Below are 72,089 nucleotides of genomic sequence, written 5' to 3' on the forward strand. Positions count from 1 at the left end.
ATACTATCAGCATACTACAACATGCAAGAAGGATTTTCAAGATAAAGGATCATTTTAAAGGTTTTCAAGTGTTGTTTAAAGGTTTTCAAGTGTTGTTTGAAGTTTGATTCCAATTCCTCCACTTTGATCTTTAGGTTGCCCCCTAAAAAGGTAACTTCTTGTTCTTTCACCTTTACTTGCTTCACTGCTATTTGATATATATGTTCAAGTTTACTGTTTATTGATATGTGATGTCCATATGGCTTGTTTAATCCTGCTTATGCATATCTGGGGTAATATAAGCCTAAATGGTAGACAAGTTCTTGTTCTTTGATAAAAAATGTGAAAATGTGCTAAGTTAGTATGTATGATGCCATGTTCGTTCTGGTTTCATGCTTTATGGGGGTTTATAAGGTTGTCTTGAGTGGTTTAATCTAGTCTAAAGGTTGCCTGAAGTTTAAAAACTTCTACAATAGATATAAAATAAGCTTTAAAGACTTGGTTCTCTATGTGTTTGATGTTGTATGGTCATACAATGTAGTGTTATGCTTGTTCAAACTGTCTAGTTGTAACTCAGACCCTTAAAACTCTGTACAAAAACTTCTTTTCCCTAAAATATGCCTAAGATAAGGTTGATTGTGTGTCTGGAATCTTGTGTTAACCAGTAATCACTTAAAAAATGCTTTTAAGTTTTAAAACTCTGATGTTATGGACTCTTTGTGGCCTGCAGTCTCCATTTGAAGTTGTTTCTACCTAATGTGTTGGCTTGTGTGTGTGTCTTACTTTAAAGCTGGCTCATAAGTGCTGTGTTGTCTATCAAATCTAAGACTGAGCTAAAATCGACATGTGTGATCTCTAGAAAGTGTAAGATGAGACCCCTGCTAGCTTAAAAGTTTTAAAATGAGTCGAAGCCCCTTGTAGTTGACTCTATGATTCTGGAATGCTCATAATGTGATGTTTATATATTTGAGATTACTATCTTGCCTAGATCATGTGGGAAACCTCTTGTTTGAATCCTTTCAACTCTAAAAATTACTAAAGAACCATACTTTTGAACCCTTTTCAGTTAAAACAAGCATGTTGTTTTGTCTAAAATGTTTAAAAATTGGCTTACTAGTTGACTTATAGGTCAGAGGCACTACTTGTGTTACCTTAGCCTTGTTCTTTCTGGAAATTGGTTTTCGGGAGGGCTAATGCTATGATGGTTGTAAAGCCTAGCTTGTTTCTATAACTTACATGTTGTTTCCTAGCTAAATAGTTGATGATCACCCTTTCTGTGCTTGAATTCCTTTTTGTAAAATGAACACTTATAGCTTGAACTCCTTCCTTGCTTGTTGTTATCGTCTGAAGTCTAAAAAATGTATCCTGAAGCTTAAAACTATGCCTCTATGTTACTGTCTCTACATGATATAGCTAAAATGAACACTGCTTAGCTTAGTTTTTACTAATCTGAGTCTAATTATATGAACTTGACAACCTTTGTGTCTTAATTAGCATCCTAACTCATTTTTAATACTTGAGACTCTCAGAATATGTCACTTTATATGATAATTCTGAGTATGTATCACGATCATCTGACATTATGTGCATTTGTAATGTCTGTCTCATACTTAGTTGTTACTTGATGGCTTCAAATAGCTTTCAAAATGAATAAATGGAATCTTATTTGAAAATCTTTGAATGTGTCTGAATAAAAATGGCCTCTATTTAGTTGAATTTTATCATTTTTTGACCTCTGTAACTTATTAAAAGAAAGGAAAACTTGAAAATGACTCACTTGAAACTGTTGTTGACTGACTCACAAAACTAAAATGGGCTTAGTAATTAACTGATTCACCCTGTTGTCTACTACATTCTGAGCCTTGTTAAGACTTATCGTGGGTAACTGTTTACTATACTAAGTACCCCTGTGTGTTAGCTGCCTTATATAGGTGATCTTTATGTCCTTAAACCTGCTCATTGTTCCTTGAATCCTGTTTGACACAAGAACTTTCATCTGAACTAAAAACTTTAACAATGGAGGGTGTTTCTATGCCACTGGATTGCTAATCTTCATGCCATGACAATACATTTGAGTTCTATGATATCTGTGCTAGTTTGCAATTATATATCTAGGCCATCTTAATACTTTACATGTTCTATGAGTCAACTCTATGACATTCACTCTAATTTTTGGCATCTTGAAAGCTTAAGCCTTGTCTCTACTTTGTTCTACCACTTGAATGCCCCTCCTGTGTACCTAGTTGAACCCCCTTTATGACTCTTAGTACCCAAAATGATCTCCTGAGACTACTACTTGCTTTGCTAGCCATGTTCAGTGTCACTTGTTTCCCTACACCATCAAGGTTGTTTGCCTTCTTCTCTTTGTCCAGTAAGCTTTTAGCTGAGTTATGCATATTTGTATGTATGCTAAAAATTTGTCTTGGTAGTCTTGTATACAATCTGAATTTAAGAGCTTCAATTTGAGTAATGGGCGGCTATAATGTGAGTTTGGGTAGGTATAAGAGGGTATTCCCCCTTGTGGTGGTTTTGCTCCTTGTATCTTTGGGTATATGGATGGTATAACTGGTATATTAAGCTTCTACACTTAGAAAATTTGGAAAAAGGAAAGATTTGGACTTTGGTTTTAGGCCTGGTCACTGCATGACTCCATACTTAGCCTATTTTCATTGATTTTGGGCCAGTTCCAGCTTTGGGCTACTGTTGTATTGTCTGATTATATTTATTAATGGGCTTAGCCCAAAGAGACTTGTAATTCATTTTTTGGCTACACAATAGTAATTAGGATTTATTTTTTCCGAATTTACCATTTCATTTATCTGAGTATATACTAATCTTTATCCCCTTGCATTTTCGACTCCCGAAAAATCCGTTGATGGGCTTCCACGAGGCCCATCAACCCCATTAGATCGAGTCTACAAAAACGGAGCACAAATTGGAGCATACGTTGGATTAAGGACCCGAAATTGCATTTTACTTTCTCTCTTGGGCTTGGTCGGCCCAAGTCCCTCAACTTTACATTTTTGCCATTTAAATTGTGATTATATGAGTTTTAAAATTCTAGATTAGGACCCTTATGTTTAAAACTGTGTATTTGAATCGCTAAAATTCGATGGTTGTACTGATTGTTATCTTGGTTCCTTAATTAGCTATAGGAGCTTTTGTATAAATTTCCCTTTCTCATAGGGATTAATCATATTGAACTACAAAGAAGCTTTTTCCTCTTTCTCAATTTCAATATATAGGTTGGAGCATTTCTCCTTTTTATGTTGTTACTACTTCAAGAAACAAAAAGTTATTAGGTGGCCATGAATTGTTTTTCAATAAAAGCTAGATGATATAGATAAATTATGTTGTCTTGAACAATGTTATAAAAGGTATGTTTTCCTCTAGGCAGAGTGGGTAAATACAAATAGCCCGTTCAACAATAGTTAGCCTCTATCAGGGGCTATTGTTTAGGTATTTGGGCACCTTATCCATCTCAATAGGGAAAATTGCTAGAGCAAAAAGAGAAAGATCGAGAATCATTAAAATAGTGTTAAGTTCTGAAATAATATCTAATTTTGGTGTTTTCCTTACATCTTTTATTTGTAGGTTAATTCCGCCTTGTGGCGGTGTGGGGAGGGTGTTGGGGTTGGGGGGGGGGGGGGTTGGCACTGACACCAACCCTGTATATTACTATCCAAAAGGAGGGCAATATGATGGCTTACCTCCTCATATCCTATGTTAGAATTGAACAAACTCAATGCTTTACTATAGGGAAAGTAAATAAAAGGAGGAATTGGGGATACTAAATGACTGTCCCTCAATTCATATGTATAGGACTCATCCTTATTTTTTTTAGAGAAAAGACATCATTTCCCCCTGGAACTTGGCAGCAAAACTCACTTTAGCAACTAAACTTAACTGGTAATTATTTACCCCCCTAAACAACTTAACTGATAATTATTTACCCCCCTTAGCGGCCTGGACCAGTTGAGTGTATTACACTCGCGCCACGTCATTGCCACATCATTGCCAGGTCATTGCCACGTCATTGCCACGTCAAAAATTACCAACTCTTCATTTTTTATTTTTCTTTTATTATTTTTTCTCTTTCTTCTACTTTCTCCTCATTCTCACCAACACCGCCGCCCCGCCACCAACACCGCCGCCGCCCCACCTTCTTCCGCCCCTCCACCCCCACCCCAGCTGCATTGTGATTTCTTCATTATTGAAGAACACCACCACCACCACGCCAACCCCCACCCCCAACCAAAAAACCAAACCCACCTTCTTCCGCCCCTCCACCCCCACCCCAGCTGCATACCAGCTGCATTGTGATTTCTTCATTATTGAAGAACACCACCACCACCTCGCCAACCCCCACCCCCAACCAAACAACCAAACCCACCTTCTTCCGCCCTCCACCCCCACACCGCATTGTGATTTCTTCATTATTGAAGAAATTGCAATGTATATCATCTTCATTATTGAAGAAATATATCATCTTCATTATTGAAGAAATTGCAATGTATATCATCTAAGAGAAAATAGGGAGAGAGAAACGAGAGAGCAAAAAAAAAAAATATATCATCTTCTTCATTTTTGTACTGACATATAACCACACCACCACCGCATAACCACCACCCCACTTGACATTCCATTGACTCGTACTTATCCCTCACAGTTTAGCATTTTATTCTTCTATTGGAGCAGTGTAGCTGTCTATTGAGAGGGATCCTCGATCTATTCAATTCCAAATCCACCGTTTGAATAACAATATTGTTATTGTTAACACAAATAACAATAGTAGCAGCCCTGTCCCGCCCCCCTCTTCTTCAGACAGTGGGTGCATTCAATTGATAACAATAATATTTTGCTGGAAGACAAGAATTGTAATTTCAGACAGTGAAGATTGTTCCTTGAATATGTAATAAGAAATTAAAGTAACTAGAGCTTAATAACAAAACCCGAACAACACTAGAGAGAGAAACCAACACAGCAACAAAGCAAATGTCAATTTTATGCAAATGTCAACTTTATGCATTTGAATAGATCATTTCACGGTGGTCGAATTTGAAATTTGGGTTTGTTAACTCAACAAATTTAATCTCTTTATTTGTGTCAAATCAAACCCATAAATTAAATCTATATACAAAGAAACAAAGAAGAAGAAAAAATAGTGGGAACGTGAAGTAGAACGCAGAAAGAGAAGGGAAAAGAATAAGAAAGAAAAGGAAAAAGTTAATTTAAAATAGAAAATAAAATATTAAGAAAATCTTAATATATCATCCAATTAGAAGATGACATCTGTACAGTTGGGACCACTTTTAGTGTTTATTTTTTCCTCCCACGCGCTTTTAAGAGATTGAGTACACTTTCTTGCCACGTCACCCGTTAAGGGGGGTAAATAATTATCAGTTAAGTTGTTTAGGGGGTAAATAATTACCAGTTAAGTTTAGTTGCTAAAGTGAGTTTTGCTGCTAAGTTCCAGGGGGAAATGATGTCTTTTCTCTTTTTTTTATGACAAGGGAACCCACAGCTGCCCCTTTAGATGCGTGTAGGGTAAACCCCGCTCCTGTGAAATAGTGCACAAATTACACAGGAGAGATAATCCGCACTAAGCAAGCCTCGTGCGATGAGTTCGGCCCAGAAGGAAAATCCCCTACTGTTGTAGGCAGGGGGTTTCAAACCTGATACCTTCAGTAGAAGTCCCACGCTCAACCGATTGAGCCACCGTAGATTAGAGTTATTGATCTTTTGGTTCTAAAAGCTGGCATATTAGCTTTGTCCACAGTGATGTGCCGTGGTAAGGCTGCTGAGGTTTTGTATTCCACCCTCTACTCTAGGCTGTAGTTGTATTGAGGAAGCTGCAAGTCCCTTAGATTCTCTAAATAGCGAGAAAATAGCAAGCTCTTTATGTGCATAGTGCTCTTTTTTCACATTCCAAGGAGCTTTGTTTGGTTCCAATATCCATTGGATGAATATGATTTTGTTCCTTTTTATTGAGCTGATTTGATTGTGACAGTGATGGAGTCATACCTTTGGTGAATTATTGATGATATACTTTCAAGTTATATGCCCAATAAAAAGAAACAAAATCGTATTTGTATAGAAATTTCGGTGAGTTAAGAGTTGATACAGCTGGAGTTTGCTCGGTTTGCTATGAAAATGCTCCAGATCTAATAACTACCAATGTGGAGCCTCATAATAAATTGCCTGCCTTTTATTTTTGTTCTTTTATTTATTTGCTTTTAGTTTTTCCTTCATAATAACCCACTACAAGTAGAACTGAAATTTTTACCTCGTAGTCTTTAGATGTCAGTTAAGGTGAATGTATCTATTCATTTTCACTGCATACAAGTTGACTGAAATGCAGTTTGTGTTTGCGCTTTTTGCTTTTTCTTTAACTAGGTGGCTATTTTTGTAATGTTATACTGTTTTTGCGATTCATGTGAAAAATTGGTGAGATGCAATGTCAATTTATTTTTTGTTGTTGAATTTCAGGAAGTGGAAGTTAATATTAAACACTGACATATACCTGCTGAGAACATCGATTTGAAAAGATGAAGCCTTAGCATTTCTGTTTTTGTTTTTTCACTGTGATACCTTAATGATCTTTCGTTGTATACTGAAGTTTAACAATGTTCCGTTTTCGTTTTGTCCATCATATCTGTTATGTTTATTATCAGACTGATATTTCCTTCTGCTTACTTCATTTGCAATCATTTGCTGTAAACCCGTATTCTCACTAGCATGTACCAAATTTTCATCTGATACTTGAGTGTTTCTAGAATATTAAAATTGAGGATCCATATAACCAAAGTGAAATGGTTATCGAGGATTCGGATAACTTATCTAGACTAATTTGTATACGTTAGAGAAAACTTGTGTACTCAAAAACCTATAAATGGTATATTTTTTAAGAAATGACCAAAGGTTTCCTTGTGGGTAAATAATCAAGGGGGTGGTTTAAAATCGTGAATACATTAGGTTTTGAGTACTCAAGGGAGTGATGGCTTTTTGGTTCGTCCCTCTAATGTATCTGAATGACCCAAGTTATAGGTTTTAAACTCTATCGAGTAAAACATCAATTTTGTATTTTGCAGAACTCATTTCATTCTCCCATCTTTAAAAAGAAATTTTGAAACTATAAAAAGACTGACTGTTTGCAACAAATTTTAATATGCGGAAATAAATTATAACCACAAACAAAATATGTTGAAACAGAGATTTTATTAATGAATATTGCGGGTACAAGATCTGTTTACTCCCTTGATTCTTCTCTCCTAATTTTCTCTGTGATTCGAGGGCCGTTAGTAGCGTATTTCTAGAACATAGGATGATTTGGATTTGGATATATGTGGACTTTCTACGGATGTATTTGATCTCCATGAAAGGATATTGTGGACCTTCTTGAAGTATTTAGTTGTCAAGAAATATCCGGACACATATTGACCTCTTTTTGAATACCCATGAGTTATGGGATATCTGAGATCTTGATCTCTTTGTAAATACCCAAGAGTTTATGGGATATTTGAGATGCCTTTTCAAGTGAATATTTGTCCTTTATATAGGCTTAATCTAGGGTTTAGGTTAGCATAGTCTCCAAGAAACCCTAACACATATTGGGCTCAACTTGTAGAGTCCCACAAAATTTCGATGTCTACAAATGCACCCTACTTCAAGACTTGTCGGAGTATAAACTTGGCGAATCTCAAAGACGAGACTTGAAGTAATAATGAAAGATGGCAATCGTCTCAAGTACTACTGGTTTAAGAGATACCCTTGGATTATTATAGTTTTCTAGTGTCTTTTGGCCTTGGTAAAACTAGTAGGACAAGTTTGAACAGACTTTAATTTGCACACAAGCTTAATTCAAACTCAATTCCCAGAGAAATCTAATTTTAATAGACTTCAATTTGCACCATAAATCTGGCCTCTTGATTTCACCAGTCACGTTTCAGAGTAGCCACCGATCACGTGTGTTCATCTTTGCGATTTTGCAACTTCGGTAAGAAATCACTCGGTGATTTGATTTGATTTTGCTTTTTATTTGTGAGGGAAGAGATGAAGGGCAGAATTGTCCCACTGGACGTGCCAATTTGTTTTCAACAAATTTTAATAGGTACGGAAAATAAACTGCCACCACAAAATCAATAAAAAGAGTGATTTCATTTATCAAGATTGTGAGTACAAATCTGTATATTCCCTTGATTCTTCTCTCCTCATATTTCTTCGTAATTCGAGAGCTGTTAGTAGCTTATTTCTCGAACGTAGTATGATTTGGATTTGGATATATGTCGACTTTCTAGGGATGTATTTGATCTCCATGAAAGGATATTGTGGATCTTCTTGAAGTATTTGGTTGTCAAGAAATATCCGGCCACATATTGACCTCTTCTCGAATACCCATGAGTTTATTGGATATCTGAGATCTTGATCTCTTTGTAAATACCAAGAGTTTATGGGATATTTGAGATGTCTTTTCAAGTGAATATGTGTCCTTTATATAGGCTTAATTTAGGGTTTAGGTTAGCATAGTCTCCAAGAAACCCTAACACATATTGGGCTCAACTTGTAGAGTCCCACAAAATTTCGATGTCTACACTGATCCAGTATAAATTTGCTTGAAATTCAAAAAAAGGAGAATGTTAAGAATATATCTTCTTAATCGACATTATTTTGACCCCCAAACTTTCACTTTAAGCAACAAATATATCTTCTTTATTGACATTATTCTTTCCCTAGAAATCATCATACAGGTCCTATTAAAGGTGTCCCTGAAGTCCCTGTTGAAATTCATGTGCGTATCAAATCATAGCTTTAACTAATCTCTTAGCCTTGAATTTGTAAAAAATCATCTGAAAGTACTAGGTAATAACAACTAATGCAACCACCATAGAATTATATTGCGAGGACCCCAATTTGCTGAAATTAATAGCTAAAGTGCATACTCAATTTGCTGAAATGTTGAAATTACTGGGAGACTAAAATAGAAAAATATATGCGGTGAAAAGAACATGTATATTTGATTAATCAAACTTAATGGCGGAAATAGAACTTTAATAAGAAAATTTAAAATGTAAAAGAAGTAAACACATGAAAAGCTAAGAAAAATTAATATTTATTATATATACATTAAAAATAGTTTATATATATATATATATTTTAGCAAAAGGAGTCTGGATGAACCTTTGCCTCCATTAGCTTCGCCATTGAGTCAATCAACTATGCGTAAACCCCGAGTAAGGTTGGGTATATTAACAATGAATCTCTATTTCAACTCTGCTCTATTCAGACCCATTTCACATACTTAAGAACCGATAAAATATTAGCTAGCTCAAAAGGTGGAAAAAATAAGTATGTTTTTTCAGTTACTCCCCATTTTACTTTGTTTGACATTATTCTTTATTGTCTGTTCCAAAAAAGAATGTCATGAGAAGCTTTATGATCATACAAATAGTATAACATATTTAAGGCCACAAGTTTCAAAAGCCACATAAATGTTATTACTAAAGTATTTAATTATAATATTTTTTAAAGAAATTCTTTCTTTATTAAACTTTGTATCGAATCAGAACTATGTAAAATGGGGTGCTAGCTTAAAAATTGCCGCATCACGAAGCTTAGCTGTCAATTAAAGTCTCATTGTACTTTCATAAATTCTCTCTTAATCAACATTTTTTATAAATAGTGGGACATTGAAGAAGAACTTATGACCATAAACAAAAATGATATTTCTGTCAGAAGGTCTTTGACGCGCCAAATTAAATAGAATTGAAAATACCATTTATATAGTTATAAACAAGGTGACATACTAAAAATGTCGCTAATCAATTTAATAATGGAACATTCAAAAAGCCTCGTCAAATATAAATATTATTATTATTTGTAAAAAGAATGTCCAAGAATTAAGTGAAACAAATAGAGTACCAAAAATTTGAGAAAAGGACCTAAATCCTTGTTGGATACCTACATCTTTTAGTACTCCTTAATGCTTAACTTGACTGTGGTGATCCCCTACTAAAATATTCATTCATTCAGAGTGTCAGCTATCTTAAAACATATCAGGGACATCGGAATTAAACTCACTTTGGATATTCCTATGATGTTTCCCTTTCGTTCTCTTTGGGATTGGGTTCATCAGGCTGTTAACTCTCCTACACAATTTTTTCATGGTATCACAAGATTTTCCGTCCAACTTCTTTTGCTGCAACTTCTACCATGAGTGATTCCATAATCCCTGTTCCTCCAATGAAATCACAACAAAAATCCTCTTAAAGCTGCTCCTGAATTCGTTGTTGAACTTCACGTTTGTTTCAAAATCATGGCTTCAACTAATCTCTAGCCCTGATTTTGTGAAAACCCATCTTAAATTAACTGCTAATGACAAATGATGCAACCATTAAATAGGTCTATTTCGAGGCCTCGGAATAAATTTCAAATTTTTTTGTCTCACTTCCTTGTTTTACAAAGAACAAAGCACTGAGCTACTTGACATGGATTCTCCCATGAAAAATCCCTTTTTTTTCTACTTGTGTTGTAGCCTCTGTGAATGGATTGATATGTTTGTTCAATCAGAGAAGGAAAACATTTTTATGGGATCCAACAACTAGGAAGTCAAAGGAATTACCTAAGTTACACATTAATTTGACATGGGATACCTCTTCTTTCTATAACAGATATGGTTTTGGATATGACGAATCTCGTGATGATTATAATGTACTAGTTATCGATTATATAGTTAAAATTCCACTATGAGGACTGTTGTCAACATTTACAGTTTGAGGACTGATTCTTGGATGACAGTCCCTGAGATTCAAGGCATCTTTCTAGCAAATTCTTTGGCTAAATTTGTCCATGGGACGCTTTATTGGGTTTTGTCTACTGCTATTGGTAATCACAATGTGGGCAACATCATTTCTGTTGATTTAGCAAACGAGACATGGGGAAATTTGGAGCTTCCCATTTGTGGAGAAGTCAATTCTCATTTCAAACTGGAAGTTATGGGAAGTGATCTTTCTTTACTTTGTCGTCTAGGTGCTAGTACTTCTGACGTGTAGATTCTGAAGAATTTTAGAGTTGATGTATCTTGGACAAAATTGTTCACCATCGAATATATCTTCTAAATGTTGTGCTATACGTGTATTCTCCACCCATTCCCACATTCTCTATACATTTTCGCGAGTCAAATAGGGTGAATTTTACTTTTGCTTCCCCAAGTTATCATGATATGTGATGGTTCAATCAGACAACTAGAGGTTGTGGATAAATTTGAGGAATGCACTGCTGTTGAAATCTATGTAGAAAGCCTAGTTGATAGCTGACCAGCAACGTCGTAATCACGAAACTTCACAATCACTTAGCTGATAACTTGTAAGAGTTTTGCTTATTTTAGCTGGTATGCTCTTTTTGCACTTTTTTTTGTCAAATGTGCGACAAGGCATTGAATATATTTTTTCCTATTAAGATGACAAAACATTGAATATATATATATATATATAGTTCTTGTAAGCGTTTCTCCTTTTTATAATATCATAGTTCATGAAACAAAAACTTATTCGAATATAGAAGTTTGCGGAGCATCACAACTTCAGCAGATTGCTTTGGGGAGTATTTCTCCATCAGATTAGCCAGTTCGAGATCAAATTTCTTCTTGAGTGCAATCGCCTCTTCACAGAGTTTGTGTCTCCTATCTTCATGAGCTCTTATTAGCTTCTCCCCATCTTCCAAAAACTCTTCCATGTCTTTGTCCTGAAGTTTGATAAGATTTGCAACTTTCTTTACCCTGACTCGATAGAGTTGTTTCCGTTAGACCCTCGGTTCAAGTAAAGCATTCAACAATTGTTTGAAAAGGGGGATCCAAGAATAATAAAAGTAGTAACAGCAAAATAATATGATAGGAAAAATAGTACATAGCATCCGGGAAAATGACAGTAACAACACCGAAATAACGCGATAACGGAAACACAATAAACACAAGTTGATTACGATAAAAATAACAATTGAAGATATACATTTATAAATAACATCAGTAAAATTCAACCACCTTAATAAAGATTGAACCCCCTCAACAATCAAACTTTCCCTAGGTTCAGTGACCGACAGTATTACATCACCAATGTACATAACTCTTTTAGAAACTGAAATCAGCTTCAAATACAATCTTACACCCAAACAGGAAATTAATGTACCAAATCTGCAATATATTGGCTCCCAACTCCTAGATAATAGCGATTACCATCCTTATATAGCTATGAGACTTATCAGAAACCAATGCATCAACTATGGCTAGAACGAAACTAAAAGAGTGAAGACCTGTTCAGTACAACATATTTCAGATATGATCTCTCATCAATACATGTAGTCATCTATTTATTGCAATAAAGGACAGAGAATAAATGCATCCACATAATATCGAAGCGCTTATGATAAGTGGCATAATGCACGCAGCTAAAACAAAGAAACATAGGATTTCTATCCCACATCTTACACACAAGTAATACAGTGCAAAATAATATACAAGTAGTACATGTGTTATATCAGATATTTTTAATATCAGATACTATTGAATAGGAATGCTTTAAACAATCAACAAAAAGTAGACATGCTCAAATAACATCAACTACTAGATAATTTGTTAAGTCGATATACTGATCATCATAGACTGCTAAAAGTACAACAAAAATATATTATACATAGCTAAAGCCTTTTGGCCAATGTTGGGTACTCAAAATAGCTTTCTAGCCCGTGTGTGGACTAGATAGTGTTAGTAGTTGCATCAAATGATAAAAAGAAAACATGCCTTTTATGAAAAACAAGTTATCTAAGAGTTAAAATCTCACTTGTCTCGATATGAAAAACCTTTACTGTACTTGAATCATCAAAACCGCTCAAATGATCTCCAATGGCCTCAATAAAGGGTCAAAATTAGTGTAAGAGAACCATTTTCATAATTTTACGAGTCTTCAAAGTCAAAGTCAACAAAAATTAACCCTATCGTCCAAATCCTGAAATATTTTCATAATCGGGTTACCCATAAGCTTACGAGTCCAATTGTACAATCAAAATCTAATTTTTTTTTTCCAATTACTAGTCCAAATCCTCATTTTATCCTTTTTAGGTCTAGGTTTTTTGCTTTCGACCATATTTTGACTGTTAATACTAGATATAAAGACCACTAGTACAGAGAGTATTACACCCTTAATCATGAAATATTGATTGCTTGTTGATCTTCTATCCAACTATAAATTTTGAATCTCATGATTTAACAATTCAAATTACATAAAAATCGAGTATAATAGAATGTAGGGCATCGTTACCTCAACTTGCAGCTCAAATTTCTACCATTTAGAGTCCTTAGGTCGAGAGCGTATAGCTTAAAATGTCCAAAATTAAAACGATTGTTGAAAATTGGACTCATCTATTTAAACTGCTAAAATATCTTTTTTGCGATCACAAAGCCTTCCACACGATCGCCTTGACTACACTTGATGGCCTTCGCGGTCGTACCTCTGGTTGCATTCATGCTTAAAAAGGTACGTTTTTCTCTGCAATCGAGAAGATCTGCTCATGATTTCTATGACCAACTTCTTCCTCTCTACACCATCGCGATTAACTCCTCGCAATCATGATGAACAAAAACCCGATCCATGACCCTGCTAAGCCCATGTAAACTCCTAACTGGGTTGGGAGTTGGACCGTCAACCATTCCCCTCAACCTGGACCCCAGCCCGACCCTTTAAAGTTCATCCTGCTCTCGCCCCAACTTGGAAGATGGGCCACCCTTTAATGAGCCTGGTCGGCCCTACCCGGTGTCACGATTCAAATTACGGATTGCGCATGCACCTCCCCTTTCGCACCTGGTAGACGAACCCGTTCCTTAGTCATTCATCCAAAAAACGTAAATAATAAATGAGAAGTAATAGAAGTCTAAAATCAAAGATAGATAGCAATGCACAATTTAAATATACAACCCCCAGATCTGGTCTGAATAATACAAGAGCATCTATATACAACTGGCTAGAAATACAAGTCTGGAAATAAATCTCTGTCTCAGAATGGGGATAATAAAGACAGAGGATAGAGGAGTCTCCGAGCAGCGGACTCAGCAGATGCTTACCCTAGACACTCGTAAGCCTGTCCTCGGGATCACTCTCGAGGGATAGATGTGGAGCCTATCACGAACTCTGAACTCAGAAAAAGAGTATAGCAAGGTAGTATCAGTACAAACACTATGTACTAGTAGGTATCATAGGCCGACAATAGTTAGATAACATATATAAAAGAAAGGAACTGAAGATAGGCGTGCTAGCAATCAAGTACAATCACAACACAGTCCAAGAACAAATAACGTAGTAATAAAAATATCAAGGCAGAATCAATGTAATATATGAATGAAGTAATGAGTGCATATGCAATGCAATGATATGCACTGGCCAAATGTCTGTCTCCGTACACACATGCTACGGATGGATAACCTCCACGTCTCAATAGTCATGACCCATAGGGGACCCGCAAAGTCCATGTACTAGTCACTCCGTACACAGCCCAGAAATGACTTCCACAATGATGTGCCGTGAAATTACGGTACATTCGATGCTAATTCTCTAGACTTTTGTGACTCTTCAAGTACTTTTGGTGTTACTTTTCTTATGTTTTTGTCGTTTTTTAGGATAAGATGTTCGGAGAATATAACGGAGCAAAATGGAGCAAAACAAGCCAAGGATGAAGGAAAGCATGACCTGCGGTTCGCAGGTTATACATGCAAGGCATAGAGTGCACGCAGAAGGTGACAGTCATGTTGGACAAATTGGAAATTGGAAGCAACACCTGCGAGCAGAACTTGCGAGACTCAGGTGCCACCTGCGAGACACATATTATGCCGCGGATGTTGTCACTCCTTCAATGAAGAATGCAACACCTACGAGAATTTAGCGTCACCTACGGTTCGCATGTTGAACCTGCGACTCTCATGTGATACACGGGGGGCGGGGGGGGGGGTATTTTTGTCCAAAGCTAGTGCATTTTTTGGGATGTTACAAATACACTCCTAGGATTTTGAAAAAGGGATTCATTATTCAGTTCTTGTCTCTTAGTAGTAAAGCATTGAATACATTGAATATTGGTTGTTGAAGGCTTTTAAGGGGAATCTTCCATTAAACTTTGTATGCATTATGACTAATTTATTTACCTTTGTCTTTTACTTAATGGAAATGTGTAGCTAAACCCATTAGCTAAGGTTGTGGGACCAAATGTGTTAGTTATGTGATTGAGTTTCATATTTAAACCTCATTTATATATTAATGATGCATTCTATCAACTCTTCATGCCTTAATGTCTCTTAATGGTTGCAAACATTATTTGTGCCTAAATAATTTTACTTTGCTTGGGAAAGAAAGTGAACGTTAGGAAAAGAGCTAGATAGCAAGGATTTGGGTCATTAAATCCATCTAATAGCTTGAGCTAGAGATAGAAAGCTACTTGAAACACAATGGGTGTTCGCATTTTCCACATTCTAAGGCTTGAGAAAGCTTAGTAATGATATTTATCAATTTGGTTGAGAGACTTTTGATAAAATTACGTAACCCCTGTTTAATTGCATTTAGACATTTAAAGAAGTTGAATTGATAGCCATTTGCATTACCTTCCATTAGAACCGCAACCTTAGTCTCTTTACCAATAGTTTACATTTTATAACAACAACTCTTAGACGTTAATGGTCAAACTTCAAACCAATCATTATTATCTTCCTCTCTCCCTTGAAATATAGACTAATAGTCGAGCGTTACACTTAACAAGTATATTTCTTTATTGTATTCTCTGTGGGATTCGATCCTAACCTTGTTGGGTTCTATATTTGACAACGACCGCTTACTCCTAATATGAAAGGTGTAATTTGGACGGATCAAATTTTAGCGCCGTTGCCGAGGACTACGGTCTAGAAATTTACCAATTAGTGTAAAACTCTACTTTTAGTCTTTATTTGTTTTCTTATTGTTATTGTTGTTTTGAATCAGGTGCAATGGCGGATGATCAAACTGATGATGAAATGATTGTGGAGCCGGGTGATGCAGCTGCTATTCGCCTACCTCCAGTTCAAGGAAACGAAAGTTTCCTTTTAACCAATACTATGTTGCACCTGCTAAACACCAAGGGCTTATTCGGGGGTCTACCAACAGATGACCCGAATAGGCACATAAAGAATTTTCTTGGGGTTTGCACTACCAATGTGCATCCAAATGTCTCCGCCGAGACGGTCAGGTTAAGGCTATTCTCGTTCTCTCTCACAGGCGAGGTCAGTGCCTGGTTGGATGATCTTCCAGCCGCTTCCATTACTACTTGGGAAGAGTTGACTCAAGCGTTCCTCAAGAATTTCTTCCCTCCTTCCCGGATGTTACAACTCTGTGACGAAATCAACAACTTTTGTCAACTTCCGGTTGAGGCTCTACACGAGGCTTGGACTCGTTTAAAAAAGAAAGTTTAGAGTTTTCCAAAGCATTGGTTACCTGATACAAAGCATGGGTTACCCGATAGTATTCTTCTCCAAAAATTCTACCGATCACTTGATACGGTCAACCTATCGGTAGCCAATGATATTGCGGGTGGGTCCGTGATGGAAGACTCTTATATGGTGATGAGTGCTCTCCTACATAAATTGACTGAGACCAACGTAGCTTGGCACACTAGGAGTCGGAAGTGGTTGAAGGAGGTCCTTCCAAAATTGTCTTGTCTAGAGAGGCAATCAAGAAAGAAGAAGAGAGAGATGAGACTATGGTAAAGTTGGTTACCCAAATGGATTTTCTCACGAAACATGTGTTAGATGGAGGCTCCAAGCGAGTAAATGCGGTAGGATCTTGTCTAGAGAGGCAATCGGGAGCCAATAATATTGCGGGTGGGTCCGTGATGGAAGACTCTTATGTGGTGATGAGTGCTCTCCTAGATAAATTGACTGAGACCAACGTAGCTTGGCACACTAGGAGTCGGAAGTGGTTGAAGGAGGTCCTTCCAAAATTTTCTTGTCTAGAGAGGCAATCAGAAGAAGAGAGAGATGAGACTATGGTAAAGTTGGTTACCCAAATGGATTTTCTCAAGAAACATGTGTTAGGTGGAGGCTCCAAGCGAGTAAATACGGTAGGATCTTATAAAGTGGATTCTATGGATGAGCAATGCTTCCAAGTGTGTGAGGAGGAAGCCAACTTTATCAACGATCAAGTGGGGGTTTCCTTTCGAACTACCAAGGTCCTAATCAAGGATCTTGGCGGCAAGGTCAAGGGAATCAAGGTTGCAACAAAGATAGTGGAAATCAAGGGTAGAACTAAGAAAGTAAGAATTCTCATTGGCGGGACAACAATCAAGGTGGTTATAACAACAATCAAGGTGGTTACAAGAACAATTACAACAACTACCGGAGCTCAAATCCTTATGTTCCACCAAAGGGAACCAAATTATTTCAAGCCAACCATCCACTAGCGACCCCGCTAGTTCTAAAACAGAGGATATGCCATCAAGAGTATTGAAAAAGGTGGAGTCAACCGATTCCTTTTGCAAAGAGACAAGGGATTAAATTAAAAGCTTGGGGAAAATTGTAAGTTCTCACTCAACTTCCATCAAGCAATTAGAATCGCAACTTGGCCAAATCTCGGCCACTCTCAACTAAAGACAAAAGGGAGCACTCCCTAGTGATACGGTTGCAAACCCAAAGAATGATGATGATCATAAATGCCATGCAATCACTACTAGAAGTGGTAAGACAATTGGGAGAGAGACATCGGTGGAAGATAATGTGGTGGTTGATGATGAGAAATTTTTTGAAGAGCCCATTATTATTGGAGAAGAGGTGACTCCAAAGAAGAAGCGGGCTAGTATTGAAAAGCGTATTATTATTTAAGAAGTGCCGGAAAATGATGAAGCTTCAAAAGGCAATGAAGCGGTAGAGGAGGTGCCTAGGGCTTTACTGCCCGTTCGAAAGCCTCCTCCTCTATTTCCTCAAAGATTGGCTAAGAAAGTGGATGATGGTAAGTTTCTCAAGTTTATAGAGAGATTGAAAGGACTTTCAATCAATATTTCTTTGGTAGAAACACTTGAACAAATGGCCGGTTATGCAAAATTCATAAAAGACCTTGTGACCAAGAGGAGACATGCTAGTTTTGAAATGGTGGAAGTTACAAATCATTGTAGCTCCATTATGACAAATGCCTTGGTTCAAAAGAAGGAATATCCTGGAGCTTTCACCATTCCGTGCACTATTGGGATGTACAAATTTGCAAAAGCCTTATGAGATCTTGGAGCAAGCATCAACTTGATGCCGCTTGCTATCTTTAACAAGTTGGGTTTGAGCACTCCCCGACCCACGACAATGAGGTTGCTAATGGCGGATAGAACCATGAAGAAATCGGTGGGTATCCTTTGTGATGTGCTTGTGAGGGTTGATCGGTTTATTTTTCCAGCCGACTTTGTGATTTTGGATTGTGAAGTTGATTTTGAGGTGCCTATAATCTTAGGAAGACCTTTTTTGGCTACGGGACGTGCTCTTGTAGATGTGGAGAGGGTGACCTAAAATTTAGAATGAATGATGAAGAGATCACTTTCCATATTTGCAAGTCAATGAAACAACCGGCGGATATGAGTGTTGTGTCAGTTATTGATATAATTGATGAAGCCATAGAGACAACCGTTGAGCATGACCATGTGGATGAGGGAGAAAATGAAGAAGAATTTGAGGAGACGGTTAATGCATTGATTGGGTTGGGGTCATACCACTACAATCCAAAGAAGCTTGATCTTGATTTAGAAAATCGAGAAACTCCTCCCGCAAAGCCCTCCATTATTGAGCCTCCGACCTAGGAACTCAAGCCTCTTCCTTCACATTTGAGGTATGAATTCCTTGCTCCTAACAACACATTGCCCGTAATTATTTTCATCCAGTTGACGGATAAGCAAAGAGAGAGGTTGTTGGTGATCTTGGAAAGGTACAAGAAAGCTATTGGTTAGTGTATTGTGGATATCTAAAGGATTACCCCCGGTATTTTTACTCATAAGATTCAAATTGATGAAAAGTGTGAACCAAGCATTGAACATCAAAGGAGGTTGAATCCTCCTATGCAAAAGGTTATGAAAACTGAAATTATCAAGTGGTTAGATGCCGGTGTTGTGTATTAGCGGATATCTCTTAGGTTAGCCTGGTTCAATACGTTCCCAAAAAGGGTGGAATCACCATGGTGGCAAATGCTAAAAATAAATTGATCCCCACTCGCACGGTCACCGGTTGGCGGGTTTGCATGGATTATAGAAAATTGAACAAATGAACCAAAAAGGACCACTTCCCAATTCCATTCATAGATCAAATGCTTGATAGGCTTGCGGGAAGGGATTATTATTACTTTTTTGATGGCTATTCCGGGTATAACCAAATCACTATTGCCCCCGAGGACCAAGAGAAAACTATTTTCACTTGTCCTTATGGGACCTTTGCTTTTAAGAGGAGTCCCTTTGGGTTATGTAATGCACCCGCAACTTTTCAACGTTGCATGATGTCCATTTTCTCTGACATGATTGAGGAGTCCATTGAAATCTTCATGGACGACTTTTCCGTGATTGGGGATTCTTTTGATGAGTGCTTGGAGAATCTCGCCCAAGTATTAAAAAAATGTGAAGAGACGAATTTGGTTCTCAATTGGGAGAAGTGTCGCTTCATGGTCAGAGAAGGAATCATCTTGGGACATAAGATTTCAGAAAAGGGGCTTGAGGTTGATCAAGCTAAAATTGAAGCTATTTCAAGCTTTCTCCCCCAATCTCCGTCAAAGGTGTTCGTAGCTTCCTTGGGCATGCCGAATTTTATAGAAAATTCATCAAGGATTTCTCAAATATAGCCAACCCTTTATTCAAGTTGTTGGAGAAGGAGTCGAATTTTGTATTTGATGACGCTTGCTTGAAGGCATTTGAGAGCTTGAAAGAGAGACTCACATCGGCTCCTATCATCATTGCCCCGAATTGGTATAAGCCCTTTGAGTTGATGTGTGATGCAAGTGAATTTTCCATGGAGGGCGTTCTTGGCCAAAAGCGTGATAAGATCTTCCTTCCCATCTACTATGCAAGCAAGACTCTAAATGGTGCCCAAATGAATTACACGATCATCGAGCAAGAGTTGCTTGCTATTGTGTTTGCTTTCAAGAAGTACCGGGCTTACTTGTTGGGAACCCATGTGGTTGTTCACACTGACCATGCGGCTCTTCGTTACCTCATGACCAAGAAAGATGCCAAGCCGAGGTTGATACATTGCGTACTTTTGTTGCAAGAATTTGACTTTGAAGTCAAAGATAGAAAAGGTTGTGAAAATCAAGTGGCGGACCATTTGTCTCGTCTTGAAGAGGGTGGGCATCCATTAGATGGCCTAGAAATCAATGAGTCATTCTCAGATGAGCAAGTAATGACGGGGTCACATGACATGATCCCTTGGTATGCCGATTTTGCGAACTTTCATGCTAGTGATATTATGCCGGATGATTTGAACTTCCATCAAAGGAATAATTCTTGAGTGATGTCCGAAAATTTTATTGGGATGAGCCATATCTATTTCAGGTTTGCGCCGACAACATCATAAGGAGGTGCATTCCCGAAGTTGAGATGATTCCTATCATTGAGGCTTGTCATTCTTCACCCGTGGAGGGGAATCATAGTAGCTCAAGAACGGCGTCTAAGGTTCTTCAAAGTGGATTTTATTGGCCAACAATCTATCAAGATGCACATGACTTTGTGAAAGCGTGTGATCAATGTCAAAGGCATGGGGCATCTCAAGAAGGCATGAGCTACCACTGACACCGATTCTTGAAGTTGAATTGTTCGATGTTTGGGGCATTGATTTTATGGGTCCATTTGTGAGTTCCTACAATAACAAGTACATTCTTGTGGTAGTGGACTATGTGTCCAAATGGGTGGAAGCCATCGCGCGCCCTAATAAATAAGGAAGAAGTGTCACCGCATTCTTGAAGAGATATATTTTCTCAAGGTTTGGAACTCCAAGGGCAATAATTAGTGATGGGGGCTCTCATTTTTGCAACCGATTATTCAAGACTCTTCTTGAGAAGTATGCAGTCAAACATAAAGTTTCCACCCCGTACCATCCCCGAACAAGTGGACAAGTTAAAGTTTCAAATAGGGAGATCAAGAGCATACTCTCCAAAACAGTGAATGCTAATCGGACCGATTGGTCAAAGAAATTGGACGATGCTCTATGGGCTTACCGAACGGCTTACAAGACACCAATTGGCATGTCTCCTTATTAATTGGTGTTTGGAAAAACTTGTCATCTTCCGGTGGAACTTGAACATAAGGCGTTGTGGGCATTGAAAAATTTGAATCTAGACTGGGGTGATGCCTCAAACTTGAGGATGGAACAGCTTAATGAGCTTGATGAATTTCGATTTAGAGCTTATGTTAGCTCTTCACTCTACAAGGCCCGCATAAAGCACTTCCATGATAAGAAGATCTTGCTAAGAGATTTTAGCCCTGGGGATCACGTATTGTTGTTCAATTCAAGGCTCCGGTTGTTTCCCAGAAAGTTAAAATCCAAGTGGCCCGGTCCCTTTGAAGTAACATAAGTGTTCCCACATGGAGCAATTGAAATTGCTTGTCCAAATGGAGATCGTGTTAAAGTGAACAGGCAGCGGGTGAAACAATACTTAGGCCTTCCAAATGAGTTGAATACGAAGAGTATTGAGGAGATCTACCTCAATGAACCATGAAAGGAAGGTAACAACGTCGTACCGCGATGAAAAATCAAGCGCTTCTTAGGAGGCAACCCAAGCTTTTACTTTCATATGTATGTTGTTTTTACTTTTGTGATGTCTTTAATGTGTGTTTAAGTGTGTAGGAATGAGAGGGAATACACTTGAAAAGAGAAAAATGGCAAAGTGTTCTGTGACAACACCTGTAGCATCACCTACGTCTCGCAGGTGATGCATGCGGGTACCACCTGCGTCTCGCAGGTGGTGCAGGTGAGAAGCTCAGAATTGAAAAATTCTCTGTCAGAAGTTGCGAACTAATGTCACCACCTGCGGTTCACAGGTAGTTTCTGAGACAGCACCTGCGTCTCGCAGGTGCTGTAGGTAAGTGAATAGGAGCGGGCCAGTCCGCCCAGCCCGACCCGCTACCTTTTGTTTTTAAAACGTTCCCACTCTTTTTCAATCCCAACAGTTACCATTTTTTCCCTCTTCTCAAACCACAACCATTCCCTTCTTCTCCTCTATAAATTCTTTTTCTCTCTTCCAAATTAGATCATCATTCACACAAGCAAATCATAACTAGGGTTTCCTCAAGTTCTGAAAGTTGCAAAGTTACTCATTTTCTGCAAACTGTCTTCGAATCTCAGGTATGCAAACTCTACTTTTCTCTCCCATTAGTGCATGGTAACTAAGTAGTTGTTCAAACTTTGATTTGCAATCCAACCCTAAACATGAACTGTAGATTGCTTTTGTTTTTCTTGTACCCAATTGTCTTTTGAATGATGTAGGTTGGTTGTTAAAAATAGAAATTGGGGAATTCTTGAGTACCCAATATAGAGTGTCAAATCATGATTATGGAGGGTATTTGTTCATGTTGGGTTTGATGAAATTGGGGAATTATTGAGTACCCATAGTCCTAGAGGATGTGTTATTCATGAATGCCCACAACGTACTTGAAAAAATGCTTGAATGACTCTCTATGCCTTGAAATTATGAAAATGAGTAATTTTGTGGAAAAATTGGGGAAGTCTTGAGTACCCAAGTGTCATCACGATCATTTTGGAACCCCTAGTGTCCCCAAGACTCTGAGAATGATAGTATTTATCGAAGGGATGAGTTCAGCGAACTCATAGGAATCTGTCAATTGAACAAACCATCTTTGTTCGAATAAGTTTGTGGCTTTTCCCAATGATAGACGGCATGACAACCTTCTTAAGGAAAATAGTCACATGTATATGGGTGTGTATGTGTATAAGATTGTGTATGTGTTGTTGTTGTGTATTAAAAAAAACCACAGGAAGAAGAAAGAAAGAGAAAAGGCAGTAAGGCAACACCTGCGAGACGCAGGTTGAACCTGCGTCACGCACTTCTACCGTAGGTGTTGACAGAGAATTTAACAAGAAATGGAATTCAGGTGTCAGCACCTACAACATCACCTGCGGCGGTTCTGGTCATGCTGCGTCCCGCAGTCGCCGTTTATGTACCGCCGACATCCATCGCCTTATATTGATTCAATTTTTCATGTTTCATTCTTGTGTTTTTTTCTTTATTATGCTTTCCATTATAAAGAAAAACCATTAACATTGGGTATTTTGGTGGCGTTTTTGCAGGATGACAAGGACAAACAAACAAAGGGGCAAGGGCAAGAAATAACTCAAAAGGCCCCTGTAGATACTGTCCCCCAGTCTGAAGAGGGATGGCATGTAGCCCTTCACCGGAAGTTCTGGAAGCTCTTGAGAGGGGCAGAAGAAGGGAAGCCGAGGGAAAGCGATTCACCGTCCGAGGTTCTAGGGAATTGTATCTAGCTTGGAGGACGATCAAACCGGATGGCAATGAAACTCGGGGGTTAACTGCGAAGAGGCGAGTATCGCTAAATGGGTTGCAGGACATGTGTCCGGGGATTATTCGTAAATTCAACACATTACGATGGACCTACTTCTAGTAACCCGGCGAGTATTGCCTAGCTATTGTGAGGGAGTTCTATGCTACTTATGGGGCTCTGTTGAATGCAAATCTTGGTCGCTGCACACCTAAAAAGAATCTTAATCATCTAATCTAGATTCCGGTACGAGGTGTGGATGTTGATTGCTCGGCCGATAAAATTAATGAGATTATCTTTGAGCAAAGAGAAGATGGCCCCCGCATACTTCCGAATATGATGATAGGATTAAAGAGCCAGCAGACTAGCATGCTTGAGTGGCATCAGTTATTGCATCCGGCACACCAGAGTAGATTGACCCAGCAGTTGGTATTCATAAGAGCACCCTCAACCTTGAGCCGAAATTCTGTCTATCTCTAGTTTCCTCAAGGGTGAAGCTATCAAAGAATGACACTGATATCTCCCTTGAGAAGTGTATCCTGATTGCTTCCCTCATGTCCGAGTTTATTGTCGACGTGGGGCTGATTATAAGGAAGAACTGAAAGATCGTGCGACACAAAAAAATACTTCACTCCCCTACCTATGCCTCGTCACAGAACTATGTCGGAAGGCAGGGGAGCGTACGATTAATATATGGGTCATTTTCCTTCTTCTCACTCTTATACGTATATCCTTGTAGCTGTGGATTATGTATCAAGGTGGGTTGAAGCAATTCCTACCAAAAAAAATGATGCTCGTATCGTGTGTGATTTTCTTAGAAAAAATATTTTTACCAGATTCGGCATACCATAAGTCATCATTAGCGATCAAGTGACTCATTTCATCAATAAGCAATTTTCTTCGTTGCTGTCAAAATATGGTGTGACTTATAAAACAGGAACACCATATCATGCTCAAAGTCAAGGGCAAGTTGAGGTATCCAACCGCGAATTAAAAATAATACTTGAAAAGACGGTTTGAATCTCAAGAAAAGACTAGGCTTTAAAATTAGATGATGCTCTATGGGCATACCGAACGGCTTTCAAAACGCCAATCGAAACATTTCCGTATAGATTGGTCTTTGGAAAAGCTTGTCATTTACCTGTTGAATTAGAACAAAGCTTTTTGGGCATTAAAAGCACTAAATTATGAATTAACCTCTGCTGGAAAAAATAGATTTCTCTAAATTAATGAATTAGAAGAAATGAGGTTGGGAGCCTATGAAAAAACGAGAATTTTTAAAGAAAAAACAAAAATATGGCATGACAATTTCATCCGACCAAAGAGTTTTAAAATTGGAGACTTGGTACTTCTTTATAATAGCAGGCCGAGGCTATTTCCAGGAAAACTAAAATCCCGGTGGACAGGTCCCTACAGTGTTACAAATGTCACTTCATATGGAGCTATTGAAATTCAACAGATCAGTGGCGGAAACAAGTTTAAGGTAAATGGTCATAGGCTGAAATTATATTTTGGAGGACAATTTGAGGAACAACCATCGGTGACTACGATTAAATGATAATCAAGAAGTCAATAAGTCGACCTGGCGACATTAAACTCAGAGCTCCTATTTCCAACCCGTAGCCATTGAGGGTGAAGCAATGGAACCTCATAAGTCCAATATAAATTTGCGTCAATAAATTGCTTAACCAATTAATCTGGTTAATATCCAGGTTAGTGTACAACCGGAGCATCTCATGAAGGCCTCTACAAAAACAGAGTCACCTACAAAGGAGTAATTCCATGGTGATCGGTATGCCTAAGTAACTGGTTGGTTAACCAATTTACTGTACAAATTAATTACTAGATCAGGTAATTTTTTGGTTTATAATAAACCAAGATCAAATAACTAATAACGTCTTGAATTAGTCAGTCTAATATAGACATGTGAGTTCACGCTATTATTTTAAGCCTATAATATAGATGTATTTCTTTTTAAAGTATGTTTTTGTGTGCATGTGTGTGTGTATATATATATATATACATATTAGTTAGAACATAAGTTTTATTTTATCTTAAAAAAAAATGGAGGTGGAGTTGGAGGACTTGTTTAAGCTGATTTTCATCTGGAAGAATGAAAAGCTCAAGTGTGGGGAGACTTTTTGGATCTAATCCACCTGTTTTTGTGTATATATGCATATGCTACTTCTATTTAGGCTATATAAATATATGTCTATATATTTTGCAGTAGGTGAAAAAGAAGATGGAATCTGGGAAATACTTTAATAGCTCAAAGTGGGTAATATTGTATTCCTCTCTAACAATGATTAGGAACTAGTAATGGGTAACTTTTTGATGGGACCAAGAACTAAAAAAAAAAGAAGTTTTTTCTTTATATAAAACTATGTTATGGCATACATAAGGTGTGGGACTGCAGTTTCTTTCAAGCTTTCTTCTGCAGTTGTAAATTTGAAAGCCAAAAATATTTTTACTTTATTATATATGTATTTCTTTAAACTTGATCTTGTTGTAGGTATTTCAGTTAAAAAAAAAAGTTTTTTACATTATGTTCAAGATTATTTTCTTTTTACCTGCACCAAATGATTTTCATGTCTATGATTTTGACTTTGTGAAAGAAAGAGCAATCGTCTTCAACTCAAGAAATCATTGGAATTGAGAAAAGTTATGTTCACCAAATAGGAAGAATCACTCTATTAGCTAGAACTTGCTCTTAGGGTTCGTTTGGTAGGTAGCCAAAATTATCCCGGGATTATAATCCCGGGACTAATTTATCCCATCTCTTGGGATTATTTTATACCATCTAAAAGATGGTATAAAATAATCCCAGGATAAGTGGGATAAGAAGGGATATCCCATCTTTTAAGTTGGGATGCATTTTATACCTTGTTTGGTACAAGGTATAAATTTATCCCAGGATAAATTTATATCTTCTACCAAACATGGTACAAAAAATTAGTGTTGGGATATCGACTTATATCATGCACCAAACGACCCCTTCATGTTTTTCAAGGCGAAATAATGGATGACACTTATTTTTGAAAAATGATATTAGGGCTTCTTTCAAAGCCCACTTTAACCTTTTCATTTTCACCCAAGCATACACATTTTCCCTTTTAGAACCCTTCTTTGAGCCATAATTTTTTTTCTCTTTTCTGGACACCATAATATTCGACATATATGTGTGTATATACATATATACGCATACACACACAGAGATCTCCTAGTTCTTCCAGCTATAAATAAATGAGCAGAAACCAAAAAAGGGAAGAAAGTGAAAGAAAAAAAATGGGGGTTGAGAAAAAGAAAATTGTGAATATACAAGTCTTTGAGACATTGCAAAAGAGGAGAAATGAAAATCAAGAAAAGTTTATCAACAGGAGAAATAAAAAAAATAAAAAAAAAGCTTTATATATCTGCTCCATGCTGGGAGAAGAAAAGTCACTATTAAAATATCCCTACCTTACCAGCCTGAAGCCTGACATTATAAGCCAATAAAAGTCCTAAGATGATTTCAGAAAATAGTGTCGAATCTATATTAGTGGAGATAAAAATAAGGATCAAGCCTATGGACAAGACTGTGATACTCAATGAATAAGGATCATAAATTTATCAATTCTAAAAGATTCAGGGGAAAAAAGAGTGCAAGTTCTTTCTGATCAAAGAGGAATTCAGAAATCAGGAAAAATATTTGGTGAACTTAAAAAGGTTAGATTATATTGAGCATTATGAAAGAAATTTATTTCTGAATAATTTTTCTATCCTATAAAGATCATTGATTTTTAAATGTTTGAAAATTATCTTTTTCCCCGAGGACGAGCAAAAATTCAAGTATGGGGGAGTTTGATGGATATAAATTATTCATGATATTTTTTATATAAAAATAAGTTTTTAAATAAAACATAAATAAATATATCCTATTCTCGCATATTTTCTAACAAATTCTACAGGAAGAAGAGTATTGCAGAAGAATAGAGAAGAATCAAATTGTCTAAGAAGTAAGCAAAAAATTCAATAGGTGCAACCACGAATTCATAAGTCATAACTGTGGAGTTTTACATGTGGGAATTACAAAAGATAACATTGGGAGAAGTTGCATAATCTCACACCCGTCAAGTGTTGAAATCCACGGGTGTCACCGCCACTTTCATACTCACACCCGTCAACTATGGGCATCAAGAAAGAAGTTGCATAATCCCACACCCGTCAAGTGTTGAAATCCACGGGTATCACCGCCACTTTCATACTCACACCCGTCAACTATGGGCATCAAGAAAGAAGTTCCAAAATTCACGGGTGCGACTACCATTGTTCTATTCTCTTTTCTTTCCCTTGTAGTAAAAATATTTCTCCAAGTCTTCCAATATTTCTAGTTTCTTAAATTCATATTTTCTCTTTTCTAACTCCATAATGGAGTAATCTCTTTTTTTGGGATAGTTGAAGAAACTTGGTGTAATGTTATATTATCTTATTTTAGTTATTTCATCTTGATATTATTTAAGTGTCATACTTTGTGTTGGAATGATATGTTCTGCTAATCATTATCGTTACTCAGTATATTTTGTGTTATGATTATAGTTATATTAATTTGTACTTCTAACAAAGAGGGAAATTAATATACTATAATAATCGCATAAAATATATATGTAATAATAATTTTTAGTCATCTATTATTCCAAATCTTTGAACTTGGTTCTTTTAATCCTAATTCTCAGGGAGGGGTTATTTCAAGTTAGTTCTTACGTTTAAATCTTTATCTTATTTCTTTCCATCCGAATTCTCACGGAGGGACAGTCTCAAATAAGTTTATTGATTTGAGGGATCTCTATCTTATTTCTTTCAATTCTAATTTTCGCGGAGGGATTGTTTCAAATAAGTTTATTGATTTAAGGGCTAATCGCAAGAGGTCTTTATTCCTCATAACACAAATCAAGTCTAGGAACTATTTCTACTGTTTTGTGAAATTTACTAAAAAAAGGTTTTATTGTCATATATATACTAAGTGGATTCAACGACTCCAACTCTTTCTTTTAAGATAATATTTTGAAAGTTGTTTCTTTTGTTAAAGTAATTTACAAATTTAAGTTACTACTCTCCTTTCATCAATCTGATTCTCTCAAATAGCAAAGAAAAATACTACAAGTCCGTAGCATAGATTTTTCAATCTCTGTGGGACGATATCTTAAACTATATTAGAATTTGACAGAGTACCAGCGAAATTTCCTATGCACTTTGGCCTCATCACAGCCATTCGAGTAGACTTGGCAAAGGTCATGGAGGATATTAATGGGGTAAAAATCCCTGATATGGAGCCTAGTGCACCTATTCTACCATCGGGCGCGGACCTGTTCTCTACTGGGCCCACCAGACCACTGGATGATGAGATGCCTGAGAGGGTAGAGGAGAATGTGGATGACGAAAAAGAATCTGAAGAGAAGGAGAGTGAGGAAGAACCAAAGGATGAAGGTGATGTTGACCCAGCTAGCGAGAGATTAGCGAGAGCCCGTAATGAGGTATTTGTAGCGGGTGTTGATGAGGAGGACATAGACACCTTTGTGGGACTGCAGCAGTCCCTTGAGACACAACTTTGGGTTGGCAGCACGAGGTCTGATACGAAACCCCCACACCCACATGGGGATGGAGCTGGTACTTCCTCCGCTCCCCATGCTGATACACCACTCCCACAGCCAGTTGGTCCTAAGACCTGCACACCTCTATCTGTGGAGCCTTTGAGTGGTGACCCTGCTGATACGGCACCCATGATGGTTCCACCTTTGTAGATGCTTCCAGCTGATTAGATTCCCCCAACAGGGATTCTCACTCGAACGCTTGACGCGTCCCCAGTGAGCTACTCACCTTTTGTTTTACAGTTAATGCATTGGGGACAATGCATGTCTATTTTGTTGGGGGTGGGGGTAGCTCATGTTTTATGTGTTGGATGGTGGTTATTTTTGTGGATATTTTTGGCGCTCTTGGATTTTCTTTACCGGTGTTCTTTCCCAAGAGTTTTTATTTTCTGTTGAAACTAGAATGTTTAGTTAGTGTGGATTGTATCGTTTTTTTTAATTTGTTATTTTCAGTATAGCAAAGTATCTTGACTTATATGGTGATGGCTAATTAGTTTTTGGCATGTATATTTTTTCATCTTGTTTTGATAATAAACCTTTCAAAAAAAAAAAAAAAGGTTTTTAGTGTGCATAAGTTCTTCAAGGGAATAACATAACTGACTTGACTCATTTGGTGACATACTGCTTACTGAAAAGTCATCTTTGGTTGGCCTTGAATTCTTGGTTGAGAAGTAATTAGAAAATAGCGAAGTAATCCATGTGCCATGTGTTGTGAGGTGTTGTCAATCAAGTCTTGTACATAAATGTGATCTAGAACTTTCCCGGAAAGTGTGATTCAAAAATGCAAACATCGTCCAAAACGCCTAAGTTTGGGGGTGGCGGTTGGCAATTGGTGAGGTGGAAGTGATTAAGAGATGAGAAGGCTATATATATATATATAAAATGAATAAGTGTGTTGTATATAAATAATCTTTTTTGTAAATAATGGTTGTGACTAAAATTTTGTGAAGGAAGCGTGTTTGGTATTGCTTAGGGAGGTTTCAAGTCACTATTATCCAAAATAAATCCTACCTTGACCGTCAGCCTTCAATACAACCCGCAAGTCCTAATTGATTTTGAACAAGATGTGTTTACATTAGTGGAGAAATACTTAAAGGGCAAGCTTATGGCATTGCATTTGTGCACTTGTACATGTTCTTTGTGAGTATGAGTTGTTCTCTTCTCTTTCGTCTTTTGTCCCATTTGTGGTTGTGAATATATGTGTTTTGGGACTTTCGTTGGTAGTTTGTGAGGGCATGTGGATTACAAAGCTTAATGAAAGTATTGCTTCTTGGCTTAGAATTCGAGGTCACTTCCTTAAAGCTAATAATATTGTGTCACCAAGTTAGGCGTTTAGTTAATGCTCAACCTTTGATCGAATGCACCATGTTTTGCAAAAAGAAGAATGAGGGGTAATCATATCTTGAATGCATGCTTGTAACTGATCACTATCACCATCATAGCCATTACTACCTTTGAAATACTTGAACATTTGTCATATGTTATAGTTTTGTTTGAGTTGCTCGAGGACAAGCAAGAGTTTAAGTTTGGGGGTGTTGATGTGTCGTGAAATTACGGCACATTCGATGCTAATTCTTTAGACTTTTGTGACTCTTCAAGTACTTTTGCTATTGCTTTTCTTGTGTTTTTGTCGTTTTGTAGGATAAGATGTTCGGAGTAGTATAATGGAGCAAAACATGCCAAGGATGAAGGAAAGCATGACCTGCGGTTCGCAAGTCATACATGCAAGGTGCAAAGTGCACGCAAAAGGTGACAGTCATGTTGGACAAATTGGAAATTGGAAGCAACACCTACGAGCAGAACCTGCGAGACGCAGGTGCCACCTGCGAGACACATATTATGCCGCAGATGCTGTCACTTCTTTAGTGAAGAATGCAACACCTGCGAGAATTTAGCATCACCTACGGTTAGCATGTTGAACCTGCGACACCACCTGCGGCTCTCATATGATGCACGCGGGGGTATTTTTGTCCAAAGCTAGTGCACATTTTTGGGATGTTATAAATACACTCCTAGGGTTTTGAAAAAGGGATTCATTATTCAGTTCTCGCCTCTTAGTAGTAAAGCATTGAATACATTGAATATTGGTTGTTGAAGGTTTTTAAGGGGAATCTTCCACTTTTTGTTGTCATCTTCCATAAAACTTTGTAAGCATTATGACTACTTTATTTACCTTTGTCTTTTACTTAATGGAAATGAGTAGCTAAACCCATTAGCTAAGGTTGTGGGACCAAATGTGTTAGTTATGTGATTGGGTTTCATATTTAAACCTCATTTATATGTTAATGGTGCATTCTATCAACTCTTCATGCCTTAATGTCTCTTAATGGTTGCAAACATTATTTGTGCCTAACTACTTTTACTTTGCTTGAGAAAGAAAGTGAAAGTTAGGAAAAGAGTTAGATAGCAAAAATTTCGGTCATTAAATCCATCTAATAGCTTGAGCTAAAGATAGGAAGGCTACTTGAAACATAGTGGGTGTTCGCATTCTCCACATTCTAAGGCTTGAGAAAGCTTAGTAATGATATTTATCAATTTGGTTGAGAGACTTTTGATAAAATTTCGTAGCCCATGTTTAATCGCATCTAGACATTTAAAGAAGTTGAATTGATACCCATTTGCATTACCTTCCATTAGAACCGCAACCTTAGTCCCTTTACCAATAGTTTACATTTTATAACAACAACTCTTAGACATTAATGGTCAAACTTCAAACTAATCATTATTATCTTCCCCTCTCCCTTGAAATATAGACTAATAGTCGAGTGTTATACTTAACAAGTATATTTCTTCATTGTATTCTCTGTGGGATTCGACCCCAACCTTGTTGGATTCTATATTTGACAACGACCGCTTACTCCTGATATTAAAGGTGTAATTTGGGCGTATCACACAACACCAACCACTCCGCACACAGCCCAGAGATGGTTCCATATCACTAGCCATTCCGCACACAGCCCAGAGATGGCTACTATATCAAATCTGTCCAAAATCTCGGATGTTTCCTTCTCATTTATCATCATCAGTACCAATCACAGATCATATCAATATATCATGGAAATGAGTATGAATGCAATGCATAATATCAAGATCAAGTGTAATCACATCAAATCCCAATCGTGCCTCTACATGGACATATATCACAATATCAATGCCGAATCAAGTTCTTTCCTTTATCAATGATAATGTCAAGATAAGTGAGAGGCAACCGTATCACAACCACAATATGGAAACTAAGTAACAAGTCCAATACCACACACATTACAACAAGTCAATACATAATAAGAGACGATAAGCCCACAAATCAACAACAATATCAACCTAAGGATTCCATACCAACTTCATACCCGAAGGCCTAACATGCTTTCTCCGTCAATAACTAACTCTACATATGCTTTGCTAACTGAAGTCTAACCAAAAAGGTAAGATGTAACCTACCTCGCTGCCGAGCTGGTGCCACAAACAATCAGATCTGAGCCTTTCCCTTCCAAAGAGCCTTTGAATACTCAAAATCTAGCCATTATCGAATTCTAAGTTAGTAACGCGAAACAACGGTATCCATATGCTATACATTCGTTCGAATAAAAAACAACTAAGGAAAAGAGCGAAATCGGGTCCACAAGGGTAAAACGGGAATTTCAAAGATGGAATAGGTAACCCAATGTTCTAGAAGTCCAATTCTACTCTCCAATTGCTAATTTAGCTCAAGTATTGGTCAATTTCATCATTCAAAGCAAAACCCTCAATTTAGGCATAAACCGTAGCTTTTCCATATTCAATTTCTCAACTAGAATGAAAGATTCAAGCCTATTGGTTACTAATTAATGGAATTCCATGCTTAGATTAGTCAAATCCATCAATTAATCTCACATTTGAAGCCTAGAATTCAAATAACAAAGTTAAGGTTAAGACTCATCTTCTTCCATTAGTTTTCTAGATTCCCACCATTGATTCAAGCTTAGGAAAGATAAATAATGGATACCAAGATTAGATAGACTTACCCCAAGAAGAATCCACTCAGAAAAACTTCAAATCGCCCTTGAAACACTTAGGAGAAATAATTTTTGGGAATGGGAAATGAAGGGTTTAACTTAGCATTTAATGAATTTTGGAACAGCAATTTCCGCCACAGCGGAAAACGTCTGCTACCTCGCATCCGCTCCAGCAGAATATCGTTTGCTGGAGCGGACTCCCAAGGAATCCACCTTTCCGCGCCCGCTAGCCAGGCCTCATCGAGGCGGGTCAGTCGGGACGATGAGGCCTGGTCTGCGGGGGCGCATCGAGTCTCGCTGGGGTGAGACACCAGACACCAAAATTTTCCTGGTTTTTCACCAAGTCTTTCCCAAATCCTGACAATCACCCGAGACTTCCCAGATACAAACTAGACATGCACACACACATAAAAACACGCCACGGACTCACTCGTGGTCTTGGAATTTCCATCGGAGGTCTATTTGACTGGGTCAACACCCCATGAACAAAAACCAACTTTCCAACCAATAACCCAAAACGCTCCCTAGTCCCTCGGGAACTGAACTGAACATCCCACCAAGTCATATCCGGATCTCACGGAATCGATGAATTTTCGAAAAAGGTCCGTCTACCCAAAAGTCAACTATCGATCAACCATTTTTCACTTTAAGGTTCTATTTCTCATAACTCATCATAAAACTCGCCCGATTACCTTGGGAATCGTGCCACCCATCCTAGCGGGTCAAAATCGTACTAACATGGCTCGAGGAAGAGTCAATGGGGGTAAATGGGTCAAAAGCACTATAACGACCAAACGGGTCGTTACACCCGAACCTGCTTAGTTTTCAACCTTCTTTTTTTGTTTTTTGTTTTTGGAAGTATAATAATGCAACATAAGCGCGTGGGAAAAGAGTGGCAATAGGAAGAGCCTTTATATGGCAATTTAATCCCCCCTTTGGGTCTTACACCAATCGAAGAGAAGGAAAACCCAAACCCTTGGTTGAGGTAGAGAAAGAAAGAAAGAAAGAAAGGGAAGATGTCGTACTTGTTGCCACACCTTCACTCAGGATGGGCTGTGGATCAAGCCATTCTCGCTGAAGAAGAGCGCCTTGTCATTATTCGCTTCGGCCATGACTGGGACGAAACTTGCATGCAGGTATTATCCAATCTTTGTTTTAGGGTTTATTATTGCTTCCACCAATAATTTTGCTGGTTTCTTAGGAAAACCTTAGGTTTTTGTGTATTCTTGATTGCTCTACTTTTAACTGATTTCACCATTAAACCCTTTTTTATCTCAGTTTTGTGGTGAGGTGGACCACTCGAATTTGTTTTTTTTTTTTTTTTAAAGATTTAGAAAAGAAGGAAGAAGTTTTGGCTATTGCAGAGTTTTGTTTGTTTAATTGTTAGGATAGTCAATTAGTAGTCTATAATGTTTCTTTATATTTGAATTTAGAAATATAATTGTGATTAACGGATGGAAGCTGGGAGTTAATGAATAATGAAAAAATGTAAAGGACTCTACCTTCAGAAAACAGAGAAAGGAGGTTAAGGAAATAAGATTTTTCTTCATTCAATGTGGAAAATAATCTCTGGTATTTACAAGCAGTAGCTAAATTGGACAGCTGGAATATTCCAATGTATTTTCCTAGTTAACTTAATCTAGGACTTAAGTTAATAAAATGAAACTTTTGGAGACTAAAATAACTAGTTGGAAGACCTCTAATTAACCCGAGCATATAAATCTGATTCCTAATCTACTTGTAATTGCTACATCCAATCCTCATTAGGTGACCTTGTCCTCAAGGTTGGAAATGAATCGTATAGTGATAATCAACTTGCACCCAACCGGTGGATTTTTCATGAAAGGTTGTAGATGTCATTGTTTTTAAGGCCATCAAATGCTACAAGCAGCTGTAGTAGCTCCACTTGTAAGTAGGTTAATATGGGTCCCAACAAGTATTGGTGAACATATGAGAAATGTCACAACCGTCTTAAGGTTACTGATACCAGACATGAGAAAGCCGTCTGCTCCATTTAAGGTTACTGATAGCAGTGAATCACTGCTGAACCCTGCACCATCATAACCCGATTTGGTAAATAATAGGCATGTGAATTCCGTGTTGGGTGAGCATTTCTGGATGGATCGACATAATTCCATCCTCCATTCGTAAGCCAACCCAATGGTGTAGTCATAGGCGTATGACTTGAAAACAGTTTTTTCTTCAGTGAAAACCTTCTCATAAAACCCTTGGGGTGCTCCCTTTCAAGGTCTCAAGTTCGAAACCCGCTGGGTGCAAACAATTTCTGAGGGCCATCGGACTGGGGAAACCCTGAATTACCCGTGGTGCACTTGCGGGAAACTCCTTGCCAAGGGCCTGTGCACCCCCGGGATTAGTCGGGGCTCAAAGAGACTCGGACACCCGGTGCTTAATCAAAAAAAACCTTCTCATAAAACCCCAAGTGGCTTTCTAATACATCTATAGCCGCTTAGGACTTAAGTTAACCAAAGAAAACTTTTGGGTGGACTAATATAACTAGTTGAAAGACAACTAATTAACCCGAGAATCTAAATCCGATTTCAAGTCTAGCTGTAATTTCTACGGTCAATGACCAGTAGTGGAGGAAAAATGGGCACGTTGGGTTGGATTCAGACGCTGGACATAACCATCCACACCCCGTCGCGGCGTCGCCCATGTTTTAGATGGGTCAAAGGTGGACTGGGTGAAAAGCTGTTTAGTTAAAGCCATTTTGGCTCATTTTCTTGTTTCATCTAGTTCGCGACTTTCAAGAAATCGAATTGAAAATCTGTAACAAAGGAAATGATAAGAAAGGAGTTTTACTGTTCAACCTATTTCTCCATTCATTTTGGGAGCAACTTTCAAAAGGTGAATTTCTTAGTAACACTGGTGTCTGGGCCAGCTTGTGGACACCTCGACTATTCCACCATGTAACTCTCCTCCAAGGCTTTCAAAAAGTTCAATTCATAAACAAAAGAAATGAAGTAGCTTTGACCAAGGGGTTTTACTTTTTGTTTGCAGTCGATGACAACACCATTTTGAGATTGAAACGATGAGCAAGGCCCTTAAGTGGAGATTCGGTTTTGGAAAGAGAAAGTAGAAACAGGAAGTAGCTTTGAGGAAAGTTTCACCACGTCTAGCAAGCTTTGCGAATAAGACGCTGGTGGAAGTTGAAGAAAGAGAGACCGCTGGCCTTGTATCGCTTTCCAGCAAAAAGAAGGCAATTTTTTACCCGTGAATGACAGTGACCTTTATTTAACCGGTGAACTGCCCAATTTTAGGTGGGTAAAATATGGGCTCAACCCATAGTTGGCCCATTTTAATATCACAATACCCAAACTGTTTAAATATAGGCGGTTTGGGTGGGTTACCAAAAAATGGGTCTTAATTGCTAGTACTAGTTGCAACTTGCAACTATCATAAGCAATAACAACTGAATTTATAGCTGAAATGTAGAAATAACTAAAGAAGACAAAACATAGTGAGAGCTCGATCATTGAAGAATAATAGGTCGTAATCGATTACAATGAAAAGATTAGGAGAATGGAGAAGAGAAGAATGAGGAAGAAGAAGAGTTCAAGCGAACAAATGAAGATGAAGAGAGGAAAATGAGAGAGTGAGGAGGAAGGGGATACCAGAATTCCATTATAACTGCCTCCCTTCCTCCAGCTGCTGCTTCTTTTAAATTAGCTAGGATCAATTCAAGAAGTTTCTGCTCAGTAATGAAATGCTAATCTCAGCAGTTGGTTATGTTTCATGTCTACTTTGACTTCTCTTTTTAGATAATTCGACTTCCCTACATTGACATATTACAATCCAACCCCCTGAAATAAATTCTTGTCCTCAAGAACTAGCAGCAAAATTTGGTAACCTGGCCTAGGTGAAATTGAAATCTCCCAGTTGGAGTTTTCTAGAGGTAAGTTCGACCATTGCACCAGCGCCTTTGCCACTTCCAAGTTCCCCCTTTTGACCCACTGTCTCTGCGAGATTGCTACTGGTTGAACCACAAATTGACCATCTTCGTTGAGCACACATATATATGCAATAAAGGGTGCACTAGGGTCAGAAGGGTAAGGGTAAGTCCGATCTGAATGGCACCTTGCCCTTTCCAGAACCTTGAATGGCCATACAACTTGAACTTAAATTTTCCGGATAATTTATATTTTCTTAATGTCTGTCTATAAATTCTCATTCAGATTTGTGGCGTATCTGCATAAAATGACATTCTTTCTCGTGCTCTTCTTTTGATTGTCTTTCAATAGCTGCTGTGTCTGTTGCCTTTTGGTTAAGAAATCCACTGCTGCTGGTATATAAGCTTCTAATGAGGTCCAATTTATATCTTGAGAGGTGAATACACATACCATATTTCAAATGGTGTGAAATTCAAAAAGTGATGGAAGTTTGAATTGTATCACTTTAGCTAAACCAAGCCATTGCTCCCACTGGGCCTATGAGCTGTCAGACATCTCAGATAGGTATCAGTACATCTATTCACTCTCTACGTCTGTCCAAATGATTGATGGGGATAAGCTATGCTAACATAGTTGTGTTCCCATTAACTTAATGTAATAATTCCTGCCAGCAGTCAGTCAAAAATTTACCGTCTCTATCAGAAAGGATTGTATCAGGAGTTCAATTTAGCTTCTGTACTCCCTTAGTCATCCTGTCTACTACCACAAAGATGACGCTCTTTCCTTGTGATTTAGACCTCTATAAAGTCTGCACAAATATGCTCTGCTTCCAAGCTTGGTCAGGAATGGGGAAGAGTTATAGAAGCCCTAGATAGTATGTTTCCTTTCTTGCTTCTCTGGTGCACTTCCCAACAGCTCATATTCGATTTCACATTTTCGTTAAGCTCATCTGAGGAAATGCTCCTAAATCTAAATTTGCCTACTTGACACAAGGGTCCACCTACTGGTGAGTCATGTAGTTGCTTGAGTATTTGATGCCTTAAGTTTCCTGTATTTCCAACATGCAATTTTTCTTCTCTTCTTGGTACTACAGATTGTAAGCTCCACTGCTCTGAGGCTGTAGAGTGAACTAAGTAATTAGGTCTGTAGTCTGTTGCTCCTTCATACTGATGTTGATTCTTTTGTATCCAAGTAGGTACAGTGACTTATGGCCTGTAACCTTCCTTCAGTCTCTTTGTATCCTCATTTCTCTTTGAGAGCGGATCAACAACTCTATTTTCAGCTCCCTTTTGTATTGGATCTCACAACCCAAACCAAGTAGCTTAGTGGGCCTTTTTTGTTAAATAGCAGTAATGACCTTCTGTTCCACCAAATACTTCGGGTATGGTGATCAGTTCTTATAATGCAGATACCGCCTCCACTTTTCTACAGCATTCAGTGTTGTCATAAACTCTTTCTCATATTTAGATTTTTCTGGTCTCTAGGTGCTTGAGCTTACTCAGAAATGCTATTAGTCTTTTCCTAATACAGCTCCTATACCAGATTGGCATACGTTAGTTTCCACCAGAAAACCTGATTAATGTCAGGTACTGTCAGAACAGGTGCTTTAGTCAGTGACTGTCCAGTTTAATTGGATGTAGATTGTTTATTCTGCTGTTAACTTTTTTTTTTTTTTTTGGGTTCTCCACTTCAGTATCTTCTCACATCCGCTGTTAGTGATATCTTCCCAGACCTCTCCTTTTTTGGGTGGTTGGCAGGTTGTTGCTAATATCGGCAATAGTGGTATTTTTAATTGATTCATTACTTTGCAGTAACGTAACATCATTTGGCTTCTCTCTTCTCGTGAGGAGAGTTGGAGTCACAGTGGCGTATTTATTCTCTCTCATGCCCTCTCTTTTTTGTTTTATATTTATTCTCATTTTCCCCTTGCTATAAAATTTGTAAAACTATATTTGGTTTGAGCTGGTTATTTCTTCTGGCATTTCAGATGGATGAGGTGCTGGCTTCAGTTGCAGATACATTAAAGAATTTTGCTGTCATATACCTGGTGGACATCACAGAGGTCCCTGATTTTAACACGATGTACGAGTTGTACGATCCATCCACTATCATGTTCTTCTTCAGGAACAAGCACATCATGATTGATCTTGGCACTGGAAACAATAACAAGATCAACTGGGCACTCAAAGATAAACAAGAGTTCATCGATATTGTTGAGACAGTGTACCGTGGTGCACGAAAGGGTCGTGGTCTGGTCATTGCACCAAAAGATTACTCTACCAAGTATCGTTACTGAGTGTTTGTTGATATTGTATTTTGGTTGTGGAATATGCTGCACTTTATGACTGAACTGTTATATACAGTTGCTAAAACGATTTCCCATTAAGCTGACTCAGTTGCTGTCAAGCTCCAAAAGTGTATAATAACTTCCCATTTGTTGCAAGTGGAAAGACCTCAACTCTTCTTAAAACTATGTTATGATCAATTATATGGACCTTTCTGTAATTGTGGTTTCGGCTTCAGTATGTGCCAGATGATACAAGTGAACAAGTCAATTAGGGAGATGATTTAACTATTCAGGTAGCTATTATTCTCTCTACAATGTACTGATTTCAATTAATTCTGTTAATGCTACGCTAACTTATAGAGAATAAGCATTTTCCATCCGCAGTTCCAATAATGGTGTACAGTCAGATCAGGGCATTCTATGTTATCTCTTAGAGTTTTACCTCGTAAACATTTAAAAATGGAACAATCTCAGAAGTGAAGCTTCGTTTTTCCATGAGCAGGCTTTGAGGCCCTTGGGACAAGAACTGATTAGACCAGATGATAACTGTAAGAACTGATTGGACCATATAATAACTTTACATTTATGTTACAAGATTTATCTGTCTGAACTTATCCTCCAGAATGAAAATTCACTATTTCCTGCCCTTCCCAAACAAACTATGAATGGACCCTGCGAGTTCCACTAGAGCCATACCAATCATATACCATGTAACAGCTGCCAGAATGGACTTCAGCCATGAGCTATTGACAATGTCTAATGGGAGAGGACCACCAATATGATCGTCGAGTGTAACAGTCGCTTCTTCTCCAAGTTTTATCCAAACTATAATTGCTGCTGCCGTTGCTGTTGTGAATGGCACTCTCCAGAGCCAGGGATTGTCTTGATGTTTCTCCTTAGGTGAGAAAACTTCGTCATAGAATTCCACCGGTGCTTTGGGAGAGGAAGCATTCGAGGAAACTTCATCTACCAGACTAGTGTTTGTTACTTCTGGAAGTGCAGCAGTTGATGGAGACCAATACTCGTCGTTGCACCTCTGATTAACTGTTGCTTTGACCTCTTTCATGGCCGCTGCAGCATCTCTGAGCTTCTTAACATCGGGTTCAATTAGCCTTCTCCTAACTGGAACCAAAGCTTGGTCCGTTTCTGCAGTTCCTGCAACAGGTGATTGCCAGTAGAACCAATTTGACATTGCTCGGATTGCTTGAAATGCTGACATTCGTTCTTCTTTTTGCACATCTGAAGCCTGAAATATAGTAACAGTTCTATGATCAAACGAAAGTTCCCCTGGTTTGCCATAACGCTAACTAAATTCCTTTTTTTTTTTTTTTTGTTTGTATCGCATTTGACTTATCAAAAGAACAATTATGCTAATATATATTATTAATAAAAGCCTTACCTCAGGATTTGTCTTGGAAGCTTTGTTCAGAGCATCTTGATATCTGCTTTGAAATTTTTCTAGATCATCAAATATATTGGAGGTGCGAGCACCAACTGTATTTCCAGCACCAATTCTAACTTTGCCTCGTGGCTTCTTGGACATTAGGAATTCAAGTGCAGCCAAATTTGACCTCTCAACAACCCTATGAAAACATGTCAGAAAGAACAGCAAGTTAAAGATTATCAAACAACAGTTATCTTAGAAGTCCCAAGAAGTAACTTGTCTTACGAGATGCAATCAACTGGACATGCGTCTATGGATTCTTGAATTTTGGGTTCTGGATCAGCCCATTGAGCAATAACTCTGGCTCTTCCATACGCAGATTCAACAGCAAATGTCTTTTCAGCCAATAAAGCACATTTTAAGCAGCCTACACACTTTACTTCATCAACAAACACAGCTCTTTCTTCATTCTCTGGACCACACCATGCTGAATATAAAGGTTTCCCTGTGTAGCCCCTTAAATCTGCTATTTTTGTCAGTTCCTGCATCATATTTTCCACCAATAGGATTGATTACAAGAGAAACATCAAAAAGAAAAACATATCAACTGATTTTGGTCTTTTAAGAGCTTAAGCTGACTTCTTTAGGATAATACAAGGTAACAGGGAGAGTGATGAAAAGAGTACATAAACTTTTTATTGCACTCCTAAATAAGAATTATTGTGGTGGAATCACTCTCCCTGTTATACTGGTGGAATCAACAGTGAATTTAGGATTTAGAGTAATAAAATGATTCTGATCTTATTATACGCGTACGTTTTAAAAGACTCTCTTTTGCTTATGTATGCACAGTTCAATTGGCAGCAATAGATTCAGTTCAACCCACAGAACATGTACATGTCCTAGATCCGCATCAGGGTGGAATATCAGCGATTTATATACTAAATAAAATGATTTAGCAAAGAAACATTCAAGACTGCTACTTTTTCCACCATGTATATGGACTGACCTTATCGTAAGCCATACGTGCAATAGGATCAGAAAGAAGAGCATAAGCTTCATTGAGTATAATAGCCATGTCATGGCCCGTTGGTCCAGCGATATCCGGGTGGCATCGCTTCTGCAGCATCCTATAGGCCAGCTTAATCTGAGCCTGGTTAGATGAACTCTCAACTCCAAGAAGATCATAGAGGTCAAAGTCAGTGATTGAAGAAGTATGAGCTCTGCATATGAGAGAATTACTAGTATTATTGTCACGGTATTTCCATGAATTTGCAAGAGGAGCTCTTGGATTTGGAAGTTTGTTTATGCTTTTTGTGGGAATGGTTTGAATGGGCAGAGTAGAAGAATGCATTTTTCCTACTTGGTCCTCTGAAGCAGGAGGGGGGACAGGAAAAAGTGGCAAAAAAGAATAAGGTCTTCTTCCTTTTGGCTAGGGGCAGATATTTTTTTGTGTGGAAAGATATTTGCATATTTCACATCACAAGAGATTGAGAAGTTTAAATCTGCTTCCAAAGTGCCAAAACGTCCCAAGACTTTATAGTCACACTTGTCAATTTGTTTGGCAGCCACATAAATATATTAATTAGATTAAGCTTTTAGCCACGAAAAAGAAAAAAGAATCCTTCGTTTTAATTTATGTGTCTTAACTTTTTTTTAGTCTATTTAAAAAAATTCACCTTTTATTTTAGTAAGTTTTAATTCATACATTCTTATTTTATCCTTAGTGATACTCTTTTATAGGAATGACATGATATGATTAAGATAACAATAATTCAAAGAATATTTTAGATACATTATTCATTACCTTTAGTTTAAGATCGTAATTCAAAAATCTCCATTATATTCTTAAACTTTGTACTCAATCAAACTAAGACACCGATGAAACGGGAGTATTTGATTTAAATAGTTTAGATTACTTCAAAAATAACTTACTCACCGCGTGTGAGACTAACCAATTAGTCATCTCTTGTTCCTAAAATGAAAGCTCTGTCGCTTCAGTAAATTTTCAACAGAATTAAAATTTTGTTAAACCCTATTATTGTAAAAGATTGTAGGTTAACTAGCATAGAAGTATACAGTTAAAGTAAATAGAGAAGAAGAAATAACACAAGGATTTCACGAGGTTCGACTAAGCTTACGTTCTCGGTGCAGATTTAGAGAGAGTTTTTCACTATGAATCAGACAAAGAGATCTCTAATTACAACCCTTTTTATATAGAGCACTAGGGGTGTCAAATGAGCGTGTTGGGCTGAAATTGGAGAAGTTAAAATGGGTTGAATTGAAAATCGTGTTGGGTCATGACCCGCTCAAATTTACTTTGCGCTAAAACGGGCTGGGTTGAAATGAGTTGGATCATGACCTGCCCATTTGGTTAAAAAAAATTGGAGGGTGGTGGCAGGTAGGTCGCAAGGGGGTGGGGTGTGTTGCAGGAGATGGGTGGTGTAAAAATTTTTAAAAAAACTTTTTTTTATTTTTTTTATTTTTTAGGGTGGGGGTTGGGGGTGGTGTGAAAAATAAAAATAAAAACTTCTAAAAACTTTTTTAAAAAATAATAATTTTTTTGGAGGCTGGGGGGTCGCAAGGGGTGGGGGGTGGTGTAAAAAACCAATTTTTTTTTTTTAAAGTTTTTTTTTTTATAAAAAAATTATATATTTTTTGGAGAATGGGTGGTGGGTTAGGGTGCGCGGGTGTTATGGGTGTACATGGACCGGGTTGGTTCGAATTTCTTAAACACCAAACCAAACCAATTGCGTCGGGTTTTTAAATTGATACACCAAACCAAACCAAACCAATAAAATTCGGGATTTTCAACCTCGGGTTTTCTCGGGTTATTCGAGTTTTTTTTTTTTTCGGAATAATCTTGATACAAAACATATAACTTTTACGTCAAATATTTCTTTAGTCCTAGTAAGATACAATTATGTAATTAAGGTGTTTCATAAGAAGATAACACAAAATGTGAGAAGAGTGATGACATTGTATTAAAATATTCAACAAAAGATAATAAAATCAGTTAAAATAAATATTGCTAATTAATAAGCCATAAAGAAAATTACCATAATCTAAAAACACTAAGTCATGCTAAAATAAGTACGGCTAATAAGTATTAATTTACATGACAAGAAAAAAAAGCTTAAGTTCTGTATTTTCACTCTCTAAACCAATTAAGCAAAACTAAACAATAGATATCCAACATTATTGTCATTTCTATGGGTAAATTGAAATTCTTTTGTTAGTATTCGTGTTGAGTTGGTTTTGGTTTGGACTTTATATGAGTTACTAACATCCATAGGATATAAAACTTATTCACATTCAAAATCCTAAGTTCAAGCTTGAATAATATGATAATAGATGAAAAACTATGAAAAAAATTAAGAAATATTTATAAATTACATTACAAATAAATATTTTTATGTATAAAATATTTTAAAAATTGAATAGATGTAATGTCGGGTTGGTTCGGTTTGATTTGACCTTTTTTAGCTAAACCAAACCAAACCAATTATGGTCGGGTTTTTTTTTCCAACACCAAGCCAAGTCAAACCAAACCACTAGTCGAGTTTTTTTCTCGGTTTATCGGTTTGGTGAGGTTTATCGGTTTGGTGCGGTTTATCGGTTTACTTTGTACGCCCCTAGCAAGTGTTATGTAGGAGTAGATGGAGCAAATGGGTCATGCTTACCTTAGTGATGAATGCTTGACTTAGTGAAGATAGAAAGTGGATTGAATTTGATGATTAAACTGGGCTAAGCTGACAATCATTTTAAATGGGTCACGCTTGAATGGGTTACAATTTAGCCCAATTTTAAATTATCTTGAGTCAACCCATAAAAATCTGAACGAATTGGGCGGGTCATTTAACTTTGGGCTTATTTTGACACCAACTCACCCAAGCCATGATGGCACCCAATATCCCCGTTAGGCAAACGAACACTCGCTATATGACAACGAATTTTCAAGATATTTAAGAAATAATCTAAAACAGAAATATGATATAACTAGAAACATCCAACTATTACAACACAAAAGCATCTCAAATAATCCGCAAAAATGATAATACTAGTCATGACTCAATGCGTTTGTGTTTTTGGAAGAAAGCTTGTAAAGCTTTTCTGTTGTGTCATTTTTTTAGGAGCTTCTGTTGAAGCTCATATATAGCCGGCTTTGGCCCATAATTCATAAAATTTATTCTTTTTCATTCTCTTCCTTCTTCTTTTTTTTGTTAAATCCTTTGATTATTTTTTCCCATGTTAAATCACTTCTGGTTCATTCTATACATATTGGCATAGCACTAAACACTTCGTTTGGATTGTATTGATTCTTATAATCCCCGGGACACCTTAATTTTGCCATTGAGCTCGCTATCATCGACATTTTACGCCTAAAAATCATGAGGCTTTACATACTAATCATTTCGTCTTGCCATTTTCTGTGGCAACAATACAGGGTCCGTGTTTTCGAATCTTTTTGGGGTTCACTTGGTATTTGTTACAGAATCATTACAATCATTATGGTATTTGTTACAGAATCATTACAATCATTATAGTGAATATAGATGCATAACAGATTTGTAGGGATTTAGCAGATTTATAGGGATTTAACTATTTAGTTACCATAGTTAGCTTATCCTCTTCATGTATTTATACCATTGAATTCCATTGAATTCTTTGAGTAATAATATATAACTTATTCTCTCCAATCATTATAGTGAATATAGATGCATAACAGATTTGTAGGGATTTAGCAGATTTATAGGGATTTAACTATTTAGTTACCATAGTTAGCTTATCCTCTTCATGTATTTATACCATTGAATTCTTTGAGTAATAATATATAACTTATTCTCTCCAATTCCATTCACATGGTATCAAGTGTTAATGTTAATATTTTAATGATGACAACCGATATTACTATGCAAGGAAAATACTCAAGGCCCAAGCAATTAACACTGCAACAGTTCGGCCTATGATCTCATGAATGGATCAAGCTAGCATGATATCTGCATTAATGAAGAAGAGGTCATTAAAAGGAAACTACCACTGGCAATCAAGTACCATGAGACCTTCTGCACAAGGAAAGGAAATAATTTGAAGGCAAATCACGGGATCGTTAAAAGGAAGGAGATAATTGAGTATTGATTAGTAAAACAAGGATTCTTTAAAGGAAGGAAGATAATCAGGTATAAAGTCGTCCAAAAACACAAGGAAAAGATCAATCATCATCAAAGCTCTTGCTTTATTCTTGGAAAATAAGGATCCTCAATCTTCCTATTTTGCAAGGATCAAATCTCTTTGGTTGCTTTCTCTGCTTGGAAGAGCCACGACAACCTCATGTCACTTGTATAAATACTGGCTCATTCAGACGCACAACTTGTACTTTGTCTCAACCTTCACATAGTCTTTGCTCTACTTTTCATAAGCATTGTAATTCAAATTGAGAGTTGTTGTGTAAACAAAAAAAAAAGAGGAGAGAGTAATTTTCAGTTGGTGAGACTTTGTAACACAAAATTACGAGATTTTGAGTGTAGACAGAGGAGCTCCATTCAAACCAATTCCTTGTACCAAGATTCACATTAAAGAGCTGCAGAGATCACCCTTGCAACCTAAGGGGACTGGACTAGGATTCACATCGAATCTAAACCAGTATAAACATTATGTGTCAATTACTTTTTGCATTTACTTTACAGTTATAATTATCATAGTCGACTAGGTGTTCTATATAGTCGACTCTCTAAAAGAAAAAAGATTACAATTCACCCCCCCCCCCCCCCTCTCTTGCACTTTCAATTGGTATCGGAGCCTGGACTCAATCTTAGTTGCTTAACAGCACTTGAGGAAAAGATCAAATGGCTGGATATCATATCCCTGGAGCAATACTGCAAGACGGACACTCCACTACTAGACCTTCCTATTTTGCTGGTGAGCACTATGCACACTGGAAGGAGAGATTCAGAATCTTTGTCATGTCAACTGACTACCAAGCATGGGTTGTAATAAAGAAGGGATCAAAACCTATTCCCCCTAGTGAAGCAAAAGATAATAAAGAGAAACTTGATGAAGTGTCGTTTGACTTGACTAAGGAACAACAAGAAGTCATTGCTACAAACGCCAGAGCTATATCTTTGATGTACTGTGCAGTCAGTGGAGAAGAGTATAGTAAAATATCAAATTGTGAGACTGCAAAGGAAATGTGGGACAAACTGGAAGTAACCTATAAAGGCACATCCACAGTTCGAGAAAACAAGATTGATGCTCTTCATCATGAGTATGAAAATTTAATGATGAAGGAAGATGAAAACATTGAATCAATGTTTTCCAGATTCAGCAAAATAATCTGTGAGTTAAAGTCTCTTGGTGTTGTGTATTCCAATGCTCAACAAGTAAGAAAACTTGTTAGATCTCTTCCAAAATCATGGGAAACCAAAGCTATCATTTTGGAAGATGGAAAGCTTGATAAAATGACTTATGATGAACTCAGAGGAAATCTCATGACCTTTAAGAAAAATCACATCAACAGGCACCAAAAGGAAGAGAAAAAGAAAGTGGTTGCATTCAAAACTCAGATGGTTGAAAGTGATGATGATGACTTCAAGGAAGATAAAGTTGCACTGATCTCCAGATCTGTAGTGGAAGCAATGAGGAGATCGAGAAATAATCGAAGAACAACCTCAAATTTTTGAAAAGGAAAAAGTTCTACTGATCCACAGAAAAATGATGGAAAATGTTATGAATGTGGGACGTATGGTCATATTGCCTCTGAGTGCTCAGAATCAAGAAGGAAATCCTCCAGGAACTATCAAAAATAAAGGGCTTTTAGCAGCTGGAGCGAAGATGAACTCTCAGAAAATAAAAGATGTTGTGGAAAATATATGCTTCATGGCAATTGGAGAAACCAGCGAGGAACACCACACGAAGAAACCCAAAGGTAAATGGTATCTAGATAGTGCGTGTTCTAGTCACATGACAGACGACAAAAATCTATTCAAATCAGTCCCTACGTTCTTTAGTTTCCAATTATGAGACAACCAACACAAGAAACATGGAAGTTACGTAGTATGGATTTGTTTGAAGTAGACATCATGTTCAAGCTATCAGTAACCATGATCAATATGAACGTCGAAAAAAGAACGAACAATAGAATTTTTAATTCTCTTTGAGCGACGAACAAGGAAGGATGAGAATACTTAAATCTTCTTCGATGTGAGTTATTCATGAGAAAAGGGCAGATTTAATCATATTTATCAATTTGAAGTGGAGCAGTTCGAATTCGATGAAACAATCTAATAAACGTTCGTTCGAGTTCTAGTCACGCCGAAAGATATAAAGAAGGACCCTACATACCTCGTTGATAGAGCTATATGCGTCTTCGGGGTCCTTGAATACCTTATGAACGACTACCTACACAAAATGAACTATTCAAGATCAAAATGAAACTCATAGCTCATGGAAATCTTCACTTAGACATTTAAGCAAACAACTCGCGAGCATAAGTTCGTAGGCACTTTTGTAGCTCAATTATCCCGCAAAACGCTACAAAATTTTACTTTTCTACTTTCCCTCATCAGTACGATCCTATCCATACCACCATAACTCCAAGAAACATGTTAAAACTATATAAAACAGCCCAACAATCAAGCCAAGTCCATAAGAGTTCATAAGAATTGCAAAAGCTTATTCTATGGGGGTTTCTACCTAATTTCTAGGTTTAATTACTTGTTAGGCTCAAAGAGATGAAGATAAGGTTAAATCATACCTCAAAAGTTGAATAATACTTTGCAATTTAAGTTATTTCAAGATGAAGCTTTCTTCCGAAAATCGAAACAATGAGAAATCTACGATTCTATGATTGTCATGTGATTCCTTGTGTTGTAATCACTTGATTTGCCTTTGAACTTAGTTGTGATTGATGGAGAATAAATTTGGGAGAGTATAAAGGCTGTTATAGGGTTTAATATTGATGAAAAATGAGGGCCTAAAACGTTGGGGGCTCTATTTATATCACTTAAGTTGGGCCCACCGCCCTGTGGCAGTTTGCACCCTTGTATGGAAATGCGAATTTCTCTCTACTCGGATGTCGTATCGATAAACGGTTAAATGCTCTGGAAACTAGACTCGTAGACCTTCGATTTGATAGGTGGATCACCCCATAAATCCAAGTATATTGGGATAAAAGCTCTTTCACATCTGACCCAAATTTCAGTGAAATTTACAGACGTAACTTGCGACGACCTTTGTTGACTTCCGTATCACAACTCATTTGACTTCAAAACTTAACGTACGACTATCATACTGTTTAAATACCTCAAAAAAATACCTTCTTACTATGTTAGCAACCTTACGATACGACAACGCATGAAAACACGAGATGTAACATCCTTTCCCCCTCAAAAACATTCGTCCTCGAATATTGAAGGATATCTCAACCCTCTCAAAATTTTTAAAAATTTTGGCAGAGCTTCCTCTGTAAACAGGACTATCCAAAAGCTGTCAAGAAGCTCAAACCAATATCCAAAGCCACCCAGGGCCATACAACAACTTAACAATCGCAATTTGTCCTCACACGACCATCTAAGTATGCAGAAATCAAAATAAGTTAGCCATAACTCACCTTAACTGTCATCTACTGGGTCCGGGATGTACTCGCTGCACCTGACTCAGCAATAGCACCTAACGCAACACATATATATAGCTTGAGAAATAGAAATAAGAAAGGAAGTGTCGTAGTACAGAGATGTCAATGTAAACCTGAAGATTGGAACAAATGGGGGTATCGGGCTTTCATATCTTCTTCTGCCTCCCACGTCATCTCTTCTACATTATTATTCCACCACAATACCTTAACCGAAGCTACCTCTTTAGTTCGCAATTTACGAACTTGACGATCTAAGATGGCGACAGGAACTTCCTCGTACGACAAGTCCTTAGTAACTTGATTATCCTCAATAGGGGTGATACGAGAAGGATCGCCTAAGCATTTACGAAGTATGGAGACATGAAATACCGGATGGACTGCCTCTAGCTCTGGTGGCAAATCAAGTTTATAAGCAACTTGGCCAATTCTCTGCACGATCTGATACGGCCCGACATACCTGGGGCTAAGCTTGCCTTTCTTGCCAAATCTCATTATGCCTTTCATAGGCGATACCTTAAAAAATACCCAATCCCCACGGCAAACTTCAGATCTCTACGTCGATTATCTGAGTATGACTTCTATCGGCTCTGAGCCATCAATAACCTTTCTTGAATTAACTTAACTTTCTCTACCGCTTATTGCACCAACTCAGGTCCTAATAACTTTGTTTCACCGACATCAAACCAACCAATAGGGGACCTGCACTTCCGCCCGTATAAAGCCTCATATGGCGCCATCTGTATGCTAGAGTGGTAGCTATTATTGTAGGCAAACTCAATAAGTGGCAAATGATCTTCCGCCTTCCTTTGAAGTCTAATACATAGGCTCGTAACATATCCTCGAGCGTTTAAATAGTACGTTTGGCCTGTCCGTCTGTCTGTGGATGGAAAGCTGTGCTAAGACTAATATGAGTACCCAACCCTTCTTGGAAAGATCTCCAGAAATTAGCTGTAAACTGCGCACCTCTGTTAGATATGATAGAAACTAGAACTCCATGTAATCGAACTATCTCTTTTATATACAATCTGGCATAATCTTCAGTTGCGTACGTAGTTCTGACAGGCAAAAAGTGGGCTGATTTTGTAAGCCTGTCCACAATAACCCAGATGGAATCGAACTTCCGACGAGAACTGGGCAATCCTGTAATAAAGTCCATATTAATAGCTTCCCACTTCTATGTTGGGATCTCGATATTCTGAAGAAATCCACCAGGTTTCTGGTGTTCAACCTTAACCTGCTGACAATTCGGACACTGAGCCACAAATATAGCAATGTCATTCTTCATGCCATTCCACCAATATAACTGATGAAGGTCATGGTACATCTTAGTAGAACCGGGATGAACCGAATACCGAGATTGGTGAATCTCTGTCATAATTTGCTTGCGAAGTTCCCCAACATTAGGTACATACCATCGACCTTTATATTTAAGAACTCCATCATCTGATATCTCGAACAATTGTTTTTTCTGATAAGAGATGCCTTCCTTGATCTTGACCAATTCGGGATCTTCAAACTGTCGTGCTTTCACTTCAGCTACTAATGATGACTCCGCAGCTTTATGAACCACAACACCCTCGTCACTTGTGTCAAGTAACCGCACACTCAGACTGGACAATCGATATAGATCCTTGGTCATCTCTAGCTTATCAGCTCCCACATGTTTCAAACTGCCCATGGACTTACGACTTAACGCATCAGCTACAACGTTCGCCTTTCCCGGATGGTATAAGATATCAACATCATAGTCTTTCAGTAATTCTAGCCACCTTCGTTGTCTCAAGTTCAGCTCTTTTTGCTTGAATATATACTGCAAACTCTTATGATCTGTGTAAATATCAACATGAACTCCATAAAGATAATAACGCCATATTTTCAGGGCAACTATAACGGCTGCCAACTCGAGATCATGAGTCGGGTAATTCTGCTTGTGCTTCCTCAATTGCCTTGAAGCATATGCTATAACCTTGCCGTGCTGCATCAAAACACACCCCAATCCAACCCTCGACGCATCACAGTACACCATATAGCCTTCGATCCTCAGAAGTGCCGAACGAGTGCGCCGACGTTAATCGACTCTTCAATTCCTGAAAGCTCCTTTCACAAGCATCAGACCATTGAAACTTAGCTGCTTTATGTGTCAATTTCGTCAAGGGTGCAGCAATAGAAGAGAAATTCTCCACAAACCTCCGATAATAGCTAGCTAAGCCCGAGAAACTACGAACTTCCGTAGAGTCAGAGGCCTCGGCCAATTCTTTACTGCCTCGATCTTCTGACCATCCACCTTGATGCCCTCATCTGAGACGATATGTCCAAGAAACGCCACCGAATTCAACCAAAACTCGCATTTAGAGAATTTAGCATACAACCTATGATGTTGCAGTGTCTGCAATACGACTCGCAAATGATATGCATGCTCCGCTCCTGACCTAGAGTATATCAGAATATCATCAATGAACACAATCACAAAGATGTCAAGAAATGGCTTGAAGACTCGATTCATTAAATCCATAAAAACTGCTGGCGCATTAGTGAGACCGAAGGAGATGACAAGAAATCCATAATGGCCATATCTGGTCCGAAAATCTGTCTTCGGGATATCTTGCTCTTTGACTTGCAACTGATGATATCCAGACCGAAGATCGATCTTGGAAAAGTACTTCGCGCCGTACTCGATCAAATAAATCATCGATTCGGGAAGGGTACTTGTTCTTAATAGTCACCTTGTTGAGCTGACGGTAATCAATACACATTCTCAACGAACCGTCTTTCTTACGAACAAACAGCACCGGTGCACCCCACGGAGAAGTACTGGGCCTGATAAAACCTTTATCCAGAAGATCCTTCAACTGAGCTTTCAATTCTTTTAATTCAGCAGGGGTCATTCTGTCACGACCCAACCCCGTAGGCCGTGACTAGTGCCCGAGCTGGGCACCCATACGTAACTAACACACAGTACCTCATATATTACATAAACCGGTAAGGTGATAATCTAAATATTTTAGAAAAATTTGGGCAGAGTTTCCTCTGTTTTTCTTACTATCCAAATCAAACCTGCACGCAGGAAATACCAACAAAGGCCACGCAGGGCCAACAGATCAATATACATATATACAGGCAAGCCGGCAAGGCTGCCGTGGCGAGTGGGACCGCCCAAAACACATGTCACGCATACACGTCCAAACAAACTAGACACAACCCACATACATGTCTACAGACCTAAACGAGAATAACGTAATCATATGACGGGACGGGGCCCCGCCGTACCCCCGAATAGATATATACATATTTACAAATGTAAAAATCCGTACCAAAGTGTAGGCTCGGAACAAAGGAGCGCTCTAAAGCGACAGAGTAAGTATCCTAAAGCGGCGGATCTTCAATCGGGCGTCGTACCGCGGGCATGAAACGCGACCCCGAAGAAAGGGGGTCGCACGGAATATGTGCGAGCATGTAAAGCATGAGATACCGTAAACAAAATCACCGAAGCACGGAGTACGTAAAAGTCAAGCATAATGACCGAGAATACCAGTGTGCTTACATCCGAGATACAAATCGTACAAACGAGGTACAGAGAACAAACATAATAGTCAGAATGCCCCAAACGCTTACTCCGAACGTACAAATCATGTATAACGCTGCCGCGTATAATATCCGGCCCATAATGGGACTAAGTGTCATAAGTGAAAACATTTCTTTTCGAAAGAACCATTTCGTCTCATATATACGGGAAAATCAAACATATCATATCACATCATCATGTCCTCACATTATCATATCACATATACCGCCCAGAACCCGGCGGTTAATATCACAAATATATAAATATACCGCGGCCGGGAACCCGGCGGTTAAGATCACAGTATATATAAATATACCGCGGCCGGGAACCCGGTTAATATCACAATTATATAAATATACCGCGGCCGGGAACCCCAATGTTAATACCACATGCAATGCAAAACACTTACAAAGACCCAAGAAGATAATCAAAACAACTGTTACTTCAAAACTGAAACAATAGTCAAATCGGGTTTCCTTCCGAATATCACTCGGGAACATATCAAACCGAATTTCAGAAACCATAGCCACGTATCAAAATCATATGTGTGAAAATCCTCATTTCAGGCTCAGCAAATAAATGTATAGTCATACTCGGGGGTCGGAAAGATAGTCGTATTAAATTCTTTCGAAAATAGGTCGTTAGAACCAACATAGAAGGTCGCGGGACCCACGGGCGAGCGTCAACCCAATCCGGGTCCGCCTATGAAATCTTAAGTCATTATACGTCATGAAATCATTTGCGAAGATATCAAAGCGATCCGAGCCTTTCTGCGAAAGTTACGGACGTTCGTAGTTTCAAAATCGTTTAAGAACAAAACCCTTTTGAAAACCAACTTTTGAAATTTAGTCGTACGAAAGACATAAGGATCATAATTTGATGACGTTAAGAATACACATATCGTGAAACAAATAAGGATCGTTTGAAGTACGTAACCTTCTACGAGCATTTCAGAGCTATTTTTGGGGAATCAAAGCCGTAACCATGTCAAGAATCTTTTGTATATCGTTATGGACCAAATCAAATAGAACCTTTGGAATCTTACGTACGTATCAAAACATATCAAAGGCTCGATGGAACAACCGAATATATTAATTTTTTCGGAAAGTCAAAACTATAGTCAGATCATTTGTTTCTCAAATGCCATCCGGAAACATATTGGCCAAACTTCGGACATCATAGATACACATCGTCGGACATCATGGATACGCATCATAATCATACGAAGTGGCTTATGGAAATCAATAACGTTAGCCATCCTAGTGGTTCTAAGAGCAGAATTTCTTTAGAATCATACACGCACGTTATTTGCTTATTTCATAAAGATCATGCCGGAAGAAGGAAAGGTAAGGCTTCGCATACCTTATTCGCTCTTTACGCTTGTCCAAGCTCAAATCCCGTTTTCTCCAAAATCTACAATTGGTCATAAGTACCAAATGTCAATTACAAGCCTTTAGGAATTCAATCTTAACTCATACTTGTCCACGTAAATTTAAGCATCTCCCCTATACATACGGCACCCCGAGAATTTAACTCGGCCCAAATGTCAACAACCATACCAACAACAACACCAACCACACCAACAATCAAAGTAAAACGCATATTAACATAAATAGTCTTCTTTCCTACATAATGCGACAGCCTTCCAATCTAACTTCGCATTTTCAACCAATATCAATATTTTCATATTCATTACTAATCAAGATCATTCCAATCCAATTCGGGAGCATTTCCTATCATTCTACAAAATATTTACAAAATATACAAAATTCCCACCCAAACCATAATTCATCCGAAACCTCTAATTTTCGACATAAATACTCACAACACCTTTTTATCTTCCAATTTCATTAACAACAATCACAATTTGCACCCTAACAATTTCATTTCCATAATTACATAAATCTACAATAAAATTACCAAAACTTCCTACAACAACTTAACAACCAATTTTTCATGCTAATTTGGACTAGCATCCTTCCAAATTCACCAACAACACAACAATTCACATTTAGAACTCCACTTCCATAATTACATAAAAACTATGTAAAAAATCACATAATTTCCTATAACAACTTGCAATAAATTCTCATGCCAACTTGAACCATTATTCTTCCATTTACATAAAAAGGCCATTACAACACAATTTCATAATAAATAAAATTTGATCATCCCTCTCCATCAACACCCATTTTCGGCCACACACACACACATACCCATGATACAAAATTTTCATACTCTACATTCATTCCCACATACTACAACATATATATAAAATTCTTCCAAGCTAAAAAGAGTAGAATCCTTACCTTTTCCAAATTCTCCACTTTGTAAAAAAAAAAGTACTTTCTTGCCTCCAAATTTGTATCACATTGAAGAGGGTTTCCAACTTAGGAGGAATTCTAGAAAGTTAAGATTTTGGATCAAGATTGATGGGCAAAAATTTTTTTTTTTTTTTCTTTTCTCCTTCAATGGCCGAATGGCCCCTTTTTTTTTTGCTCTCAATTGTTTTTCTTGAATGGTCAAATGTGTAGAAGGTTCATGGCCCTTCTTTGCTTTATAATACATGGGTTTCATTTAATTGTGGACTTAGGCCATGTAGTTGGCCGTCCACCACCTTGAATTGGGCCCTTCTTTCTTTTTTTTTTTTTCATTTCATTTCATTTAGGCCCAAATTGTTGCGGGTCTTATTTTAAAATTCCCGAAATAAATTTTCAAAATTCCCCATTTTTGCCCTTGACCTTCCTCCATATTTCCGCGGCAATATTTTTTTCATGAACAACATATATATTAAATCAAATCAACATGTGGCCTTATTTCTTACAAGTCACAACTATTTCGAATTTTCCAATTGTGTAAAATTACGGGTTATAACACATTCTATACGGAGGAATAGATATAGGCTGAGTATCTAGAAGTACATCAATAGCAAAGAAGATTTCCCTTTCGGGAGGAAGGCCAGGAAGTTCATCAGGAAATACATCGGGGAATTCATTAACAATAGGAACCGACTGAAGAGTTGGAGGTTCTACCTCCACATCCTGCACTCACACCAGATGGTAAATATATCCTTTCGCAATCATCTTCCGAGCCTTAAGGTAAGAAATAAACTTCCCTTTTGGCGCTGCAACATTGCCCTTCCACTCAATAACAGGCTCGCCTGGAAAATTAAAATAAACAATCTTCGTCCGGCAATCTACATTAGCATGACAAGAAGCCAGCCAATCCATACCCATAATAATATCAAAATCAACCATCTCCAGTTCATGCAAATCAACTAACGTATGACGGTCATAAATCATCACATCACAATCTCGATATACCCGTCTAACTATCATAGGCTCACCCATGGGCGTAGATATCTCAAATGACTTACGTAATAATTCAGGCCCTTTATTACACCTCCTAGCAACAAACGGAGAAATATACGACAATGTAGAATCGGGATCTATCATGGCATACATATTAGTGGAAAAGACGGATAATATACCTGTAACCACATCCGGAGATGACTCTAAGTCCTGACGGCCCGATAATGCATATATACGGTTCTGCTGACCGCCTGAACTAGACACTCCTCCTCTGCCTCTACCCCTGCCAGTCGATGTCTGCATACTCTGCCCAGAAGGGCGCACTGAAGAAGAAGAAGCTGCTGCAAATGCTGTTGGCTGAGCCATACCACCTCCGCCTCCCCTCGGACAATATCTCATAATATGACCCGGCTGTCCACACGCATAATATACATTAGCACCCTGACGACACATCCCAAAATGAGCCCTACCAGATCGATCACAACGGGGTACCGGAGGCCTGGTCTGGCTAGACTCGCCTCTAAACTGCGGGCCTAATGTCCGCGAACTTTGACTCTGACCAGAATAAGTGGTCCAATCATGTCGCTGACGTTGAAACTGCGGTGGTGCACTGGCTGCCGGATAAGATGAACGTCTAGAAAACTGCGGCCTAGGTCCACCTCTGAAATTCCCCGAATCACTCGCAGATCGAGCCCTCTTATGCTGACCTCTATCCCGCTCTCGATCAACCCTCTGCTGCCTCTTCCGATCCTCTAAGTTCTGTGCATAGGCCTATATGCGAGCAATATCCATTCCCAAATTCAGACCAGCTGTGGTACACTCATTGATCAAATGCGGTCCTAAACCACCCACGAACCGGTACACTTGATCGGTCATATCAGCTACAACAGTAGGAGCGTATCTGGCCATAGAGTTGAACTGCATGCTATACTCCCTAACACTCATATTACCTTGCTCCAAACGCAGAAATCGATCCTGTCGGGCACGACGAATCTCAATAGGTAGATACTGCTGCATAAATGCCTCAGAAAATTCTCTCCATGTCGCCGGTGGAGCACGGGGTCCTCGGGACTGCTTCCAAGTCTCATACCAATCTATAGCAACATCCTGCCGCCTATAGAAGCAAGCTTCCACCGACTCGCATCGCAGCTCGCATAAGCCTCAGAGTCTGCTGCATACGATCTAAGAAATCCTGTGGATCAGCATTCAGGTTTGTCCCTATAAATTCTGGAGGTGACAAGTAAATGAAGTCTCGTGCCCTTGCACTCACTGCTCTGTCACTCGTATCTGGAGCCTGATGGTGGGCTTGAGAGGCCACAAGTCTAGTAAATAACCCAGACTGCGCTCCACATATCCAAATCCTGATCAGGTGCAATGGGAGGAGAAACCGGAGGTACATCGGCTCTCCTCTACCCCCCAAGAGGGGGTGGAGGTGCTGCTCCAGAAGCCTGAGAGTCAGCCTTGTTCTGAGGCTCATGCTGATCCAAATTAGCGAGCGGCGCCTGACTGATGCCTCCCCCCGCCTCGTCATCCAATCTCTGTATAAATTGCATAGCCATCTGTCGTCTAGTAGTGGTAAGCATCACTGAGAATATAAAAAAATAAAGGTTAGAAGTGAAAACTTACGGATCAGCTCTATCGCACGATCTAGATCAAGAAGAAGGGAATTTTCCTAAATATCCTGTAGCCTCGTATTTATAAGTGTGGTGCACAACACACCCATAACCAAGACTCTACTAGATACGGCTTGCAGACTCCCTAGGACAGACCTGCTCTGATACCAAGTTTATCACACCCCAACCTTGGGGAGTGTGGCCGGCACTCAGCAGCCGAAGGCCCGAGCGAACCAACCATGGCATCTGTGACATGTAACATGAATAATAGGCCGTCAAGGTTGCAATATGACATTAACAAGAACCAAATGTATAATCCTGCACGCAGAAGAACCCAACAACAACCTATAGATATATATATAGCCAAGACCAACAAGACTATATCACGGTCATGCCAACTGTACATGGGGCTGACAAGGCCAAGCAAAACATATATATACTGACAACTGGTCTGCAAGCCTCTAAAAGAGCAACACAATATCAATAGGTTGGGATAGGGCCCCGACATACCCCAAAACTATACATATACATATGCATCTGTACCTATAGACTCACAACCAGCAACTCCGAAGAAGTGGAGTGCGACACTCAACCGTTGATCTCGGTGTCCTACCGCGGAGGCACGCCGACCTGTCTATCAAGCACTGTGGGCATAAACACACAAATAAGACAAAAAAGGCGTCGATACGAAATATGTACTGAATATGTAGGGCGGTAAGCACAAGCACAAATAATGTAAATAATATGAGAAAAGATTTACAAATAACCTGAAACTCTGTTCAAAGCCACTGAGGGCGACCATAACCACAATATAAATGTAAATGTGTGCTCGTAAAATCATTCCTCACTGTGGAGGTATATATCATATCATATAACAATAATAATAAATCCCTCTGTCGGGTGAGCTCATCATCACAACATCATCTCTGCCCAACTGATTAGTGGCGATGCACAGCTACGTGCCTACCCGGCCACCTACAACACAGCTCGGTAAAGAAGAAACATGTCTAGGTGCACATATAAGTGCCTACCCGGCCGACTATAGAGCAGCTCGGTGATGAAAATAAACACATATATATAAGTGCAATGCAAGACCGACCTCAGAAGAGATATCATGACAAGAGTCGAAGTGACCTATCGTCGTTATCCTTCGATTATCGTTATTGTCCCTACGTTCTTTGGTTTCCAATTATGAGACAACCAACACAAGAAACATGGAAGTTACGTAGTATGGATTTGTTTGAAGTAGACATCATGTTCAAGCTATCAGTAACCATGATCAATATGAACGTCGGTAAAAGAACGAACAATAGAATTTTTAATTCTCTTTGAGCGACGAACAAGGAAGGATGAGAATACTTAAATCTTCTTCGATGTGAGTTATTCATGAGAAAAGGGCAGATTTCATCATATTTATCAATTTGAAGTGGAGCAGTTCGAATTCGATGAAACAATCTAATAAACGTTCGTTCGAGTTCTAGTCATGCCAAAAGATATAAAGGACCCTACATACCTCGTTGATAGAGCTATATGCGTCTTCCGGGTCCTTGAATACCTTATGAACGACTACCTACACAAAACGAACTATTCAAGATCAAAATGAAACTCATAGCTCATGGAAATCTTCACTTAGACATTTAAGCAAACAACTCGCGAGCATAAGTTCGTAGGCACTTTTGTAGCTCAATTATCCCGTAAAACGCTACAAAATTTTACTTTTCTACTTCCCCTCATCAGTACGATCCTATCCATACCACCATAACTCCAAGAAACATGTTAAAACTATATAAAACAGCCCAACAATCAAGCCAAGTCCATAAGAGTTCATAAGAGTTGCAAAAGCTTATTCTATGGGGGTTTCTACCTAAATTCTAGGTTTAATTACTTGTAAGGCTCAAAGAGATGAAGAGAAGGTTAAATCATACCTCAGAAGTTGAATAATACTCTGCAACTTAAGATTTCAAGATGAAGCTTTCTTCCGAAAATCAAAACAACGAGAAATCTACGATTCCATGATTGTCATGTGATTCCTTGTGTTGTAATCACTTGATTTGCCTTTGAACTTAGTTATGATTGATGGGAGAGTATAAGGGCTGTTATAGGGTTTAATATTGATGAAAAATGAGGGCCTAAAACGTTGGGGGCTCTATTTATATCACTTAAGTTGGGCCCACTGCCCTGTGGCAGTTTGCACCCTTGTACGGAAATGCGAATTTCTCTCTGCTCAGATGTCGTATCGACAAACGGTTAAATGCGCTGGAAACTAGACTCATAGACATTCGATTTTATAGGTGGATCACCCCATAAATCCAAGTATATTTAGAGAAAAGCTCTTTCACATCTGACCCAAATTTCAGTGAAATTTACAGACGTAACTTGCGACGACCTTTGTTGACTTCCGTATCACAACTCATTTGACTTCAAAACTTAACGTACGACTATCATACTGTTTAAATACCTAAAAAAACAAACCTTCTTACCATGTTAGCAACCTTACGATACGACAACGCACGAAAACACGAGGTGTAACAGCAGTCCACATGAGAAATTATATGGATACTTCATCTTTTAACTGAAATTGGGTTGAAGCGTCATGCACCAACAAAACTCTGGTGTGATAATCAAGCTACTCTTCATATTGCCTCAAATTCGGTGTATCATGAAAAAACTAAACATATTGAGGTTGACTGTCATTTTATTAGTGAGAAGATTCAGGAAAACGTGATTTCCACTAGCTACGTGAAGACAGGAGAGCAACTAGCTGATTTGTTCACAAAAGCGTTGAATGGAACTCAAGTTGATTACCTTTGTAGCAAGCTGGGCATGATCAATATCTATGCTCCAGCTTGAGGGAGAGTGTTACAGAATCATTACAATCATTATAGTGAATATAGATGATAGCATAACAGATTTGTAGGGATTTAAATATTTAGTTACCATAGTTAGCTTATCCTCTACATGTATTTATACCATTATATTCTTTGAGTAATAATATATAAGTTATTCTCTCCAATTCCATTCACAGTATTCTACACTGGGCGTGTAGAATACCATTCCTCCCCCATTTGTGGAAAGCGAGACGCAATAAATTTATCCTTTTGTTAGCTATTTGTTGTAATCGTTAGATGTGTACTGGAGGAAGATGGATTGCTATCGATTACTTCCAAGCTCATTATAACGAAAAGTATATAATTGATGAAGTGTAGCATATTCTTATTGCAGGGATATTCGCAGACATCATAAGTTGATCTCTTTTCAAGAAAAATAAAAGGAATACTTTGCATAGCTTTGGATGTATGAACTAGAAACAACTGCAGTTGCAACAAAAATAACCAAACAGATCGAAGCCCTAGATAAAAATACAAAGAACGTTAAGGAAACAATACTCAGAAAAGTTAAGAGTCTTTCTCACACAGACCAAGTCCCGTCATATAAAGAGGCTCTAAAAATAATGGAAGCGTATCAACCAGATGTCCGTTTAACAGATCACATCCACAATCTAGATCAGACCAAGTGGTAGCAAAGCAAAAAACTAATACAATGACAAGATGACATACATGACCAGATGGAGCTATTTAGCTCACTACATTCATAAATAGGGCCTGTATATTGTGCTATTCTACATTGTGAAGACAACACCCCTTTGGTTTCCTTTTTCTGCTCATCGGAGTTATCTCACAATCAAAAAACAAATACAATGAAGAGGGGGAACAAGCAACACTTAGAGAGTGAAGTACAACGGAGAGTTGTATGCTACGTTTGGGAAGGATGAATCGCTCCCGAAAAGGAATCTATTGATTCTTTGAAAGTGGATAAAATATCCCATCCCATGACAATCAAAGAAGAGAAAGGCCTTTGGTCTGATAGTCGTAAATCCATAACATAGAATCACAGTTAGATGCATATGCATTTACAGATACCTGGGATATAGAGACATGTTCTGCATTGGCTGAATTCTACTTTTAACATTAGCACAATATTTATACATTTACAGATCTCTGAAAAAAATGCTTGCGTCTTTGGTGAGAGAGGAAGAACAGATATAAAACATACATTTTAATTTCTGAAAAATCATAATGAATTATAGCGTTTGTTCCTGAAAAACAAAACAGCACGATTGTCTCTACTTCATTTTGGTTCCGCACAATACCAAGCACAGTAACATCCCGAAAGGCATCATATGAAATTCCACCATGTTCAACGTGATACTTTATAGTCCAATTAGAATAGTCTCTTTCCATCTCAAAAACACTCAATTTAGACCCGTCACTCATAATGAAATGCAAATAGCCACCAGATTACACAAGTAAAGGCGTGAAATGGCTAAACCTCGACATGTGAATTCCCGGAACCTCAGGAGCTTCACCTATCACACCCTTATCAATATCAAAGTAAATCAAATCGTCCAACCCCCTATAACCCAATGAATGGAATTGTTCCAATAAACACCATTGAATGAAATCACATCCATTGGTGCATTATAATTCTCTATGACAACGGTCCATGAAGATGACCTGGAATCATAAACATCAATTTGATAGCAGAACTCGGCATCAGCAGCTTTAACAGAGATAAGTTTATAGTAAGGTGATTTTGATGGATCAAAAGCTAAGCTAAGGCCTTTAATTGCATGGGGATCAACGTCGACTGGTCTGTGAGGTCTGGTAGCAAGATTGTAAATATAGTAGTAGCCAGGAGGGGCATTGTCACAAAGCAGCAAACCGTGGCAGGCTTGGATATAACTATCACTGAAGAGTGTGAAAGGGGTTGCTATGCATGGCTGCCGGGTGGCGGAGAAGAGAGAAGTCGTGGCTGGAGATGACAGAATTTGCTAACTGATTTCAGTCTGAGCAGTGACTTTATTGGCAGAAGTACCAAGATTTCTATAAGAATGTCGTGGCTGATGGTAACCCTTCTCTTTTGGACTTCCCGGTGACTAACCAATTTTTGACTAAGGATGATGGAGCGAGTACTGGAACAGTTTCAAACACAGTGTAAGAAAATGTTATAAATGGTAAAAAAAACTCTCTCTCTTCACAAATGCTCTCGGCGCACGTTAACGAGTGAAGTGCTAACGTGCGCAGGTGGCCGTGAAAAATGGGGAAAGGAAGGGGCGGAGCCAGAACATTTGATAAGGGGGTTCAAGAAAAAGGGACTGGATGAAAAAGGGTTAAAAAGTGTTGTTACAGAGAATCAAACCCACAACCATGGGCTCAATAAGCGACTGAGTTCTCCAATATGTTAAGGGGATGCAACATTAATATTTATACATGAATCAAAAAATTGACCCCATATATATAGTGCAATTTTCCGACGAAGGGGGTTCGATTGACACCCCTTGCACCCCTATAATTCCGCCCCTGGGGAAAGGTGTACACGAAAGCAAGCTAACACAAATACGACGCCGGTAAACACTAAGAGACTGGTGGAGATCATCGAACAACCACAAAAATAAAAAGAAGTAGGAAAAAAGATGACACAAAAGGGAGTGATACAAGAATCATCGCTGGAAAAAGAGGAAACTCCACCGGAACTTGAGGACACTACAAGCCAAAGGGAACTGGCCCTAGCACCTGCAAATAGCAATAGCAGCAAGATGACGAACCCAACAACAACACCCACTGAACAAGGAAGGCTGACACCAGATCTGCAAACACCAATGGAAACCCCTGCTGAAGTCAGTGGCGGATCCAGGATTTCCACTCAGGGTGTTCGGAAAAACAACTGGACCACTTGACCTAGCCTTTTGCATTTGTTCAGAGTGTTCAAAAGTTAATATGTGTACATAAACACAGAAAATTTACCCTAAATATACACTGTAATTTTTTGCCCAGAGTGTTCGGGTAAACACCCTGGGCCATGACTAAATCCGCCCCTGGTTGAAGTGGCTAATCCGACGCCGAAAAATCCACCACAGGAAGCAAAGCAGACTTGGGCAAATGTGGTAACGGGCAAAATGGCATCGAAGAGCATGGATCTGAACTACTTTGCACCCACAATCAACGAAGGGCAAAAAATAGTCACACTCGACAAAGAGAATATCGAAGAAGAAGCTGAAAAATGGAAGTGTGCCCTTATCCTGTATGTTATGGGATGCTCACCAACAATAGGAGCATTAGATCGGTTCCTAGCTAGTTAAGGTAATTTTGATGAAAAACCCCTAATCTTCTATCACAACGACGATTACTTTATTATTCGATTCAATAGTATGGAGGATAGAAACAAAGTACTACTAGCAGGACCGGGAACAATTAATAATCGACCAGTAATAGTGAAGACTTGGACGAATAACTTTCTGTTCAAGGAAGAAGTATTGTGCACTGTTTCAATCTGGGTAAGGTTCCCAAACCTACCATTGGTATGTTGGGGAAAGAAAGCACTAGGTAAGATAAGCAGTGGGCTTGGAACACCAGTCTATGCAGATGACTGTACAACAAATGGGGCACGAATATCTTATGCCAGGGTGTTGATTGACATGGATGTCACCAAGCCATTACCAAAGTGTGTAAAAATTCATGTACCCCGAGAAGGACTAATTGAACAAGAAGTAGCATATGATTGGGAACCTGAGTATTGTGAGAGATGCTTCAAAATTGGGCACAACTGTGCAAATCCTCGGCACACACAACCAGTAACACAAGGACAAGCAAAGGCAAATGCTCCAATGCAAAAAACAAGAAACCCCAGAGCTAGACAATTGTGGAAGGACAGAGACAATGGGAATCATATGAATGCTGCAATGAATCAACACAATAAGGACAAGCAACAGGATGATAAGACAAGGAAGCACACACAAAATACACAGAGAGGAACTCAGATGCAGCAGAGAGACAACACTAATGCAACAGAGGGATGGGTGGCAGTCAGGGGAAAGTCCCCTACCAAAAACACACCAGCAGCAACAGATAAAACAGTACAGACAGGTAATACTTTCCATATCCTAAATCGTCAAGAAGGAAATGGGAAGACTACTCGTGGGGTAAAAAATAATGCAAATGAGAAAGGGAGTACAAGTGGGCAGAGTTATCATGAAGTTTTTCCCCCATGTCTAAATGAAGATAGTTTCATGGAATGTGAAGGGCATAAATAAAATCGGTAAGCAAAAGGAGATGAAGCAGTTTATTAGGAGATGAAACAGCAAAAAATATGCATGAAGTTTAGGCCAAATTAAAGGAGGTGAAGAAGGGATTAAAAGATCTTAACAACAAAGAATTCAAAGGGGTTGCAAACAAGATTAAAGAAGCAAGGGGTCAGTTACAAGAACTGCAAGGAAAAATGAGGGATCCTACACAAGCTGTCAAGTCATATGACACAGAAAAGCTGTTAAAGCAAAACCTAGAAAAATGGAACCTCATTGAGGAAAGTATATACAAGCAAAAATCAAGGAATAAATGGCTAAAGGAAGGAGACTGCAACACTGCTTATTTCTTTGTTAGTGCTAAAAGCAGGAAAGGTCAAAATCTGATTATCACACTTCAAAATGAAAATGGGGACACTGTGAGTACAGAAGCGGGCATAGAAGAAGAGGTTTTGGGCTTCTACAACAATCTGTTGGGGACAACAAACCAAGCTATACCAGCCATACAACAGCACATTCTAAATAATGGGCCAACACTGACCAGAGAACAACAAACAGAGCTCATCAAACCATTCAGTACTGCAGAAGTGTACCAAGCACTCAAAGACATAGATGACATGAAGGCACCTGGTGTAGATGGTTTCAACTCATGGTTCTTCAAAAAAGCTTGGCCAACAATAGGAGATGAGGTAACTAAAGTTGTCCTACAATTTTTTTGACATAAACAACATGCTTAAAGCCATTAATTGCACATCTGTTACTTTAATCCCCAAAGTCCAAAATCCAACCTCCATAAAACAATACAGACCTATTTCTTGTTGCATCACCATTTATAAAATCATCTCAAAGATGCTAACCTCTAGTGTTATACCCCATTTAGACCGGGTCAAAGCGGAGTACAACATATTGATGATTCCTATATTTATTTTTTATTTTTTAAGGAGTCGCCACCTAATTATTTTAACGGTGAATTAGGACACCTAATTATTAACTAAATAATGCTAAACTAAACTCTACTTTTTAAGGTCTTACGAACCTAATAAGTTCTAGGTAAGGGTTCAAATTATCCTAAAGGGAAGGGGGGTTAAGCATCCTTTAAGATCCGTCAAAAAACGGTTAACCGGCTAAACTTAGGTTAATTAGTCTAAAGCTTGATTATACGAGAGTTACATAAAGTACGTAACATTATAATATCTAAAGTGATCATTACCGGTTCAGTTAAGTTAGGACAATAGTTAAACATTATTATTATTTTTTTCAAAAAAAATGATCAGTCATGAATGAGTTTGAAAACCAGAGTTGCGAAAATTAATTCTAGCAAAATATCATTTTAAAGATTGCTTCCCATATTACTTAGAAAAACAAACTTTGAGTATATTTTACACGAAAAATCATTAAGACTACAAGTATTCATTAGAACAATAGTTTTTAAAGCCTTTAAAGAAAAGGGGTGCCATATTATTTCTTGAACTCACATTTACAAATGCTGAAGACGTCTTTATATCTCCCTTTTTTTTATTTATTTACTTTTATTTTTTTTATTTTTTAAGGAAACCGTGTATCAATTTTTGATCTTTTAAACAATGTGAAAAGGGGTAACTAAGTTATTGATTGAAAGTTAGGCCAAACGAAATTACTTTCTGGACATTGAGATTATCTTTAAACTTGAGTATAAGAATTCCATACCAGTTTAAATTATGAATGCAAAATGTGACTTAAATCCCCTATGGGAAAACCTTCCGAACTTGTCTAAAGGTCTAAATGAGTATATATAAAATAGGTGATGCTAACCAATTAATTCTTTATTCTATCTTAACCAAACAATAATTCTAGGTGAACAGATTATGAATAAGATACCCACTATACACTTAACGATTCCATAACAGACCGGGTAAGTAAGCAATTAATAGAGATCGAAATAAAGTAGCGGGAAGCCCTTCGTATAGGCTGCCCCCAAAGCAAGGGCTTTAGATATCTAAGATGCGATCCATTGGACACGAGAGGAAATGCGGTGGTTGTAGCCCGATATAGCGGCCAGGTTGAGTCTCTCGTGAGACTCTCCATTGCTCCGGTAATTCATGCAAAAGAGAAAAATAGAAAGGAGAGAATTAGAGCAGCGACATGCTTTTACAATAACAAGATTTTATAATAGACAACAAATAAAAATACAACAAAGATCACTGAAATACGACAAATGGAACCAGACCAAACTCAACATGCCGTCATTTAAACTAAAGAAAAACAAAACCAGTAGCAATCCTCACTAAGTCATGTTTTAACAAATTAAATGAGAATTAAAGTTCAGAGATTAAGAGTGTACGAATATCTGAATAATCCATAACAACCAAGAGTTCCCAATTATTTCAAAGGAAATGAGGATTAGCTCTTAAAAAAAATAATGAAGACCTGGGAGCCTATTCTTCTTTAAAGTAAACTTGTTAAGCCATGTTTCTTAAACCATAACATGAGCAGCTAGCACTTGGAACAGATTTTGATATTTAGAAATAGATCAAACCGAGCTCTTCAATCACCAACTAAGATTAAGTAACAACCAATTGCAACCCGTGAATTAAAACAGAACATGTTTACTTTCTCAAAAGACTTTCAAGATCTTACTTAATAGACAAATTAATGTTGATAGCCAGAATTATTATTCCATCATGGTAACTAGTCAGGTGGCCATAGCAAACATAACAATGCAGCGACGTAAGACAAGCATTTTATGCCTGACAATAGCTCAGTCATGAGCAGCTGCAACAGCAACGTTGCAGCCACCAGCAATAGCAAAGGACAGCCGCAAATTCAACTTAGATGAGACCACAATGACTTATGCTTTTAACACACACATACACAAGCTGCTTACACAAATGATTCAGCTAATCAGATCACTACTCATTTTAGAAGGCATTTTCACACTTAAACATGGACAGGACCTACTTTCTTATTCAATTTTGACACATGTCGACTTAAATAAGGGACTGGAAACCAAAAGAAAGAAACAACAAAAATAGCCTTAGATCTAATTCTCACAAAACACACACACACACACACACACACACACACACACACCAACAACAAGAAATAAGCATCAATAACTAAAGGCAGGGGAGATTACAACACAACATTTTATGAAATCCTTTTGAAGCACACTAATGGAGGGGAAACAGATTTTAGCTTTCAATTCTTAAGCTACATGCTTCAACTCGAAAAGGTTGCAATCTAAAAGTGTTTAAAACATATCTCAGGAGAGCCTTTATATTTCACTAAACTTCTAACCGAAATAACATGATTCATCGCAAAAGAAGTCAATACATCTCAAAGGTATACCAATAAGTCGAGGTTATCAGATTTCAACAACACAAGGAGGGTGTACAATACTAATCATGTTCGAAAGAAAATCTCAAGCTTATGACCTTGCCAAATCAGCTTAACCACACAAGATTAAATCATGTAAATATATAATTTATTTTCAGCAAACCTGAACATGTTAAAACCTGCTAAGCGACTTCAAAAGAAACTCTATTCATATTATTCCTAATTATCAAACAGAGGCCATACATGATTCCTTAAACTTGATATATCTTCTTTTGGAAACTACTTTACTCAATTGATTTTAAAACCCATTTACCCAGATGTTTATGCAAGGAGAAAAATGATTTTTGACATACTCTTAATGATGCAACATGAAGCATACTCAAACTCAACAAGCTAGGAGTGAAACTAAAATAGTATTGATGACAGGGAAATAAGGAAGTTTTGAAGCATAAGGGCTAACAATCATGTTAACTAGAAACTAACATGTAAAACAAGCTTAACTAGTGAACCAAACTAACATAGGAAAACATATTCGACTCAACTTGATCCAGACTAAAGAGTTTTCTTACACTTCCCACAAACAGTGAAACAGAGACCTTTAGACTTCATTTCGAACAAGACACTGAGTATACTAATAAGTGTTTACCATTATAAAAAAAAAAAAAAAGATATAATTTCCTATTTTACGACGTCGAACATGACTTCCTATTTTTATGACATCGGACAACGAATTTTAACACAACACCCAACTCAAAACTGAAAGCATTGTAAACACATAAACAAAGAACACAAATATGCATCAAAGTCGAAACGAACTAAAAGTGGGAGGGAATTGAACTGACCTTTTTCAAGTGCAGTGAACTACGGACTTAGGCCACAGATCCACGCTCGAACGTGACGAACTCGAATCCGCTCGAATTAATCAAATCTCAAGCCAGAAAAATAGAGTAATTTCACGACTATTTTTTGCTTTTTTTTTTGCAAGGCTACAGTTATATCCTTTTTTTTTTCTAGGGATCAGATTCTCGCCCCCCTAAAATGAATGTCATGAGCTCTTTTATAGCTGTAGATTAGGGTTTCGAATTTCAAAACCCTTTTGGCTCCAAAACGAAAATTAGGAGCCATTTGAAGTCAACTCCGATCTCTAAAGCTGGTCTCCTCTCAGAAATTTTTGAAATCTCCTTTGATTTTTTGTGTTGACCCCATTAAAAAGGAGTGATGAGGGGGCTGTCATCTTACTCGGAAATGGCAAAAACCACTCCTGACCATGGCTGACAGAGGCGAAACGTTAACCAAAGATGGGTTGGGTTTGCTGCCATTGAACAGAAAAGGGAGAAAAAGCTTTGAACTTGGCAGAAAAGCACGGTCCTTACCCGAATTGGGGAGGAATCTCTCTGGATCGATTGTGGGAGAAGGGGATTTGACTTCAAAAATCAGCAAGGAGACAAACTCCTGCCATGGAGAAAGGGATAGAGGCGGAAATGGTGAGGTGGACGAGGATATGAGGGTTTCCGTATAGTGGGGGGGGGGGTATTTTAGGCATTTAGAAATGTATTTTAAAATATTGGCCAACACGGGGACAACACGTGGCAGGGGCATGTGGGGAATGGTGGAGGCATGTGCTGGTAATGTGGGAGATGTGTGCTGGCAGTGTGTTTTTTGACCATTTGGCGCAGACGTGGCGCTTGCGTGGCATCCACGTGGAAAGTTAGGATATGGGAATGGGACTATTATTGACCCAATTAGGACTAGATTTTATGTAAATTTGAATTTCAAAATTTAAATGACAAACACTCTTTATTTAATTATATAGTAGCGTGCGTAAAAATATCACTTAATATATTTATCAGTATTCAAATAAATGAAATAAATGCGTATATATATATATCATGAAAGTCGTGCAGTAAAGAAATGCTATCGTTCAATAAAATAAATGTCGAGCACTTTGCGTAAGATGATAAATAGAAATGTTAAGAGTGACCATCGTGATTATAATATTAAGTGCTCGCAGTATGATGAAAAATAATAATAATAATAATAATAATAATAATAATAATAATAATAATAATAATAATAATAATAATAACAATAATAACAATATAAATAACAATAATAATAATATTAAGACGGCGATTATAATAATATTAATAATTATAATATTAAGTGCTCGCAGCATAATAAAATAATAATAATAATAGTAATAATAATAAATATAATATTAATAATAATAAATAATAATAATAATAATAATGGTGATAATATTAATAATAATAATAATAATAATAATAATAATAATAATAATAGTAACGATAATAGGTGATGACTAAGTTGGAATGGTGGAAACGACCAAATTAATAGAAAACAAATAATTGTGGTAAAGTATACATAACTATTTGCAAATAAATATTTTGGGCGGTCCATTGGCCAATGTCAACTTTTTGGATAAAAAGCAAAGGGAAAAATCACCAATTGGAACACTTTTAAAATTTCCCTTTTATTCTTTGGTGGCTACAATTGATCGTGTCCCTTTTGGATACAAACCTTCGGGGGCCCAAATCTTTGTCCTCCCCGGGCTCAACAAATAGGTCTGGGATAAAAAATTTTCCCCTGGGGAATGCGGCGGTCGGGAAAGGGATTAGTTGCAAGGAAACACTATGCTTACCAAAAACATTGGGGGGCCCAAAAAAAGTTCGGTATACTTTATGGAACAAAAAAAACCTTTTTCTTAAAAAACCCTTTGGGAAATTGTGCAAAAAAAAAGGATAAGTTGTGGATACAATGGGGACATCTTACTACTAAAAAGGGGGAGACATACGGGGCACGAAGCCCAAAAAAAGGGATCTTTGGGTTTATAAGGAAAAAACATGAAAGCACCCCAAATACCCAAAAGGGTACTAAAAATCCTAAATGAATTTCTACAGAGTCAGAAAGCCTTCTCGAAATGGGAAAACATAACCAAGCTGAGAGGTGACTTCCCAAGGTGCGTGGAGGAAAATGTTATGCAATAACCCAGGGCTGCCCAAGGTGGATATTTATCACTTTACTTAGCTATATATGAGGCTAGCAACAAAAAGATAGGCGATCCAAATGGTCCATTAAACGCAACCCAATTTACTTGCTTGTGTGAGGTATGAAAGAAATAATCACGTGTTCTTTCGGTGCCTGGTAGCACGTGTGGTGTGCGAGCTTTAACATGGCGAGTACATGAGCGGAGGATATATACTTGGAATCAAGAAGAAAAGGTGGGCAAACCAACATACGAGACGATGCAAAAGGCCGGAAGTCTACGGATATTTTATCGGGATGCGTATACTACGTATGTGGAAAAGAAATGTAGAGGTGTTCCGGCGAAGAAGAGGAGCTGGCGGCAACGATTAGCGGTGCTTCTGAACATACACTCCAAAGGAGAGAAGAAGCCAAAACTTGCAAAAAGACTAAGAGAGCTGAACTTCTATCCATAAACAGTAGCTAACAGGAGCATGTAATGAGTTGAGGATATCTTTGTTTTTGTGATTTGATGAACTAGAATTTGGTGCTCAATGTCCAACTCTAGAGGGTCCTGATCATGAACTGTGTAAATATTTACCCTGGTAATATAAATCAATAGTTACCAAAAAAAAAAAAAATGTTAGCAATAAAGTGAAAAGGAACTATTAAGTGATTAGTCATTAGGACACATGTCAAGCCTAGAAAATTCTTATGTACATGTGTCCTTTTCATACATTCATCAACCAACATGTGTCATGTCATTCAACTTGCAGCGTGACATGTCACTTCCTGATTTTTCACTATAAAAAATATAATATATTTGACAGACAAGTTCATCACCATTTCTTGATGGATATGTGGTATTTTATGAAGAATTCATCATTGTTCAT

General features: G+C 38.0%; 2 protein-coding genes across 2 annotated transcripts; one reads left to right on the forward strand and one right to left on the reverse strand.

The window, feature by feature from the left end:
• The first annotated feature begins 34,026 nt into the window (after positions 1–34,026).
• Positions 34,027–39,551, forward strand: LOC132032663 (thioredoxin-like protein YLS8). Its single transcript, XM_059422330.1, has 2 exons — positions 34,027–34,257; positions 39,017–39,551. Exons 1-2 carry the CDS (start codon positions 34,138–34,140, stop codon positions 39,323–39,325), a joined length of 429 nt encoding a protein of 142 aa, XP_059278313.1. The 5' UTR covers positions 34,027–34,137; the 3' UTR covers positions 39,326–39,551.
• A 308-nt stretch (positions 39,552–39,859) lies between these two features.
• LOC132032654 (chaperone protein dnaJ C76, chloroplastic) lies at positions 39,860–42,193 on the reverse strand. The gene is made up of 4 exons (XM_059422321.1): positions 41,710–42,193; positions 40,986–41,242; positions 40,716–40,899; positions 39,860–40,562 (listed from the first exon to the last, which is right to left on the reverse strand). Exons 1-4 carry the CDS (start codon positions 42,052–42,054, stop codon positions 39,951–39,953), a joined length of 1,398 nt encoding a protein of 465 aa, XP_059278304.1. The 5' UTR covers positions 42,055–42,193; the 3' UTR covers positions 39,860–39,950.
• Positions 42,194–72,089: the final 29,896 nt, after the last annotated feature.

Source organism: Lycium ferocissimum, chromosome 2, assembly GCF_029784015.1.
Source record: "Lycium ferocissimum isolate CSIRO_LF1 chromosome 2, AGI_CSIRO_Lferr_CH_V1, whole genome shotgun sequence".
Lineage (NCBI taxonomy): Eukaryota > Viridiplantae > Streptophyta > Magnoliopsida > Solanales > Solanaceae > Lycium > Lycium ferocissimum.

What these genes read in the sequence shown, in the direction of transcription:
- LOC132032663 (XM_059422330.1), top strand. Translation starts at nt 34,138, where the DNA reads ATGTCGTACTTGTTGCCACACCTTCACTCAGGATGGGCTGTGGATCAA. An exon ending in GGGACGAAACTTGCATGCAG is followed by an intron (nt 34,258 to 39,016) that starts GTATTATCCAAT and finishes CTGGCATTTCAG; the next exon opens with ATGGATGAGGTGCTGGCTTC.
- LOC132032654 (XM_059422321.1), bottom strand. Translation starts at nt 42,054, where the DNA reads ATGCATTCTTCTACTCTGCCCATTCAAACCATTCCCACAAAAAGCATA. An exon ending in CACGTATGGCTTACGATAAG is followed by an intron (nt 41,243 to 41,709) that starts GTCAGTCCATAT and finishes AATATGATGCAG; the next exon opens with GAACTGACAAAAATAGCAGA. An exon ending in CTTCCAAGACAAATCCTGAG is followed by an intron (nt 40,563 to 40,715) that starts GTAAGGCTTTTA and finishes ACTATATTTCAG; the next exon opens with GCTTCAGATGTGCAAAAAGA.